Source organism: Eutrema salsugineum, unplaced genomic scaffold (genome assembly GCF_000478725.1).
Source record: "Eutrema salsugineum unplaced genomic scaffold, Eutsalg1_0 scaffold_1, whole genome shotgun sequence".
In the NCBI taxonomy this organism is placed as follows: domain Eukaryota; kingdom Viridiplantae; phylum Streptophyta; class Magnoliopsida; order Brassicales; family Brassicaceae; genus Eutrema; species Eutrema salsugineum.
The window spans coordinates 958,511-1,025,082 of NW_006256909.1; the positions used below are offsets into that span (position 1 = coordinate 958,511).

Sequence of the window (66,572 nt, forward strand, 5' to 3'; positions counted from 1 at the left end):
CACTATAATAATCCTTGAGCTGGACAGAGAGATTGTTGACTGAATCTTGACATGACTTTGGTCTGAAATGTCCAGGTGTTTAACGAGATAAGCTCGCGAGAGATGGAAGAGATCGATGTTTTCAAGGGAATATTGGACAATTACGTCTTTGTGGTTGTGATCGGTGCAACGGTTTTCTTTCAGATCATAATCATTGAGTTCTTAGGCACATTTGCAAGCACAACACCACTCACAGTAGTCCAATGGATCTTCAGTATCATCATTGGTTTCTTGGGTATGCCCATCGCTGCAGGGTTAAAGACGATTCCTGTTTGATCGATCCATCAAAACTTGGCTCGAAGAAACGCTCTTTAAAGAGCTCTTCTTATCTTTTAGAACAATTTCTTCGAATTTTAGAACAGAAAGTCTTCTGACAAAGTTTTTGCCTTTTGCAATTACTCTGTTTTTCATTGTTGACTTTAAGTTTCATAGGGCTATATATTAAGGACAAAAATCTGATTTCTGATTCCTCCATTTTTGTAAAATTCTCTGTTTCTTTGAAATGACTTCTTTTATCTTTTGCAATTTACTCTGTTTTTCATTGTTGACTTTAAGTTTGATAGGGCCATATATTGACAAACATCCGATTTCTGATTCCTCCATTTTTGTAAAACTCTCTGTTTCTTTGAAACGACTCTTCTTTTATCTTTTGGATTCTAATTTGGGTCAGTATTGAATGAGAAACGCAAAAATACAGAAAAGGACATTGAAGAAAACAGAGTAAGCAAAAGGCTGAAAATAAGTAAAATGATTTTTGGGTACAGAATCGTTAGCTAGCCAGACTGTAATTTGTTACTAAGAAAATCTCTCAATGAAGTCATCATATGGCTTTTTGTGGAGCCTCTCTTCTCCTGACATTATCTCATCGTTCAAAACTGATTCCATATAACAATTTAAAAGCCTGTCAAAACTGTATAATAAATAAGAGGTACTGTTCTTTAATAAAAAGTTAAAAACGATTCTTAATGTGATCATTTTTATTATATAAATGAAGTAAAACGATTGTATAGAGGAAAAAAAGAGTATTATATAGCCATTTGCGTTAAATTCTTAAGGTACCTGAACATTAGGACCCGAAAAGTATACTACATCAATTGTTAAATTTGTGATTGAACGAATAATTTCACAATGGTTCTAAAACGTTAATAGAATATATGACTAGTATCTAGACTGAAAAATATCATTTACTTAAATATTACTGCTTTTGTGAACTTTGGATTTTCCAAGTTCATTGGTTAATCCATCTCCTAACCAATGTGACAATTGTAACTAAATTGCGTAACCCATGGATCTCACATATAAAACAAGAAATATCAGAAACTGAATGGTCTAACCCAATGATAATAAGAAGAAAAATATAGCACTTGGGACCTACAACTAAATATTCAATGAACGAGAGCAAAAATTTTAGAAGCAGTTACTGGTTCTTGGTGAAAAAAAAGCTTGACTCTTTATGCTTCTTGACTTGTTGCAGATCTCTCTTAGAGCAACAGCATTGGCATTTCTTAAAAAAAAAACAACATTGGCATTAAACCCCACACACACATTATCTACATACTGTCAGTACTTTTTATTTCTTAATTTGTAAGATTTTTACTTTTTTTTTTTGTCAACAGCCTAGATACCTATAACGATTTGACAGACCAAACCGGAGGTACCAAGTTTACATAATTAACATCACAAGGATAGATCCGAGCACTTCTTGCTAGGTTATCTGCCTCCCTATTCTTCGCGTGTGGAATGTGTGATAGTGAAAAGAAACTAAACCGCTCCTTGATCTTCACGATTTCCCCCAAGTGTATAGCAAAAGCTGGCCATTCGGCGGATTCAGACACCATCTGCACCAAATCCGAATAGTCTGTTGCAAAAGCGACCTCTGTCTTCTGATTCTCGATCATGCAAAGCATGGCCCAAATTAGGGCTTCCATCTCTGCATGCAGAGGTGATAGACTCCGTGTGACATTTCGTGCTTCCATTATTCTGTCCTTAACCCTGTCCTGGAAATAATACCATCCCAATCCCGATGATAAATCTGTTGCCTTCCAAGAAGCATCAATAAAACACCACCAACCCTCATATATCATTGGTTGTGACATCAAAATGTTCCTATTGTCTTGTATCCCTAAATCTTGCTCATTCGTTTGAGCCTCTGTCCATAGTACCGCCTCAGTTTCTGCCTTTTTTAAAGTAATCCTTGGGTCCACATCGATATTCGAATAAACTTTCTCATTTATTGCTTTCCATATATACCACGCAATCCATGGAAATTGAGAATTGTTAGAATTCTTTGGCAATCTCCAGAACAGATGGTCGAAATTTGAGAAAACCGAAGTCATTGAAAAAACGCCCGGAGGGGTTGGTATCTGAGACATAGCCCAAGTCTGCAGGGCAGGGGGGCATTCAAATAGAACATGGTTAATAGTTTCTTCCTCTGCTCCACATCGTGCGCATTGAGTGTCACATTTTATTCCACGTGTCCGTAATCTAGCCGACACGGATAGACATCCAGATATAGCCTGCCAAATAAAGTGTCTTAATTTCGGTGCACACTCTAATTTCCATATGTGAGCCCGTAGAACTTTAACATCTGGGCCGTAAATATCATTTCGCGGGCAATCCTTGTATTGTTGCTCAATGTGATATCCCGATTTAACCGTATATCTACCAGATTTTTACTTATATATATAGATAAGTACTATTATGTTTTTAATTCGTTTCTAATCATATATTGGAATCAAAGCTTTAATTAGTGAAACCAAACTTTGGATCTCTACTTGTATAAGACAGTTGTTTCTCACTTCGACAAAGTCGTTGGATTCTTTCTTGGGTTGGTCTTTTAAATATATATGTTTTTTTTTCCAACTGCAATCAATTGAAAATGTTATTTTTATTTTTTTAGACGATCTTATATGTACGATATCCTTTTGACTTGCGCGTAGACTAGAGACTACAGAGTACAAAAACTTGAAAACATCACATGCAATTTTCCGTATAAAAAAAATACATATTCTGTGTATATTAGGGCTTCATCTTTAGATCCAACCATTATTGATCCAAAGTGCCTCCACTACAAGTAGTTGGTCTCTAAAATGCTAAAAAAAAGTTATTTGGACATTACAATAAACTAAAAAATTTAATAATCTATTTTTCTGTAAAAGAGTTTTTAAATTATTTATTGTGCCCGACTTATTGTCATTTGATAAAATCATAAAAGTACTATTGATTTTTTTTTAATTGAATTTGGTAGAAATTTTATGTAAGAAGTGAATAACAAAATGGATTTGATGATTTGTTTGTTGAGATACTAATTGAAATATATATGTTAAATGATAATTGTTTTATTTATTTCTAAGCTATTCATGTTCAGAAAATGTTAGGTAGCATATAGATGGATTCCGTTTAGACATGATCCAAAATGTTAATAATAAAGATGAATGAAACAACTACGTCAAATATTATTATTTTTTTTTAACCTTGAAAAGAGTTTCTTCATTTATCATTTGCTATGAATGTGCCCTTTTGAAAGTTAAGGGATGAAAAATGACAGACTTTCATGCAAGAAACAGATATTTTCCTTGACAAAAAATTGTAAAATCACATTAAAAAATAATAAAAAAAGAGAGACCCATGAAACCAAATCACTGGCACTACAACTATTGGCCTAAACCTATTCACTGTTTCTGTTTCTCTTATTTATTATATTTACATTCAGCCCTCATATTTATTTAATTCCCTCATAAAATACCCCAATGTTTTGATAGTAACATTTTACCCCCAGAAATGAATCATCAAAGACTTTTTATATGAACCTCTATATGAGAGTTACTTCAAACATATGAAATAACCATTGTATTCAGACCATTTTCCTCTATAATCAAATGATTGAATATAAAAACCAAAGCAATATGTTGCCAAAAAAATACCAAAATCAATATAATTTATAACCAAAACTCCAAGGAGAAAGAAACCCTCTTCAGAGCCTACGCATTCTCTTGGCCGGAGAAGTTTGTTCGGAATCATCAAAAGACAGTCGGCGTTTAGCCCCACTTCCTGAAGCAACCGCCGGTTTTATATCGCCGGAATCCGCTAATTCCGGCGGTGTCATATGTTTCCTCTCCTCAAACTCTTGCATTCTCTGATAACAAGAATATACATTGTCCTGCAACCAAATAACAAAACAAACATTCCTAAACACTTGATGATCTTGAGATCAAACAACGGAGATCGAACCCATTAAAAAGGAGAAGACTTATGTGTACGTTCTCATTAGAAGTCCACCACGAGATTGATCCAAACTTGGTCGCCATTTCTTCTCTCGTCAATCTAATATTCGATGAAGTAGAAGAAGCCAACATTGTAGTAGCAGCAGCAACAACGAACTGTCGATAATCCGTAAAGCTTATCTCTAATCAAAAAAGGAAATAAAAATGTGATTGATGAGTTTTATCTTCACAAAAATGTGTAATAGATAAGATCCCTTTTTTAGTTACCTTTTGTTAGGGCGAGAAGAGATTCGGATGATCTTAACAAGACCAACTCTTTAGAAACAGATTGGTTTTGTTCTTGAGAGATTTTAGCAACGAAGTAATTCAAGTAATGAAAAGGAGTGATTAAGTTCAACTTCCAATCCAATGTCGATAGAATCATCAATTCAGTTTTACGAATCACATCGGGTTTAAAAACAAAATCTTGATCTTGTGGGTACTGTGATAATCCAGGAACAATTCGTTCCTCCATTTTCGCAGCTAGTGATAAACAAGCCACTGATAACAATCGAATCGCCCATGATTCATCTCTCTGCAACTAAAAAGAAATTCTTGAGTCAGATTGGAGAATCTGAAAGAGAGGAATTTTGAGGAATTGGAAACCAAATCAAACAGACTTACACCGATGAATCTCCTCTCCAGAAACAGATCGAAGTATGATATTGCAATGTATGCTGTTTGATGTTGGAATCCGAATCTCGTCCTTGTCTGAAAATCAAACCAAATCTAATCAATCGAAGAAGCGATTAGACCAAGGAAGAAGAATGTTACACTCAGAAATCGAAAGGGGGAATTTTTTTTTTTTTTTTTTGAGTGTTACGGACAGTGAGAATCCAATCGATTGCAATCAATCTGTCGAAAGACGACGTCGTTTTCGTGGGTTCGGCTTCGAATCGCAGATTCTCTTTGCGAACAAGCTCCGCCACATAATCTTCATCATCGTCTCCGATCGTTGTAGCAGCGACGAAACAGTGAGGCTGCTCAGATCTCCTAAGATTGGTCTCATCGTCTCCTTCTTGGTTTAGAGAAGACTCGGATTCGTGGCAGAGGAGGAGATTGGAGAGAGCGAGACTGTCTCTAGGCTCATCCATCTAACGGCGGCGGTGACGACGACGGAGGCGGCGGAGATAGAAGTCTTCTTCGGTGTGTCCGTACACATCAAAAGGATGTATAAAAATGGAAAAGAGAGAGAGTTGGGTGAGAGGGAGGGTTTATTGACTTTGTTATCGCAGTGAATTTAGCAGCTAAATCTTCGTATTTGATTTTTCTTCCATACTCGATTGGAAATTTTTTTTAAAGAGTGATGAAATCTAGCGAAAAAACAAAGAAAGAAAGAAAGGAAGGAGAGAGAGAGTGGGAGAGAGGAGAGAGAGAGTCTCCCGCGTCTGGTGCCGCCAAAAATAAGTGGGGGAGAGAGAGGGGGCGTTATTTAGCGGTTACATTTAAATTAAATTATTATTATCATATAAATTGCGTTTTAATTTGTTCATTAACGTATTTAACATGTATAATCACCTTTTTTAGGTCGACACATATATAATCACATTTTTTAAGGGAATGATTACTCGTTTTATTATTTCCATCAGGATTACTTGTGCTTGAAGACTTTTTGATGCTAGTCAATTATGGTTTTTTTTTTAAAATAACATTACTTTGATCTAATAGTATTGTTTTTGTTATCAAAATTATCTATCTAGGTTATCCTTAGAAGTACTGTGTTATTTCCATTAAAAAGTTTGAAAAGCTTGATTAAAAGTCAAAATAATTGATAAACTACATTCTATATTAAATTATATGCACTAAATGCTTTTATACCAAAAACATCGTTATTTTCACTCATCAAACATTGTAAACGTTTATACTATCTTTTAAAAAATCAAGTTCATCAATCATATCAATTTTTGTATCAAAAACCTTTCCAACCATGTCACCTAGCCTGAACATTTGATTTGAACACCGATAACCCAAATTGTATATAAATGAGAACTTTATAATTATTTTCCAATTTTAAATAGTTGGATGGGAGAACTCTTGAAACGAGAGTGTATATGGTAGGCTATTAGAGATATAAAAATGTAATAATGTTTAAAACTAAGATTAAAATTTTTATATGATGAATAGATGAGAAAAAAGTTGTTAGATTCATGAAAGTAGCTGTTAACTATAATATAGTATTATTTTGATAACTAATAATCCGTAGAATTTATATAAGTTTTCCATCTAAGAAAGCCAAGAACAACCGTTCTATAATTTTGTTCCGAAATTACATATCGATTATTCAAATAAAAGCACATTATTTAGAACATAAGTTTATCACGGCAACTAACTGGCACCAACTTTTTTAGCAAAATTAAATGAAAATATAAGTTTAGTTTAACTGAATAACAAACTAAAACAATGAATTCGTATACATTGATTTAGCAGAATATTTAGCGGAACTAGGAAAAAAAATCCAATAACTTGTTGCTGTATATGGAATTCGTTTCTGACTCTGAGATAAGATCTATACAATCCATTGAGTTTTGATCAATCAGTAATTAAATAGGAATAATGATCCCATTGAAATTTTTGCAGAAAGTTACATCCCATTCCAATTAAACACATTGTAATTAAATTTTTCTCAGTAGTGTATTCCACGTACTCTCTTTGTTGCTTTTGTGGTTTATTTCAGTAGTGTGTTTTAAGAAGTTTGAATTAATATGTATAATATAGTAGATCGTGAATAGAAATTAGAAAACAGAGGAATAGTTTTATTTTTGGACAAAGGAAGCGGAGGAACTGTTAGTTTTAATATTTTCCATTTATTGGACGAAAATAAAGTTCAACAGATCTTAAATTTGTTCCAGAAACCGAAAGTGATTAACAATAATGTTTCTAGGCATTGGTGGGGAAAACACCTTACCATTATTCCCACTCAATAATTCCTCTCAACATTTTGAAATTTGAAATTCAAATTAGCTCCACATTGTTATATCCGTTATGTCCTTCATTATTAATTATCTTATGTCATTTTGAGATTTTCTTATATTTCTTTTGTATTACATTTGATTATTCTTTGCAAAACTTTTTGTTCGTGGAAACGATTAATGAGTGATGACTTCCATCGTTCTTGGTCAGCTAGTATAGTGTGACTTCTGTAGATGTGACGATACACGAACTATGTCTATGAAAAGTTATACGTAGTTAAGATGAGTAGACTACGTATTTTAGATTGTAGGTAGACACAAACATATACCGTATGAGTATATTTATTGGAAAAAGGTATGTCCCACTTGGGGAAAAAAAAAAGAGAACAAACTTACCATGAGTTTTGAGATTTTGGTACCCTTCTGAGTTTTGATGCTTACAAGAAGAAATAGGAGGCAGGATCAGATAAATCGTCGATTTTTTTTTATATATTATTTATCATCGTAAATCAACAGTTCCGATCTAACCATTTATATCCATTGATCTAACTTATTATGTTGCCAAAGAAAATATAGTAATCAAACATGGGATATAAAAGACGATGTAGGTCATCTCCCATAGTTAGTTTTACAAAGGGCAATAACTCTAAGAGAGAATTAGGCCAAATGAGAATGTTGTGACATATTGTTTTTAAATAGTATAGAATAAATTTTATCTTTGCTACTCTTCATTTAATTGATATAAGAAACGTGATTTATATTCTGTGATATGTTATTTTATCCGATAAAATACAACTTTTAGATAAATGTCTAATTTATTATATGCGTGTTAACAAAGTTAATTTATAATACTCAATTAATAATTAAATACACATAAAATAACATATTATGTCAAAAATCACAATTTCCATGCTAGTTAAATGAATGACAAAACCGTCTACAAGATTTTTTAAGCTATATTTTGTCTCCAAAATTTGTCATCCCTTTTTATAAAAAAAAATATAACTATGAATTTAATCTAGCGTAAAAAATAGCATTTTTCATATTTTGAACCTTTGACTTGGTATTGTAATTTCTTATTAATCCAAATAAACCAAATAAATTATTCCATGAAATTATTAAATCTGGTATAAGCGAGGTTATGTATTCGATGAAAACATAAATAACCGATTATCCAATTAAATTGAATCAAGTGGAATTATATATATGATGTTAAGACAAAAAAACATTTTAATAGCTTGTGATGTGATGTAATCGTGAGTAGATTTTAAATCCGCAAATGAGGCTGGTTTCACTTTCTCGTTAATTAAAAAAAAAAAAACTCTGTATACAGTAATATTTGATTTTGCGCATGGCTTTGGAGCCGAGTCATTCAATCTATAGGATAATAAATTACATCATAATATATTAATATTTATAAGGCGAGTTGTAAGAGAAGAGTATAAAACCAAGAAGACGCAAGATCCAAAATCTGCAACTTCTATGTGTATGTTATCAGCATTTGTTCGATTTCCCCCTAGATACAAGTAATATTCTCACATTGTGTATTTTTATCGATTATTATGCATTTCTTTTTTAACTTCTGACTTTTATTATTGTGCATTTCTATGTGTATCTATATTATATATACAATAAAACTATTACATAATGTTTTACAAATAAAAATCGTTGATACATTAGTGTGACAGACGGAAATATACAAAATTAATCAAAACTCTTTTACAGACTATAATATACTACTAACCTAATCTATGACTTTAGAAGATGTGATCTGCATTTTCCAAGACTTACCGGAAATAGTAACATCCGTAATGAATTTGGAGGATAATTTTTTGCATCATATATATACAGAGCCGTGCTTACAGTGAAATGAAAAAGGCAATTGCCTAATACCACATCTTATTTATTAAGTTTAGAGGTCACATTTAACAAGTGAATTATAGTTTTCTTAGTTGGCTAATTTGTCTTGTGCATATTTTTATTTTGTTCAAATTCAATCCTCAGCCGCATAAAAGTATAACTATTTTTTCACCAAATTTTTAAAAAATATTACTGTACATTTAATTACTGATTTTTTATATAATTTCATTAAAATGACCACATTTAAATTTTAGTCTAAGGCCTCCAAAATCCTAGGCACGGCACTGTATATATATATTTCGGATCGTTATGCCAATTGATTTGTCGATTTCGGTGAAACAGAGTTATTTTTGTTTTCTCGTGCTGTTTTTTTTTTTTCATTCTATGGTTGTCTTTCCATGTTGAGAAGGAAGGAGTTTTGCGGTCAATTTTACACAGTTGAAAATAAAATGTAAGGTTAGTAGTTGAAAATAAAATGTATTGTTCGTAATGATCACTTACAAACCAAACGCGAGAAAAGGTATAGTTCAATTTGAATATAGTGAATTCTTATGAATTAAAAAAAAAAAAACAGAATTCGTAACCAAATATAATTTGATCCCATTATTAATGAACTAACGAATCTAGGATACCTAACACGTTACACACACATATTTTTTTATTATACTTATTATCCCATTCGAGGTAGAATAGTCTTGTTTATATTATAGCAAAAAACAAAAGAAATCGGTCCCTCTATTTCCACAAGAAGGTCCCGAAACCCTCTATGGACTAAAAATGACATATACACTACCAAATATTATTGTAGGGATGATATGATATAAAATTGATGATGGAATGATGGCGCACGTGACAATAACTACAGTGGAGGAGCGTCGGTCACGTGCGAAAGGCTGGATTGCCTCAGAAACGAAGAAGAAGAAGACGCTCCACCTCTGCCTAACTAGTAACAATCCAAAAATCATAAAAATAAAACCATATGATATCATGTAGATAAGTTTCCCTAAAGAGTAAAAATATATAATTACTGTGCCCATATAGTCTGTGCCATGTGTTGAATTTCTTTGGGGCTTAGTGCCCATCTAAGTGGAACCTTTGACTGCCAAGTTTTTTTACGATTCCAAGATGGTCAAAGTTTGACCAAATATTTCTATTTACGTGTGTCCGATTTATAACTTGAGTACAGCTTGGATAAGTAAAAAATTTCAATTTTTATCGGGTTTTTTTTTTTTTGTAGTGTAACAACTAAAACAAGTGTTAGGTGGGAAGCGTGAGAATATTAAGTCTATGAATAAATACATATCTATTATTTTTTTGAACATTTTTGTGTTTATTTTAAATGCTTGATAAGTACCATCTGTGTTAGAAACATATTTTTTAGGCCGACAATAAAAAAAAAACATATTTTTTACAATCATTATTAAAGAGTATAAAATAAATATATTTGCTCACAAACACGATGGTCACTTTTTCACGTACTCAGATGAGTAAAACAAAATTATCAGCCAGCTCATTCTCAAGATTCATATCCGTTGTGTACGGTTTGCAATTATATTAACCATTAATGTTATCAGTAAAAAAAATGTCATGTTTGTTCCACTATGGTCTGTGTATAAGATAAAAATGATAAAAATAAATCACTACATTTTAGCTTATCCAAATTAATAAAAGAAATCTTGAAACTTGTGTGAACTCTCTAGTTCACGCGTTAGAGTCACCAGTCTACAACATTGCTCATTTAATTGTTACACGAACATTACTTTATAAATTTCATGTAACTTATTCATAAGGAAACAATATCTATCTATACAACAAGCATTGCCATGGAATTATAATCGCTAAAAAAAAAGATGTAAATAATTTAGAATTCTATATACGTTTGCTCTCTTTTTATCGAATCTGTATATGTGTTGGCTATGTTCTATAATTGATTAGAGTATGTAATGTAGGTGAAGAAGACAAGAAAGCAATTCCCGTTTGGTTACAAACAACAACAAGAGGCTTCACCAAATATTATTTATTACAATTTGTCTGATTTCCTCGCATTATTAGTTACACATACACTCTATCAGGCCCTTTCTATTCAACTAAATATCTCTGGAGATTTTTTTCTTAGAATAATTTTTGATTACAAACATACATACTGTTTTTTTGTTTAAGGGCCTTACAAACACACATACATACTCTTATGAAGTTTTTTGTAACTAGTTGCTTTCTTTTGAGAAAAAAAAAAAAAGAAAACTCGTTAGTATTTTTAATTTTCTTTTGACTATAATTTTTTTTTAAAATTAAAAGAACTTATACTGACAGATCAAAAAGTAATGGTAATCAAATAATTTGTTAATAAATTACAATATAATTGTGCTATTTGAAATTACAACTACCCGAAAAGGTTAGTGTTTTGATGGTCCATTCTTTCTGACTCTCAAATTTTTGTAATTAGTTATTCTTCTGATGATTAATCAGTTTTACGTTTCGACCAAAGAAAAATAGCTTAGTGTTATTCGTATATTTAGGTTTTTTTTTGTCGTCCGTATATTTAGGTTTAGTTTTAGCATTTCATATATGGGCTTAAAACAAATTCGTAACGTAGACCAACTTTTATCAAAGCTTCTCAATAAAATTAGGCCCATAATATATGAATGACATGGCACAGGCCCGGGCCGTTAAATTGATTTTGTCACATCCCCATGTGTAAGCGATAGCTAACTAGTAGTCATTTGTCATTATAAGCAATCTACTAATTGAGATCCATTATAGTTGAAAAACTCAGTAGTATATTTTGTTTGAGAGGAAACTTCTCCTCTTTCCATGGTTATAGTTTAAAAAAAAATGTTTCGAGGCAATATCGAATGGTTCGTGGCATTTTAATCCTCTCAATATTTGGGGTGTAAATCGTGAAACCATGTGACAAAATAGCTGTGTTTGTTTTCTTATAACGATGTAACGATATTCGCTTATAAGTTTGTATATTTAATTGGTTCAATTATATTGAGTTTTGCCTTGCTTTGTTAAAAGTGTGTGCGATTTTAAATCACAATTTAAAAAAAAAAAAATCAGGCTTTTAGGTTAAATTTTAAATCACAATTATAGGTCGTATTATTTATAATTTTACTGATTTGTCATATTTATGCACTACAAAAGAGAAAGTGCCCCATGAAATATACGAAGAGGTCACCGTGCCAGCAACTTACTACACACTCGTGATATTTAAAGAGCGATATTTAAAGAGCTCTATCATCTTTTTTTTGGCTGAGTCAGTGAAAACTCAATATTGAAATTATTATTCACCTTTTTTATTGAGTAGTCTATTAATCACTTTTCACTTATTTTAATCATACCTTTTGTCAGATACTATATGTTAAATCGTTAAAATAGTCGCAAAAGGCAACCTGACGTACATAATCCGACAAATGAAACAAAAAATGAAATATCACCCACCGATCATAATTAATATTTACCTAAATACTTAATAATGATGGTCGGGCTTTAAAATGGCTCAAAATTTACATGACTATAATATGTTAGTTTTGGTAAACAGTATAGTAATATATAAACTTATTTTTATGTTCTTGGATGAATTTCTTCGAACAAATGTTTAAGCCAACCACATTTTCTTAATTTTATTTTAGCTGAATCCTTCTGTTATATATCGGCTAATATGTGTGTTATGTGAATAATACATGACTAAGATCTGACACCTCAAGCATTATAATATTAACCGAATCTTCAATTCTAACACTGTATACTATAATTATATACTTGAACGGTTGACATTTCACGATAATGCTCTAATTGAATGGGCAGAACTTATATGCTAACAATATGTTTTTCAGCGTTTTATCCACAACGAAATTTCTTATCCAACTTCCCAACCTCTTTCAGTTTACAGTTTTAAATATGTATTTGTTGCATGTTTGTATAGTTATAGGAGCTCCAGTAGTGTAATTCAGCTTAAATCTCTTTAGAATATATTTTGTTTTTTTAGAAAGTGATGTGTGGTAAGAGAGAGACTCGGGTTTCTTTTCCCAATAGCGAAGAAATGAATTTTCAACAAAAACAAAAATTAATCTCATAAAAATTGAACGACCAATAGCCTTACTCCACGTCACCAACGTAACCGTCTCCTGCGCCCCTTATTAAAGGATCGATCCGTCACATTTTTTGAATTTTCAATTTATTGTTAATCAAATTTGCTTAGGATACTGGGCCAAAAAATGGGAAAGAAACGCTGATGGAGTTGGTCTTATATTATAGAATGTTGGCAAAAAACAACAATAGAATGTTGTTTTGTATTTACGGAATTTCGATAAAAGATGAATTATCTAAATTCAATTAGTAATTATTCAACTAATAATTTATATTCTATAAAAATATATGATCAAATAAGTAAAAAGTATAGTAGATTTGAAAATTTAAAGTGCGCTATTATTAGATACAATAAAATGTCGACAGGGAAAAAAAACATGTCTTTGACAAAATGAAAAGTTCAACGTTTAAGAGAAATAGAGAATTATTAATTCAAGAAAAAAGATGTGTGAAAATAGAGTCATTCTTATAAAAAAAAAGAGACACATGTGTACCTTTTCCAACTACGTCGTCGCCAACAACTATACATGGAAAATTGAAAGTACTAAATAACAATAGATATGGATAGAGGCAAATTCCGGATTAATTTAGTCCTTTTTAAGAAATACTTGGATATAATGGTTAGACAGGAGAACTAAAAATGGATAGAATTAAAAAGTGAGTGATTAGAAAAGTTCGTCCAACGTGGATATGAATCAGCAGAGTAGCTATCTCTTTTCTATTTGAAACGAATCAGCTGTTGTGGGACCCAATTTCGACGTGTTACACAGTTCACATTTAAAAGTTTCCACCATTAAAATAATTATTATATTCAGACCCTACAACGATTATAAATCGTCTTCTCCTCTCTTTCATTTTTTTCTCTCTGCGTTTAACGTTTATTTTCTCGCGAATATTTTTCCATCTCAATCAGAAGATTACAAAGGAAAGCAGAATTATAATCCATTTTGACAACCATAGTTATTCAGAGTAGAAGAAGAAGAAGAAAAAAGCATTGTTTGGATTTTAATTTTCTTCTAATCTGATCTCCAAGTGAAGTTGAACAAATTAAACTGATCATTAATATCCGAATTTAAATCCTAAATCTGTAAGTCCTTAACTCTCTTTCTCTTTGGCTCTAATAGATTTCTTCTTTTTCTCTGTTCGGATCGAATTCCAATAATATTTTGACTATCAATCTGTTTCTCTAGATCCAAAATTTATGTTTTATTCATCGTGATTCTATTATTCATTATCATCAAGAATCAATTTTTGTGAAACATACGTTTCTGAATCCGTTTTCTTTCCTAACTTGTTACAGAAGGAAAAAATAAGATATGGAGAACATCGACAAAATCTCACCGGAATGTTCACCGGAAAATGTATCAGCACCACCATCATCACCACCTCCTCCTCCTTTTGTAAAATCAAATTCCAAAACCAAGTCGAAGAGATCAACGGATATGTTCTTGCAAAGAAGCCATAGCTTTGCTTCTACAGCTACAAGAGATTCATGGGATCGTATGTTCGACGAAGCTCATGGAGCTGATGTTTTGATACATACAGATGATAATGGTTTGATTTACGCGCATTCCAACGTCATCGTAAGTTCTCTGAACGATTAATTCAAATACTCAGAAATATATAAACATTATAGTATATATTGGATCTTAAATAAGTATCTGTTTTGATTTCTTATTAGGGTATGGCTTCAGATGTAATCAGAGGAATGATGAAGCAAGATAAGAGAAAATCTCATCGCAAATCAATCTCAATCCTCGGCGTTCCTCACGACGCTGTTCGAGTTTTCATTCGATTCTTATACTCTTCTTGGTAACCATCTAGTTCTTAAATCCAAAAATGAGAACTTTAGAAAATTATTTGGTTATACTTTACTTAACATTTTTGTTTCTTGCTCTGTTTCTGCAGTTACGAAAAGCAAGATATGGAAGATTTCGCAATGCATCTTCTTGTGCTATCTCATGTCTACGTGGTTCCGCATTTGAAACGATTTTGCGAATCGCAATTCGAAAACAGTTTGCTCAACATAGAGAATGTAATCGACGTGTTTCAGCTAGCTCTTCTCTGTGATGCTCCTCGTCTTGGTCTTCTCTGTCACAGAATGATTCTAAAGAGCTTTGAAGAAGTATCAACTTCTGAAGGATGGCAAGCAATGAAACAAAGCCATCCTAGTCTCCACAAAGAGCTTTTACGCTCTGTCGCTTACGAGAGTAACGTAAGAAAAACCAAATCTTGAAACTTTACCTGCACCCAAAAGAAAAAGTCTCAATCTTTTTCCTGTGTTTCTGATGATATTTGTTTCTATTTTTTGTTTGTTTGCAGAGCTTGAAGCAAAGAAGCAGGAAACAGAAAGAGAGACAGACATATACTCAGCTGTACGATGCAATGGAAGCTTTTGTTCATATATGTAGAGATGGATGCAGAGAAATTGGTCCAACAAAGATGGAAAACCCGCATGTCTCGTGCGGGTTTCAAGCGTGCAACGGTTTGGAGAAGCTATTGAAACATTTGGCGGGATGTAAACTGAGATCAATCCCTGGGGGTTGCAGCCATTGCAAGAGAATGTGGCAGCTTCTGGAACTTCATTCGCGTATTTGCGTTGACTCGGAACAATGCAAAGTCCCTCTTTGCAGTAATTTCAAGGAGAGGATGAAGAAACAGAGCAGGAAAGATGAGAAAAGATGGAAGCTTTTAGTGAAGAATATGTTGAGCACCAAGAGAATTGGAGGATCTCCATTCTTTTTGCAGGCAATTGATGTTACTTTATGACGTTAATTCATTTCCTATAGAAATAGAGATTGCATTTATATATATAGTTTATACATGTACATTGGTAGCACCGTAGCAGATTCTTCCTAAAGAGAGATCCGATATTCATAATTCATTGTCGAAAGACACGATTTAGCTTCAAAACTAAGATCCAATCTTTAGTCCTTTCAAGCCCGGCCCACACCAGCCCAGTCCATCCTGGTTTATATATAGAAAGTGAGTTCTTCTAATGTTCTTCATCAGCAGTAGTAACAATTGGTAGAGAAGAAGCTTCAACGGTTTCGTTTCCTTCGAACAAGTTTTGATTTTTCTCCATTTCCTGCAAAACCAAGCTCGCTTATAAGCAAGATCTCTTAAGTCTTCGAATAGTGTCTACAAGAACAGAGCATACCTTCTTCTTCTTACGATGAGTAAGCATTAGTTCATAGAGTTTACGCATCATCATCTGTTCTTCCACCTGAAAAAATGAACAAAACTCATCGGTTAAACGATCTCCAGAAGCTAATTACATCACAAGCTCGTTAAAAGAGTTTTCTTTAATCAAAAATACCATGAGTTTTTGGAGTTCTTGTGACATGGCCTTATGAGCTTCCTTGAGTAACTTATTCTGCTTCTCCATATGCCTATTTGACAATTAAAAACAAATTAGTTTAACAACGGGTATTAAGTATACAGATCTTTAGTTTGGGTCAGAAGAAGTATACAGATTATGGGTAACAAAGAAACTAATAAAATATGAGAATTACTTCAATAGATCACCGGTATGTTGCGGGTCCATCTTCACAAATGATTGAGCTTTCTTGAAATTAAAATGCCGTTGATCTTGACCTCGTGATCGTCTAGGTATTCTACAGATATAAATCGAAGGTCAAATCAGGCACACTATAAGTCAAGTAAAACAAAAATCTGCTAAACATAAAGTGTTTCATTCAACTAACAAGACCATTCCCTACTTTAAGAAGATCTGGTTTCATACAAACAAATAGATCATAAAATTCCAAAATCTGGACATTTCAAATGTACTGCTTAACTGTCCAAGCAAATGTGTAAACAAGAATCAGATAATTCTAATTCTACAATAACTTCAAAAAGACACTCTTTTTACTGCCACAAAAACGCATCTCTTGATGAGTCTCAAAGGACGAAAAAACATACAGAAGAGAAACACTAAAGAGACAGGGAAACAATCCAAATAGTTAGAGAACAAAAAGGACAAGACAAAAATATTTTTTTTGGTTCCGAAAATAAGCGGTTATAGCCTTATAGGAAAAGGAACACCTGACTTGGACAATTCATCGAACACTTAGTGCGCAAAACCTAAAAACCTCTCTTCAATCACAATCCACCAGTATCAACGATAATTGCAATAAAAATAACAACCCACTAAACTTTTCATCGCAATTCAACATACTCAAGGGCCAATTTAAAACCCTAAATATTGAGGGGAAAAAAAACACAATAAATCTGCAAAATAAAACATATAAATTGGATCGGGAAAATCTAACCTGAAAAGAAATATATAACAGGACGGAGGAGACGGACGGATCGATGCAGAATCGCAGAACAATCGCTGTTCACGAGAGCGAAATTACGCTAAGAAGATCAATTCGGAGATTTCGCTTTTCTAATTTCTCGATTTTGAGAAAAAGGAAAATTACCCCTTTTTATACCTCTCGCTCTCCACACACTTGTTGTTGCCGCCAACAAAGCTAAACCCTCTGTCACGGCCAGAAGATTCCCATCTTCTTCTTTTTTATTTTTAAGCGTGGATGGTTAACATTTTTTTTTTTTTTATGTCATACCGACCAACCCGCATTCAAGTAGCCCGATCCAATGTGATTTTAATTTTTTTCGGGTCTGGCAGGCTAGCCTATTATAAACTATGATCCCAATTGATGTGTCTAAATCCGATCTGCTTATACTCTACGGTTTTATGGGCTGACCTGCAGATTTATACTTATCTTTTTCATTTTAAAGTTCTTATGACATTTAAACTTATAGAACCAGAAAATCTGCAAGAGAAAAATAAAATATTATTACTAGTATTATTATTACTAATATTAATATTACTACTTATTAGTATTATTAATAGTATTACTAGTATTACTACTATTACTATTACTATTACTACTATTATTATTACTAGTAGTATAACTACTATTACTACTATTAATATTATCATTAGTATTATTATTAGTAATATTACTAGTATTACTACTATTACTATTACTATTACTATTACTGCTAGTATTATTACTAGTATTATTACTAGTATTATTAATAGTATTATTATTATTATTACTATTATTACTAGTATTACTACTAATATTATTACTAGTATTACTACTAATATTATTAATAATATTACTATTAGTATTATTTAAATTATTACTATTTATATTATTACTAGTATTATTACTAATATTACTACTAGTATTACTACTTGTATTATTACTTATTATTAGTATTACTACTACTATTACTATTATTACTATTATCACTACTATTATTACTAGTATTACTACTATTATTATTACTACTAGTATTATTACTAGTACTAGTATTACTAGTATTACTAATATTACTACTATTAATATTACTACTAGTATCATTACTAGTTCTATTATTAGTATTACTACAAGTATTACTACTATTACTATTACTACTATTATTACTACTATTACTATTAATACTACTAGTATTACTAATAATAATAATAGTAGTAATATTTATAGTAATACTAATAGTATAATAGTAGTATTAATAGTAATAGTAGTAGTAATACTAATAGTACTAGTAATACTAACTGTAATAGTAATAATAATACTAGTACTATTACTATTATTATTATTATTACTAATATTACTAATACTATTATTATTATTACTAGTATTACTATTACAGTTAGTATTATGATAAAATATTTCATTTTTTGAGCTTTACAAAAAACATCAAATTCTGCGGATTGAATCGCAAACTCGCGGATCCGCTTTGACCTGATCCGTAAAATCCAACTTTCACGCGAATTTGAACCGCAAAACCCGCATTTTATTTGAACAAATTTTATGAAGTTCAAACCTGTACCGCAGCGTATCTACTTGGGCCGAATCCATGGACCAGAACCCAATTTAACACCTCTATTTACATCCTCTCCAAAATCCCATTACTTTCATTGTTTTATTTAAAAAAACCAAAACCATTACTTTCATTGTTTATCATGTTTTCTGTCATTTTCACACAAACGAAAAAATTAGTAACCTCCAATACAAATTTATGCTTATCTAATAACGCTTACTCGACAACAGACTAGAAAACAGTAAGTTTACAATATCACAAAAGAAATCTGCGACAATATTACGGTAACACTTTGGTCAATTCTTATTAAAACATTAAAAATACACAAAGAAGAATACTATATGATTTTTTTAATGAGCGAATTCAACGATTTAAAATCTATCAACTATCGAAAATGATTTACAGAGATTCCAAGGCTATGATCACTTTGATTTCAGACAATATAAATAAAATAAGAATAAAGAATTAGTACGAAATAATAGAATAAAAACTGAGGATATTTGGGGGAAAAGAAGAGATGATAAAGGCTGGCTAAAAAAAAGACATGCATGGACCACGTTTTGGTGGTTCCCATAATCACACGAGTACTCAACTCGTCCATATTGTAATTAGGTAACATGTAGCTTTCGACTTTCCTATCGATTCAACGTTCCATTCTTTGGGAAGGAAATCTCTGATGAAATATCTTGATGGTTGGTTCATATCATTTCGTTGCATTTTTTATAAGAAATTACGTCAAGCGCATTCAAGATGTTTTTGAAATAACATGCATGTCCTAGAATTAGTTGCGTTTCATACGTTCGTTTAAAAGATATATATAAAACAATTCTAAAACCTTTGCATGCATTAAAATTAAGTGAGTGTCAAATCGATTAATAATATTTAATATTTTATCCTCTAAGTTCAAAAAATTAAAATACACAAACATGAAACTAGACTTAAAGAGAATCATCATTAAACTAGACTAGATTTGTATAATTGTATTCCAAATGGTGTTTTATTTATTAATTTTGCGCATTTCGAAATTTATGCCACATCCTTTGCAATCTTAGGACATGTGCTTTGCTATAATCACATGGATGTTTCAAAGAAAAAAACTCTTTACATTTTAAATACCATAAACCACTGTATATCTAGGCTCAATATCAGGATTTGATTTACTGGTTTGCAACTTTCCACAAAAGAAAACATGTATGCTAATCTCAACCATGTTGAAAATCTATTCATATATGACTAGTCGATGTTACATTTTGACAGTTTATCACCCCATCTAATATTTTAGATCAAAGTGACATCATTTTGTGATATTTTGTTTTCAACAAACAAGAAAATAGTCATTCAAATACAGTCCTTCGACAGGATCGGTCTGAAGAAAACCCAATTTAACTTTGTTTTCTTACACCAATATATATGGTCGAAGTATCTTCTTGATTAATAAACATTCTTAAGCAAGCATTTAGATGTCAATCCATGATGTCGAAACATTTACTTGCTAGTATCAGAAGTAGGCGAGTAGCTGGATGCTAATCTCATCAAGGACAACTAGAAAATAAAACAATATAAAGAAATTGAAGAGGGAAATCTATTGGATAATGTGAATAGATTCGTGAGATGTATAAACCATGTGAAGATGAAACAGCAATGAATCGACTTCTAACTTCTTTTCAGCTAACAGTCATTGGATTCTTATTGGCTGCCACATGCATCCTACACTTTACCATCTAATTATCTAATATTAATCTTTGAAGATCTACAAAATAATTTTCTTTGTGATGAACCTAATCAAGAAGCTGCTACAACCCAAAAAAAAATCTTTAGGTCCAAATAGGTCTTCAAACTCTTTGACTTTTTTTTGTTATTTACATATTATTTTTAAGTCCTAAAAGCATGAACATTGTTGAAACTCAACTGGGTTTCTTAATAATTTTTTTAATATTTTTTATTAAAATGAAAAGAATAATGATGAAACATGTGTCAGGATAAAGGTGAGGAAGGAAAAAATATTTTTTTTTCTCTATATTGAAGAACCAATCATATGCATCCACATGTTTTAAAAACGTCTCTTAGGTGTTCTAATATAAGCAACGTTTTCTTTATTTTTACATAAAACACTGATTAAAATAATAATATTTATTTTTAAGAGATGCTGTAAGAGACAGCAATGTTGACCATATGCTTGTACTCACAATTTCACGTATATACCAATGTTCCTGCAGTATCATAAAAGTAGGAAAGATAGGCGTAAATGATAAATCATTCCAAATCTATTATTTCATTAGTTAGGATTCGACAGGAACGAATTATAGTTCTTTTTTTTTTGGGTACAAATAGGCATTTATTTTAAAGTAAAAAAATATGTTGAAAATAATGTGATTAATGAAAAGAAAAGCGGAGATTAATTAGAAGCAGAAAAAAAGTGGAGAGAAAAGCAGAAAGAGAGAGAGATAATGAAAAGGAAAGAAGAAAACATATCCTGAAAAGAAGGTAAGTTTGTCTGAAGAGAAGGGGGCACACAAGTAAGTGCTTTGTCAGATTTCGCGTGCATTTCTACAGAAAAAGCTTTACACACCTTTCTCTCTCTATCTCGCCTTCTTCCTCTTCTCTCTTTCAGTTTTTTGGCTCCTTTCTCCATTTTTTTTCTTTACTTTTCTCAGTTTCCAAAATACAAGAAAGAAGAAAGCATCCATTTTTATAACGAGAGGTCACTGTTTGATCGCTTAAGAAAAAGAACAAAGTAGAATCTTTTATCATCAACCTGATCTGAGTCGTGCTTAATTCGAAGAAAGGTTTCTGATCTGTTTTGGTTTGTAGCGCCATTTTGTGTTCATGGGGTTTAAAGTTGAAGAACACAGCTCATACTTTTGATTTTATCTAATTTTGTGGGGCTCTGTCAAGACTAAAGAGAGAGAAAGAGGAGAGAGAGAAGATAAATTTACACGATTATATAGCAATTAGATTTTCTGGTGATGGCTCATGATTAGGAGAGCTTCAAAAAACTGAAGTTGGCTTCTGAAGAAGAAAAGAAACAGAGGTACCACAACCTTTGGATTTTCGATATTTTTTAGCTGATTTTTTTTTTCTAAGAACTCTTTACATTTAGTGGTGAATCCAATTTTTCAAATTTACGGGTCACAATTTTGCTATAAACCCTCGTTGTTTTGAAATTCATATCTTAAATTGGTTTCTCTTACATTGAAGTTTTGCAACTGAGGATTTTAGGGTTTGAAAGAATCGAATCGGTTCCTGATATTAAAAGAACTATTTTTATTAAAAAAAACGTTCAGTCCTCTTGTACTGAGATAAACGATCACTGCCACTAATGTTTTTGTTTCTGTTAGATTCTTTTCAGCAAAACATCCAAAAAGATTCGATTTTCTTGTCTCTTGAATAGTGACAATCTTCTAATTTTTCTCCGTCTTCTTGATTCTTGTAGATTTACTACCAAACGACGACGCTTTATAGCCATCGCCCATAAACCCAACAAAGACTCGAGCTTTGGATTCGTTTGTTGTTGTTTATTTCACAGTGGACGACTAAAATAAAAAGAGATAAAAAGGGTTTCACGTGTTTCTGTGTATGTGAATGTGTGAAGCACTTTGAAAAAAGAGAAGAATTTGATTATTAAAAAAGAGTTTATCTGTGTGTGTTTGTGTCAGTAAATTCGAGCTTTCAAGTGGGTGTTTTGTGCATCTCTAAGTTTTCTCTTTTATATCAATTTTTTTTCCCTTTTCTCAATGTTTTCTTTGAGATGTGAGACTCCATTAACAATGTTTCCTTAAGTGTCTGTGAGACCCTTTTTCCTTCCAGAGTCTTTCATTCTCTGTTTCTGACTCGGGAAGCATTCTTGGGAGAGTGGAAACACAGTTTACAGTTTTGAGTCTTTTTAGCTTTCTGTTTGAGATCTCTTCACTAATTCAAGACCATGAAGTTCATGAAACTTGGATCCAAACCTGATTCGTTTCAATCTGAAGGAGACAATGCAAGGTTTGTGTTCAAAATCCTCATCTTTACCTTATATATTCTTCTTGTTTATAACAACGTTTTTTTTTAATCAAAAATCGAATTATAGAATCAAAGTTATGGATCTGATACAATAAAACAAGTTTATAATCTTTGTGTTCTGACAAGTTACTTTGCTGCTTTCTGTTCTTGAAGGTATGTATCAAGCGATTTAGCTACAGATGTTATTGTAGTCATTGGCGATGTCAAATTCTATCTTCACAAGGTAAACACTGAAGATTCATCTTATTGCTTTACAGAGAAAGATTCAATCTAATGAAAAGTTGATTCAACAAATTGTTGTTTTATGTTTTGATATTTTTTTTTCAGTTTCCATTGCTGTCGAAAAGCGCACGCTTGCAGAAACTAATCGCAGCAACATCATCAACAAACGACGACAATCAGATTCATCATCAAGAAGATGAGATTGAAATAGCAGAGATTCCTGGTGGTCCTGCTTCGTTTGAGATCTGTGCTAAATTCTGCTACGGAATGACTGTTACTCTAAACGCTTACAACGTAGTCGCTGCTCGCTGCGCCGCTGAGTTTCTCGAAATGTACGAAACCGTCGAAAAAGGAAACCTTGTTTACAAGATTGAAGTTTTCTTGAATTCGAGCATACTCCAAACCTGGAAAGATTCGATCATCGTGCTTCAGACCACGAGAGCTCTGTCTCCATACGCTGAAGAACTGAAGCTAACCGGTCGTTGTCTTGACTCCATCGCCTCTAGAGCTTCGATCGACACTTCGAAAGTCGAGTGGTCTTACACTTACAACAAAAAGAAGAATCTTGACAACGGATTGAGAAAACCTCAGGCGGTTCCTGTAGATTGGTGGGTCGAGGATCTTTGTGATCTTCATATCGATTTGTATAAACGAGCGATCGCTACGATCGAAGCAAGAGGGAAAGTTTCTGCTGATGTTATCGGAGAAGCATTGCACGCTTACGCGGTTAGAAGGATTCCGGGATTCAGCAAAACCGGTTCGGTACAAATCACTGACTTTGCGAAATACAGAGCATTGGTTGATTCCATCGTTGAGCTGATTCCTGATGAGAGACGCAGCGTTTCTTCGAGTTTCTTGACTAAGTTATTGCGGGCTTCGATCTTTCTTGGCTGTGATGAAGAAACAGAGTTAAAAAACAGAGTAGGCGAGAGATTAGACGAGGCGAGTTTGGGTGATGTTATGCTTTATGATGTTGATTTGATGCAGAGCTTAGTTGAGGTTTTCTTGAAATCTCGGGACGCGAGGAATCACTCTGAACAGGATGATTTAACAGCGAAAGCATCGGTTGCGAAACTCGTTGATGGTTACTTAGCTGAGAAATCGAGAGATTCGAGTAATTTGCCTCTTCATAAGTTCCTTGCACTTGCGGAAATGGTCTCGAACTTTCCGAGACAGTCTCATGATGGAGTTTATCGCGCGATCGACATGTTTCTCAAGGTAAGATTTTTTGAGTAGGTTACTAATAAACCAAGATTTTGGTCAAGTTACTAATCAAGATTTTTGATTTGTTCTCGTCTTTTATCAGGAACATCCGGAGATCAACAAGAGCGAGAAGAAGAGAATCTGCAGGCTAATGGACTGTAGAAAACTATCGGTTGAAGCTTGTGCGCATGCGGTTCAAAACGAGCGGTTACCGATGCGTGTGGTGGTGCAAGTGCTCTTCTTTGAACAGGTAAGAGCCAACAACAACGGTTCATCATCAACGGGAAACAGCACGCCGGAGATAATTCCGGCTTCAAGATCAACAAACACTGAAGAAGACACCGAGTGTTGGGACACAGAAGATATCAAAGCATTGAGGGGTGAGTTAGCGAATCTAAGACTCGCAAAGAATCAACAACAAGAGAACAGTAAAGGGAAGTTGATGAAAGGAGGAGGATTGGGAGTTTCTAGAGTGTTCTCGAAGCTTTGGTCTGGTAAAGAGAGAAGTGCAGAGATGATGAGTAGCTCAGGGACTTCGAGTCCTGGTTCTGTTAATGATGACTCTAAGTCTTCTTCTTCTACTAGCAAGAAGCATTAGCAGAAGCAAGAAGCAGAAAAGATTTCATCTTTTTTTTTTAGGTTGCTCAAATGTTCATCCCATGACTAACTTTTTTTTCTCTTTGCCAAGATCCAATTTCTCAGAGTTACCATTTTGTTGTCTTTTGATTCCCTTTGGTGTCCTTCCTTAGTAGCTATGGTGTTTAGATGTTTTTTTTTTTTTGGCTTTGTTATCACTTTAAAATGGAAGTGTTAAAAACAAAGAAATGGTTCTTGAAATAATAATGAGAAGATAGTTTTTTTTTTTTTTTTAATGTTCAAATAAAGTTTTATAATCATCTATCAACAGAAAAGTAGTATTTCAACAGATCTTTGCCCAGATTAATGCAATTATATTCAAACATAGAAAAAGCTCTAAAATCTAAGATCTTCAAGTTCTAATGCAAAGAAAGATCAATCCATCGAATTAAAGACCATTGCAATCAAATCGGTGCACTTATAGAGCTATAGGTAAACTCAAAGCAACGTAAATATGCAAATCTTCCTAATAAGAAATGGTTCTGAAAAATTGTTCACTTTCGGCTTTGTTTTGAACTTGCGTACGGCCAGTCTTGAGACTTCAATAAGACTGACTACGGCCCAAGTCGTTATTTCCTAATAGAGCTAATGCATGTCTTGTAAGAGTTTCATTGTTTTTTTTCTAATTAGTTAAGAGTTTCATTGAGATGTTTAACAAGAAGTATTGATTTAATTTTTCACCTTCCATGGAAGAAAGTTTAATTTAAGTGAGAAGAGAATTTAAAAAATTTTGTCCGAGCAACCATGTTTTAAGCTTACTTTAACATTAAATTGAGTTTACGTATCCCCAATCTTATATTATTTATGTTTCCCCGACAAAAAAAAAAAGTTGTTTACTGCTCTTGAGGTTGAGAAATTACACGGTAAAAAATAATGATACTTCTAACATACTTCGCCACCGTCATTGTACTGAAAATCTTCCTCGTCGTTTTCTTTATATAATAAATAAATAATATATTTATACCTCCACTAATGTTACATCATTTTCCCTACGGATGCACTCGCATATTGAATATTCCCTTAGAATAATTATCACGGCCATATTTTTGTGGGGGATAGATGAGAATAACTGAATAAGATGTTTGGGTGTTGAACAACATCGCCGACATTTCTATATATAAATTCAAAAAAAAAAAAAATTGTAACTACAGTTAGATAAAACGGAATTAATATTATTTCAAAATCTAATTTGATTCAAATGATGCAGGTTTGAATGTTGAAATATGTATCACGTATTCACGTAATCGAAGAATATTTGGTTAAAGATTTTGTTTGTCAACGAGGTTAATTATAAGTAGTTTTTTTACAAAATCAAATTTTCAATTAAACAATCATCTTTAAGCATAGATTTGTAAACCATCAGGTGAATAACAATATTTAAGTGTTACGAATACAGTATTTTACAATCTATTAAAAAGTCTAAAACGCAAGAATCTTTCTTCAGTTGTACGAGTAAATCTTCGTAGCCTTCTTCAGTTACACTACACGAGTAAATCTTCGTAGTCTTCTTCAGTTACACGAGTAAATCTTCGAAGCAAGATCATACTGGGATATAAACTAGTTATATACAATATTATACATGAAAGTAAAAAGTGTAAAGATTCTTAAATTTTTCTATCGCCTAAATGTTTATAGCCTAGTGCTTTTGTGGCCTCACGTCATTGTCTATATATAATATATGGATCGTTAACTAATTCAGAAAAAAAAGAGATATATAATTCTCAGCTTGTTGCATTAAATTTTCATTTTGCTACTTGGCGCTTGTCCTCTATATATGTTTGCTTTAATATCCTTAAGCGTTAAGATTCACATGATCCTCTACTTGAGAACCTCGTGAAGATATAACCTAACTTTCATTAGTTTTCTATATTGTTATTTTTACTAGCTACAATTTTTTTTAAAAAAAACTATGGTCCATGGTTTCAAAAATCAAATCCACGATCAAGCTTTAATAGTGTATTTATGGTACATCCAAAAAAAAAATTAAGTCACTTCTCATCATACATATCACTAGATTGCATATATGATAGACATTCGTCAGAACCGAGCCGATTTCAAATCCATCGAACCTGTGTGAACCACAAATTGTTTCGCAAAATCACAAAACAATGAATCATTGAGACTACACTTCGAAAAAAAGCACAGCTAATCTGCATGGCTACATGTCCTAATGTCCTATTCGAACCGGGTCTAATGGGATCCGATTAATCATCAAAACATCCTAACATATATTGCCAAGAAAGGCAAATGTAATAAACTCACAACAGCTAAAAACCAAACCTCCGGTCAACATACGCACGTATATAGTTTTTATAACTGAAATATAATCCACAAACACAAAGTAGTACTCTTAGAAGAAATCTCCACATGTCTTATTATGCGATGAACAAGAGACCCTTATAGTATAAACTTTCCCTGACTCGATCGGTGCTCACGAGTACTCGACAATACCTCTTTTGGACAAAGACACGTTTTCAAACCCGATTCAAAGGTTTCAATCATGCTACTGCAAACCAACAAAAGAAACATATAAATCTATCAGTTTATATACATCTTTGGGACCATAAAATTGAAAAAAAATGTGGTCCATGACATTGATTTTTCATGTCATTTACACGTAAGATTGGCGATATCAAAAGGTGATTTTATTCTCCAATATCCATCAATGATCAATCTCGAATTAGTAAAGTACTAAGAACCAAAATCCCACCTAAAAAAGAACAACTAAACTAATACATCATATTTTATTTTATTTATTACTCTTAAGAAAATGTGCTTCTTTCTCTAGTTAGTTTGAATGGGAGTTTCTAGTGGATATCCAACAAGTTTATACATATAGTAATTTAGGAAAACAAAGGGATAGTAAAATTCCATGGAAATAGGTGGCTTAATGAATTTTGTTCCACAATTATTACTTTTGATTTTTTGAAATTTTAACACGCAAAATTGACGACCAAAAAAAAAAAAAAAACAGTTACAGGTTAATGTCCCAGTAGTGGTAATTAAGTTTATCATTATTGGTAGTAGGTTCTGTACATACACCTTCCGCTACGGTCATAAATAAATTTTATTTTGTCTGCAAGATTATTGCATCTAAAGGAATTAAATTACTTCATTCCACGTATTAATGCGTTCATTAAATTTCTCAATATACATTAAAAACAAAAAATAAATCAGGTCGGCATTTTGATTTGGCCAGAGAAAAAGTATCTTAAAAAGCTAGATCCATTTACAAGACAAGAAGACACAAACCCAAAAGTAGAAGATATTGCCTCTTACCACTAATTTAACACCCACAAACAAAAAAAAGAAGATTACCTAGGAAGAAGACTAATTCTAAAACTAAAAGACCCATCATGATATATAAAACATAAAAAAAGCTTATACAAGAAAAATCCATTACTATGAGATGAAGGTTAATAATAAGTTTCTAAATTATTATCAACAGTTAAAAAACTTTAAAATTCTCTAGGGTCCACAAAAATCGAAACGCCAGGTGGCGATTGAGTCCAGTCACCAACAGCACCATCACTATAGTCTTCCCCAAGCCGTTTAATACACCAAAGATCCTCCTCGCACGATAATACTTTCCAATATGGTATTCCTCGCCGCAACGGCTCTTCTCCGGCGACTTCCGTCGCCACAACACCGCAACCTCCTTCTTTCGCCAGGTTATGCGCGTGACCACACAGCGATTTCACCATCTTCTCCGCGTGTTGGCCTTCTCCTCCGATTCCGTACATAAAATGAAGCCCAAACGGTTTAAAAACCGATGGGATCGAAGGGAGTTTCAAAAACGGCAACATTTTATCAACCACGCGCGTCGTTTTAGCCATCACGCGCCTCAATCCCGACGCGCCACGAACCTCTAGCCGAAACGAGTCGTTGCAGTTCCACACGCTCAACACGGCCCATGACTCAGGCGGGTACCCGAGGAATTTAGCCGAACCGGGCCATGATCCAGACCCGGATCCATAACAGCTGCCACGTGGAACAGCGACAAAAGTTCCGAGGGAGAGTTTGTTATTCAGCACCGAATCAATATCCCGCGGGAAAAACTCGGTTGTGCTGAACCGGAGTCGGTATAAGGATTCTGCATCGCTCGGGTCTAATTTGATGATAGTGACTCGCCGTGAGATGTTGATCCGGTGCGCGTAAACCGGGTTGACCAAAATCGACGGTGTACGGAACTTGGAGTAACCGCATTTCCCGGTGAAAAGATTAACCGAAGCTTGATTATCATTTTCAGTTGCTATGTACGAATATTCGGCACCGTTTTGCCTAAACCACTCTTCCATCATCTTCACGAGCTTAAACCCTATCCCTTGCCTCCTGCCAAAAAAAAAAAAAACAAAATTAATGAGTAAATCATTAGTTTTAATTACCCTACTAATTAAATCAGAATCTTTGTAATTGCGTGATTAGAGGGAAAAACGGAACCATACCGGTGAGAAGGAGAGACACGAAGGCCCAAAACGTAGGCGAGTTTAGTGTAAAGGGGCTTAACGACGTCGTTTAGTTTAGGGGAATCGTGATTTTTGCCACATGTAACGGTTTTGATGCAACCTCTAATCATGCCCACTATCTCCTTCTTCTCCGTACCCATCTCAGCCACCTGTTACAAAAACGATTTCAATTTTTCTTTCCGTTATTAAATTTGTTTTTTACCTGTTTAAATAAATTTAAAAGTTTTTTAACTTTCTGGTTAGTTACTCGATGTATTTGGTTCAGAAACTATAAATGATGAGCCTTTTGATCTTATCAAGAGTCGGAGAAAAAAATACTAGAAACGAAAAACAAAAATACAAATACCAACAATAATAACTAAGCTCTATTAAGTTATGGAAATGGTTTTTTTTTTTAATTTAATCGAAGGTTGAAAGGTTGGTATCCTCTGTTTTCTCCTTTCTTTTGAGAAACAGAGTTTTCGAGATAAAAATCTGTTTTTTTTTTTTAAGAAGAGAAGGAAGAAGAAGAGACGCAAATAAAAAGAAAAATGAATGGGAAATTAGTAATTACCAACATAAGGAAAGAAGGTGAATGTCGGATCCTACAAATCGGGTCACCCAAAAGGTCGGTGAAGAGAGAAAGCTTGCCGCTTGGTCCGACCTCACACCGTCGCTCCACATCTTCCACGCCGGCTAAGTCTCGGCTCGGGTCGTACTCTCTCACCACCGTCATATTTTCCTATTAGAGAGAGGGAGAGGGAAAGAGAGAGAGAGAAAGAACAGAGCAGCGAGAGAGAGAACTAGAATAAAGAGAGAGTTTGAGGAAGAGTGAAGCAGAGATAGGGTTTATGTAGAGAGGAAGGTGAGTGTAGAAATGAGGGAAGATTATTCGAGAGGAAAGAGAAGCATTTATAGAAGCTATATATGTATAACGTGAGGTATAAGTAAAGAACAGAGAAGCTATGGAGTTTATAGGATTTGGATTTAAAAGGAAAGAGAAAGAGACTCTCTTTTTTTCGGCTACTTTTTATTATTTATGATATGAGTTTTAAAAGTTGGAGAAGGCGAGTAGTTCATGATTGAAAGAGGCTTAAAGTTCATCTTCTCAATCCTATTTATAGTCTCTACAGTACCCGTTTTGTTTTACTCCTTTTAAAAAATAAAATTGAAATACTAGTTAGTTCTACATGATAAATATTTTTCTAACCAGAATTTCACTGGTAATTGAAGTCGGTTTTTTTAGTGGATTAGGGAACTACTAGACAAGCAAATCTTTTCTATATAAAAAAAAAATCTTATACAAAAACTAGTTCATAAAATAACAAATTATGAACAAAATATATAGTTTAGTGGTTTGTGATTATATCACCATTTGGATTTGCATACTGCATATGTGTTTTAAAAAAAAAAAGTTGTTGATTTTATATAGTTAAATAAATTTATTACTTACATATTCATGTAAAAATTGTTTACTGAAAAGAAAACACCCAATTATTTGTTGAACAATAATAAAAACCAAAAGAAATTGACCAGATTGAAATGTTGGTCTGTCTTTGTCTATGATCTCATACTTTTGTTTACGTCGTGTTGAACATCTTATTTTTTTTTATCTAGCACCAATTTGCTATCGAGGACGTTAACCAAAATGTAATATGATCCTGCAAATTATGGTGATTCACAAATGTACTAAAAACCTAAAATTTTCACCCGAGACAAATTATAATCCTTTACTACAGTAGGTAAATGAAATGAAAAATAAATAAAGCAATTGTAGAGTGTACTTATAAGAAGAATAAATATGTAATTAAATAATTTAAATCGCTCATAATAAGAGACAATTAGTGTCTTTTTTTCCTTAGGAGTGAATCTGAAAAATAGTGGGCTTCAATGTATTAATGATGAGTAGAATAATGGTGATTAAGACGAGCATTGATGTCGAAAACTTGCCCAAAAGGAGAAGTTGTAAGTGGGAGTGAGAAGTGGAAATGGCGGCTATGTCTGCGTTAACTCATTATGGTTTGGTCTCTCTCTCTCTCTCTCTATTAAACTTTTCTACTTTCCTTTCTTGCCCATAAATTCACACAGCCTATTGACTTCCACATCATCAATTTGATGCATTGCACCATCTCCAAAGTAATCATTTGCTCTCAAGCCCATTTTTACAATAACCGATGTTTCTTTTGCCTGCGATTATAGAAGTTTAATTAACTGAATGTGTATCAAATTAGATTTTAAATCGCGTAAAAGTAAAACGCTCTAATTTTGCGAGAGGAAAAAAGTAAAACAAAATATATCGAATTCAACTTCGCTTTATTTAAATTTTAATTTAGATTAATTTCTTAAATAATTTAGGAAAATATCACAATATTAAAAACACGCAATGTTTATAGACTTGTTTACAAAAAAAGTGACATTTTAGACTAATTTCTTTTTAAAAGAATCCCATTTAGAGGAGAAAAAAGGTTTCTAAAGAATATCTATCATATTCCTCTTAAGCGTAGGTTTATTTTTAAGCTCTCTTAAGAGTAGTTAAGTCATGCAATACATGATGATGATATATATACGTAATTCAATTAAGGATGTGAAAGCATTAATACTATAATCACGAATTAAAGGAAATCTTTCGATTTAACAACTCACGAGCCTAAAAAAGGTGGTCTAGTCTGCTTATTTGGACATTGTACATCAGATTTTAAACTTCAATGTACATTATATTTGTTTTTTTTAAATCATCTTTACTGGTGTCATCTGGAAATAGTAAGCTCCAAATTACCCCGTTTACCGTCAGTATTATTCTCGAATAATATTTTCAGAAATAGTACCAGTTGGTATTTATCTGTGTATAAGTGGAAACTTGACAAGAAGCACCACACGCACGAAAATAATAACATAAAAAGGTAACCAGACAAATAAACGGCACACTTGACGTGCCCCCTTAAAATATATACTAACATATAGTTCAGGTTGGTAGGTGATTAATATTGTACTGATTAAGACATTGTCGAGCACTATGTATATCTTACAACAATTCATCAATATCAAAATTAAATTTCAACTTGGCATTATAGTGGCATTATAGTCTAGTTGAGCCGTATACAACACAGTTGATCATGATTATTCTAAATAGCAATTAGGAACATACAATTTGATTAAACCAATTCCTATCAAATTGAAACTGTACCAAAAAAATCGATATAAATTGAATTCAAAGAGAGTAAACCAATCAACATTTAGAACTAATCGAGATCATATATAACCAAACGAATTAAACTTATCAAGCTTTTCAAAACTCCCTTTAATAAATTAAAACGAAAACTATATCAAAGAAACTATTATATTATTCGAATTTCTTCCGATTCCTAAGTTTCATTAACTGTAGGAAACATGAAAGGGTTTAGTGTTTTAGTGTAGAATTTCACTGTTATAGGAAACTATAACTGTAGAATTTCTTTCGAATTTCATTAACTGTAGAATTTCTTTCGAATTTCTTCCGATTCCTAAACACCTGTAGTTTTTAGTGTTTTATTTCAGCGTGATCAAGACTTTACTGTAAAGTTATCCACAAAAGTCAATTGTACGGTAATTTTTTCTTATATAACCTCACATTAACAAAAAATGAATAATGTAGCAATCGAAAGTTCATTTAGTGTATATAACTAATAAATCGGTATCGACCAAGTTTATATCTCAAATGTGTCATTAAAGAAGTTTATATCTTTGAAACCGTGGTCCTTAAAACAGTTAAGCAGACACCAATATTTATAGACATATATTGCTGATGGTTTATATGGCTTTATACCCCAAGAAAAATTTGGCTTCATATAAATCATCAATATGCTAAAAAAAAAGGTGTTAACTGGATTACTAAAGCTAAAGTAAGAGAAGTATTTTTTAATAGTTGATGAGCTTAATGAAGTAATCATAAAAAACTTTGCAAAATCAAATTTTCATAACTTTTGTTTTCTTACGATACACTGCCAACTCATGTTATAAACGAATATGTTTTAGGAAAGTAGTATATTGTGATGGACCCATTATATTATTTTATTAGAAAATCTAAAATATGTAATATAGGATATCCACTGGCTATTTTAAAGATGGATAGCTGAAAATATGAATTTATTCTTGTCATGGGTTTCTATTTTAATATTCGAAGTTTATTGAGTATGTCATAATATCAATTTGTATTATGGTCTCTCTTCTTCTTCTTCTTTTCTGCGGTAACTTAATTATATAGTTTTCGTTTTCGTTTATGACAAAAGTGCTTACGTTATGACATAAATATACATTGATCATAAAGCATAGTCGCAATAGACAAATGTAACAGTGCGTAATTTCAGGCATTTGTTTGTATCTCACCATACTTTAATTTATAATATATGAAAATAGTATTATACATATTATGTCTGGTTACAAGATCAAGATGATTTATTATGTTAGTTGAAAGACTTTTTATTTGTTCGATTGTGTGTAGTGGTTAAACTATAATTAAGGAACGACGTGGATCGTTTAGACACACATATATATACGGATATACCACGAATCATATTGTACGACTCAAAATGTCGAGCAATTAGCAGACAAATTATTGTTTTTTTTGTCAACATTAACTTTTCTACGATTTAACACGTATTGTTTTTTGATGATGTAAATATGATTAATTGTAAGTTCGTAATAATTAGACAAATCCGAAGAATACATATAAATTCTAAGACAAATTCCTCGAAGACATCATATCGTCAGACAATGTTGATATATTATATCCCGGTCCATCTTTGTGTATACTAAATATTTAGTTGGATATATACACCGTACGGTTTATTCAAACTGAACCCTAATTTAATTACAATACATTTATTTTTGTATTTTACAGAGGACAGCTATTATTGTAGGACCTGTGCAATACAATTCGCATTCACATATATTTTCATGTCGTTTTTGGACATTCCAAGATATATGTTTTTTTTGTTTACTTTAACATTATTTAGAATAGCTAAACCCATTGCGCATGTCATTTGAGTGAGCATTTTTTGCAAGACGATGCTCATAGGTAACTATGTAATTGTAGGTTCTCTTTGAGCGTCGTAATTAGAATTTTGTAAACTAATGAAGTTGATTAATGATGACACGAGATTATGCAATGCGCCCGGAAAAACTGAAGTATTCGAAGCGGTACGGTTATTATAGTCATTGGGTAACTAAGATACAAACCAGTGAACCACCAGTAGGGGACAAAATTCGTGAAATGTTGGAATGATGAATTAAGATGGCATATCGATTTTTTGTTTTAAAGTCTTGTATATATCAAGTTCGAGTAAGGAATGGTATTTTTTTGTAATATAGATGAAATTAAACAGTTTAGATCAATAATGTTAATTATATAAAAGTTTATTTTATAAATGATAGCAACAAATACGATCTAATTTGGATTAGTCAGTTTTTGCTTCATATGGCAGTAGTTTTTTTAGTTGGTTTTTGGTTTTTGAGTTTTATATTTTTTGGTTTGTATTGTCGATATTAGGTTTTTAGTTTTTTTTTTCTAAACTTCAGTAGTTTTATTTTTACTTTTTGGTTTCTTATTATATATATATATATATATATCTATTTTTCGAAAAGAAAGAACTACGAGATAATGGTTTTAGTTTTTGTTTTCTACGTTCAAATTAATGAAAAGTTTTACCATAAAATGAAAAGGAAAGAATAATATAGCAAGTAGGAAAAAAGGTAGCTGCGATTTTGCCGTTTGTTTTGTGGGAATATCAAAATATGTTCCCTAAGGAGAAAAATATTAAATAATATGAAAAAGTTATACTTAAAATATATACTAAGGACTACGGAGAGCTATTTCTCATGCAAGTTGACTCACGGAGTCACGGTCCTAATGTATAACCAGAATCTAACTAACTGATGAGACTAAATTTTAAGTTCTAACTAGTGGATGGAGTGGCTCGAGGAGTGACGTGGGTTTGTTACGAACTTTCCGGAATTATGATTATCATTTATATATTTCTTTTCTCGACTTATATAGTTTAAAACAGCAATCATCATCACAAAAAAAAACATTAGAAAATAATCAAGTATACTAGGTTGTGTCAAATACTCAATATGCGAGAAAGCTTGGTCGCTGACCTTCGTCTACAAGAGCATCTGAATTCTGATGGATCTTCAATCTCGAAAGCTTCAAAATCTGATGACAAATTTCATACAATTAAATAGCAATGTTTTGGTTATAATTATTTAATTATTCACATATATTTATCCAATTGTTGACTGATTGAACGAATAAGTAACTGATAGATCATTTTATCAGATAATAAGATTACCAATAATATCTTCGTTAATTAATTATCATAAAATAATAAAAAATATCTTCGTTGCGTTTGCGTAACATATTTGGTTAATTCCAATACTAATGATTGCTTATAAACTAATTACCAATTGAAAAATCGTTCTGATCACATAAATATCAATGATTTTTTTATTATTAAAGTAGTTATATCCTTTAATATTACCATTTAACAATAATTGTGTTGGTGTGACTCTTCTGCTAATTATGCATTTGTGACGTATTACTGTTGGAACCATGTGATATGGTATCCGGACTAACGACTAACAATTTAACCAATATACATCAACTTAATTAAAGGATGCTGATAAAACGATATAGTCGAGAATTGAGACTTGAGATTTAAGACTTAAGACCGGTCAAAGTCTACAGAAATCAGACCAAAGTTTTTTTGTTTTACCGACTTCTGTCGGATAGAGTAAATGACAATAATGTCCTTTTGTGTAAATCCAGCTGTGAATGTTGCGGGCACAAAGCGGCCGAGCAGAGGAAGTGTCAATTTAAACATTAAATTCACACTAGTGTAAATTCCCTAACTTTTTTTTGTTTGCATAATTTTAAAATTATTTCCTTCCTTTTATCTGGTCCGGGCCTTATGCTTGGGGATATCACCAAGATTATGTGCATGTTGCCTATCTATATCCTGAAACAAACTTATGAATCGTCTCTATACGTTTAGGTTCATGCATTTGCATTAAAATATGTCACTATGCGGAGGAGAATATAATCCAATATATATATATATATATAATTATATATGTAGTTATGAGTTCAAAGGTGAGATTGGATTTTTACTGATGTAATATTGGTTGTGTGAATTATTAGTGTTTTTTATCATCAAGTATTGTTTTAGTATAACCATTATAATAGTGTTTTCGTTTATATACTCTAAAACGCAAATACTACAAATGAACAGAAAAGTAAATGTATTTACGTTTTGAACATGTACTTTTTAATTAATATATTTTAGAAAATTCAGTATGGTTTGGACAGGTGTTAAGTGTTAACAATTGAAACAACAATATTATTGTGTTAGTGTTAGGTTTTTCTTTTCGGTCACCAAAGATTTCAGATAAAGACGGATGCTCGAAGAATTACTACGAGCTTTCGTCTAATACTTTTTAGGCAGTAGTTTTTTTTAATTGCGATTATATATATAGAAAGTGTAAATATAGGAGTATGTGTAAGAATGCATTATGATATGGAGAATTGTGGACGATAATTAAGAGTGCTTGAAATGACGTTTCATACAGAATCACGATGTTTGTGGCAGGAACAATCAGAGATCTGCTATATAAGAAAATCAGAGATTTGTATAACTTTTTTCAATATACACTAAAATATCTACTAATGATTATCTATTCAATTTCTTTTTATTTGGAAAAAGGTTTGTCTATCAATTTGGATTAGTCTGAGTAGTCTCCTAGTCCAGAGCTGTGAATCTGTTTAACATGAAGAAAAATTGAGTTTGCCATTCGACGGATTTTGCTATAAATTGTACGCTCCAGAGGTGAATCGAACTGTAAATCAAATAGAGCAACACAAAATTATATTTATTAACGTCCTTTTTTGCTACTAAAATAAATAAATTATTAACCTCACGGTGTATTTAAAATTATTGATTGCCTATTGTATATTTTATCTTTGTGTTCTTTTTTCTTTTAGCAACAATATTTAATATATTTAATACAATGTGATAATTAAATAAAACAGTGAGTTATTTATTTTCTTAAAACTAAAATTCAAATAAACAACACTTTTGTTTTCTCTTGAATCTGGAACAGAAAAGAACATTGCATAAAAAATTATGCATATATAAAGTGTGAATAATTGGACTTTGTTAAGGTTTTATCTTATTTGAGAGAGGAAGAAAATAGTCAAAGGAACAAGATGGGACTTCTGCTTGCAGTTGCAGGTTGCTTGTTTCGGTGCCTCTTGGCTCTAACTCGGGGCTTCCCTCGTTTTCTTATTTCAGAATCTAATATTATTGTACTGCATATAGTATTTTTCTAATTAATATTTACGTGAAATTGTGTTATAGGTGAAAAAACGTGGAAGTTCTGTTATAAGTAAGAAACGCAGTTTTACACTATCAGTGGAAAACACAAAGAATTATACGTATTCACTTTTTTTTTCTGGGTTCAACTTACATATTCACTTTTAAAACTTTGTTTTAATAAATAGAATTAATATAGTTTATTTAAACCTAATTAAATATAAATACAATATCTAAACGAAAATTTTTCTTGTTAAAAATATGTTTAGACTCGCAAATTTTACTAATATAACAGCTCCAACTTAGATTATAGGATAAAGCAAAAAATTTGTTGAACTCCAAATTTAAGAGCTATTTAACAACTAATATATTAAATCCATAAATTATGTCAGCTGAACCACTGAGTTATCTAAAGTAACAAAAAAAACGATGAACTTTTTTTGGTTATAAACTGTGAATTATATTGTAGAAATAATTTGTTTGTTAAAATATTGTAGAAATATAAGTACTAATTTAGATCTTCCATAATCATTAACGATAACTAGATGTTTAGATCTATATGAAAAACTCTTTAAGCCGTTCTATTTTTACTTTTAACCTTTTGCCGTTTATCAGGCTATTATGTGAGACAATCGGTTAGATTATAGAACAGTAAAATTGTATAAATCATTGTAGAATACTTTTCAGAGTAATGCTTGTACTAGGAGTCGTAAAAATGCCAGACATAAATATATGCATTGTGTCTAATAATAAGTAAGTATACATATAAATCTTTCGACTGGTCTTTCGATACGGATGATAAAAGAGAAAGACATGGAGCGATGTCTACTGAGTACTGACGATAAGAAGAATTTAAGTAATAATATATCTCATCGTCCTCTTCGTGACTCTCGTCTTGTCAAATCAAAGCCCATTCCGTCATCATTATCATTACCATGATCATCATAAATCACCATCATCATCCATACACATCCACGCATGTATGTGAGAATGAGCAGACGTCACAAGTAACCTCAATTCCGATTCTCTCTCGAAATTGTTTGTTCTCTTTCCATTACAAGTCGTAGCAATTGTTTAGTAAAAAAAATGGTTAACAGTTGCAGAGATATGGAAATCTTGATTAACATTAATTAGCGTTTTTAAATGTTTTCCATTAAAATCTCAATGTAGGGTTAGATCCTAGCACCGTCAAAATTTTAAATTAGCAAAAGACCTTTTAGCAAAAATATTGATCACATTAGCCAAATGTAAATTTTTTTATAGTATCATTTAGACAATATCCCATCACCGCATTGCAAGTTTGCAACTGAATATACATTATATTTACATTACATTAATTCCCTGACGTGTAGTATCATCACATTTTTTCCCAATGCTATATTTAACTAATAATTTTAAAAACTCTATATTCATCGTTAGACGATTAGATAACTTTTAGATCTCAACTTTATAGATATTAAAAATATTAAAGACAAGTAGTAACCTAAACCTTTATGATCTAGTTTTTATATCCACATAAGTATTACATATGTATTAAAAAGAATAACTAAAATTTTCAAAAATACCTCAAATATTTGAAATAACCCTTATAAAAATTTAATTTTATGAATAAATACAATAACACAAACAAACTAATTCTCTTTACTTCATTTTTAAAAGACGTAACATCATTCTATCACTAGATTAATATTAACTAAACAAGTTTTAAATGTTATTTGGCAATTTTATAATTTATTATCAATTAAATATTAAAAAAAACTCTTTATATATCATGACTAACCCTGATTTTCATGGATACTAAAAAAAAAATAAGAATTTGAATTTCTGTAATATAGTTCCCAAATTTATGTAAAATGTATTAAAATAAACTAATTAAACTATTTTAAAATATTTCAAAATTCGTGAATTAATCTCAACAAAAATTAATATATTTAATAAATACAATAAAAAATAAAAAATACAATATCTCATTATATTCTAACTCTAGATTAATGTAAACTAATTTGACTACATTCCATACCTTAAGCCCTAGACCCTAACCCTAAATCCTAAACATTATCCTAATCCCCAACCCTAAACCCAATATCCTTAAATTTTAATATTTTTGAATGTTATTTGGCACCTTAGTTCTAAAACACTTAATAACATTCTAAATCTTAATTAATATTAACTAATTTAAGTATATTCTATATTTTAACTAATTTAATTCTAAACTTTGTATAACTAAACTTATTTTGAATGTTATTAGATAAATTATTTACTTTTTGACCAGTAATTTTAAAATTTTATATTTATTTGGATAACTTTTACTATTTTTAGAGGGAAAAAAATTCTCACTTCCAATCATCTATTTCATCTATCGCATCATCTATTGTAGACTAACTTAACTGCATTCCATACCTTATGCCATAAGCCTATTAACTAATTTAATTAAATATTCTATACTTTAACTAATTTAACTAATAAATCATAAACTTTAAATTTTGTATAACTAAACTTATTTTGAATATTTTTAGATAATTATTTACAATTTAACCAATAATTTTAAAAACTCTATATTTATCGTTAATCGGTTAGATAACTTTTATTATCTTTGGAGGGAGAAAAATTTTCACCACCATTCATCTATTTCATCATCTATTTGTAAATTAACTTAACTACATTCCACACCTTAAACCCTAAGCCCTAAACCCTAACCCTGAGCCCTAAAACCTAACCCTAAACTCTATATCCTTAAATTGTATATTTTTGAATGTTATTTGGTATCTTAATTCTGAAACACTTAACTGTATTCTATTAATATATTAACTAATTTAAATATATTATATACTTTAACTAATTTAACTAATTATCTCCTAAATCTTAAATTTTGTATAACTAAACTAAATTTGAATTTTATTAGATAAATTAATTACTTTAATTTTAAAAACTCTATATTCATCGTTAATCGGTTGGATAACTTTTAATATCTTTGGAGGCGAAATTTCTCGTCTCTATTTATCTATTTCATCTATTGCATCATCTACTACATTTTATACCTTATGCCATAAGCCATAAACCCTAAGCTCTAAGTCCTAACCCTAAACCCTAAACCTATATCCTTAAAATGTATATTTTTGAATGTTATCGGCATCTTAAAACACTTAACCACATTCTAAGTATTGATATTTATCAACAAATTAACTATATTCAAGTAACTAATTTAACTAATTTAATCCTAAACTTTAAATTTTGCATAACTAAACTTATTTTAAATGTTATTAGTTAAAATAAATATTTTTAACCAGTAATTTTAAAAAAATTTATATCATCATTAATCGGTTGGATAACTTTTTAATATACTAGGTGAATACCTGCACATAACGTGCGGATTTTTCTTTTTTACTATTTTCAAATCTTATATAAAAAACATATAATTATTTTTTTGTTATGTGTGTTCGTATGTTATTATAAACAATTTTAAAAATTTTATATATAAAAATACAATCTTAAAAATTAATTTAAAATACAATATCATAAATATAAAAACAAATATAATCATTATTTGAGATGTATATTAGTATGTTATTATAAATAATTCTAAAATTTTATCCAAAAGAATTAAAAATCAATTTAAAATATAATATCTTAAAAAAAGTTAAGAATTATATAAAATTACAATAAATATCAATCACTATCAATCAATTAATGAAAAAATTGTTCATATTCTTTGAGTGTTTTAAAACTTGATAGTAAATTTTTTTTTTAAATAAATTATAACTTTAAATTATAAAAGTGACACATGTCATCTCCATATCAATTTAAAATAATGATGTGTCACTCATATGGAGAGAATTGGTCATCTATTATATATAAGATTTGGAGGGAGAAAATTTTTCGGCTCCATTCATCTATTTCATCTATTGCATCATAGTAAACTAACTTATATATTCTATACTTTAAGCAATAAACTCTAACCCTAAATCCTAAGCCCTAACCCTAAACCCTAAGGTCTAACCCTAAATTCTATATCCTTAAATTTGTATAATGTATCTTTGAATGTTATTTGGATTTGGCATTTTAATTCTAAAACTCTTAACCACATTCTAAGTCTTGATTAATATTAACTAATTTAACTATATTCTATACTTTAACTAATTTAACTAATTTAATTCTAAACCTCAATTATTTAACCTTTTTAGATTTCTGCGTATGGTGCGGAACAATTAGTTAGTTTAATTATCAAAACAATACATATACAATATCTCGGATCTCCTAATTAAACATTACTAGTTATGCAGTACCTTTGGGCCTTCTAATGGGTCATACGGGCCGAAATCTTTTACGCCTATTTGCGTCTTCTCGTCTCGAATTGGTAATATTTGTGTATTATAATTTCGTTGCTGTCGCTTTCGTAGGAGTTTTAAAGCAATGGACCTTTGTTGCTCTTCTTCTCTCTTTCGGGTTTGTGGGCAGTACCTGAATTCTCGTTATCTCCTTCGGATTTTCCGTTTCCGAGTGGATTTCAACTAAACGCATTGATTCTCGCGAAACCCAGAATCTTGAATCCCTTAAACCTCTGTTTGGGTAACGAATCAATCTTCTCATGTAACCGTAGATTATTCCGGGTATCGTTTTGTGTTCCTCTGTTTTGAAATAATTTTGTAGCAGTAACCAGTTTCCGAGACCATTCACTGTGAATTTTATGAACCTATGATATTGATTCGATCAACATGTTCAGCAGCTCTGTGCTTTGAAGCAGAGTTCAAGCGCAATTGATTCTAGTATTTGAAGTGTTTGGTTTGTGGAGATATTAGGTAGAAGAAAGAATCTAGTGTTAAATGTTCTGGCTTCAAAGCTTCTATGGATCATCATACACTCTTACTTATATTATGTGCTCAATTTTTTAATTTTAATTGCAAGAAACTGAAATCAAGCTATGTCGATTACCAGATTTACTGCGATTACTATGGAAAATGGTGCATTTGTGACTAAGGGAGCATCTCATTGCCTTCCGGTTTCTTGAGTTGCTTTATTATTTACTGGAACATATACCTGATTTTTACAGTCTTGGTATTAGCTTTTAGATCTTTTTTTTTTTGTTGTAGAAGCTAAGAGGAAGAATTTGGATTCTTTGTGATTGCAAGTTTTCCATCATATGTGCTCTTCAGAACGTCTGGTTTCCTCAGTATTCGAGGTCCTACCGGAACATTTCGAGTCTTTGGCCGAATATCCTGCGTGAACATAAAGAAATCATTTCATGTTCCTTCCTTCCTTAGTTATTCGCTATCAAGAACAGAGCAAACTCTGGCTTCTCTAAAAAAGTTTTTTTTTTTTAAATGTCAAACCTGATCAAAGATGGCAGTGGGTATTGCAAGTGTAGCAACTGCATTTGGAGAATCGACTATCCCAGATATTCTCCCTTCGCATGGGAAACATGAGAGTAAGAGGTATACCTGTTCACATCATAGTTTCTTCATCAGTTTTCTCTCTACAGTTTTCATGCTTGTTCAGTTGCTGCAGAGACCAGTACCTGTTCTTTTGAGTAGCCGAATTTGAAGAGATAGTCTATGGCGTTGAGAACTGCTCGTTTGTAAGCAACTGTTGCGTCTAAGTAGTGTTGTCTCCCACTCTCATCGACACTGATACCCTCAAAGACCAGCCACTCTGAGAATCTCGGTTCCACTGGACCTATCTCAAAGATCGGGTTTACATGGAGAGGGGTTGGTCCCATTGGTGTAAGGTACTCTTGCATCCCGTTTCTTATGATTTCACACCTATTGATAAGTTACAATATGGTATCTGGTTAGATTGTCTTAGTCACAAAAAAAAAGGAATATCAAAGAAAACCTTATTAAGAGTATAATCACAGGAAGAAGTGCAGTGAGGAACTTATGTACATACTTGAGTTCTAGAAATCCACTCATCTCGATGGCACCGCAGAAGGAGATCTCACCATCACCTTGCGAGAAATGCATATCACCAGTGCTTAAATTTGCCCCTTCTACAAACACTGGAAGGTATATTTTAGAGCCTCTGCTTAGGTTCTTTATGTCACAGTTTCCTCCGTTTTCTCTTCCTGGGATTGTCCTCGCAGCCTCCTTCGCAACCCTTTCCCATTCCACTGTTCCCTCTTCAATCTACAAAAGGATTATGTAAGAATCCCCAAGAGTTCAAGGTATGTACCATTTTATACAATTCAAGATTTTTTTTTTATGGCATCTTCAGTTAGCGTTTTGTATAGCTTACATTCCCTAGAAGGCATCCTTTACTTGTTGGTAAGTTTGCCAGTGGCCGCTGATGCACAACCTCACATAGTGTTAAGGACTTGACACCACTTTCCTCTAATTGTCTTTCCCTTTCATTCCATATTCTCAGGAGTTCTTTTGTTGGAGCTGTGCCAATTATTCCTGGGTGTGTCAAACCCGGAAACCGTACTCCTACCGTGCCGTGATGCGATTTATATTAGCATGTCAATAATCAGTACAACATCTCATAACAAGGGCAGCTACATGGTTATGTTCTTACCTGGAATTTGAGGAGAGTAAGCATAAATGCCTTCAAAGTACCAAATAGCTTTGGTCGCACAAGGGAAATGGTCAGTCAAGAAACCGCCACCATTCTCTCTATCAAATGAACCAGTGAATCCCCATTCATCTCCTGGAAGAGGACCCAAATTGCATATCTCAACAACAAGAAGATCACCTGGCTTGGCTGCAACACCATCCTCATCCACAACTTTGATCGGCCCACTCAGGTAATGAACCTGCATAATCACCAAGAAACTTTTATCTATATGCAAAATCATCATATGACTGGATTACTCATGTTCCTTTCTTAAACTCACTTACAGTAGAGAGGTCTATGCTCTTAATATCATCAGCAGAACCATCGTCTTTGACTGCACCTCCGGTCCAGTCAACCATTTCCACCCTAAACAACTCACCAACCTTGACCTCTGCAACTGGTTGGATCTCAGGATGCCATCTATTATGCAGAGGCTGATTCTGCTGCCATGGCTTCTTCTTCAAATCCACCTTCACCACCACACGTGGACTTGCTGGAGCCATCAAACCGAACTCAGTAAGTACAGTGGTATTTATTCTCTCTCTACTCACACGCTCTATATTTATATATGCTTGGTTTCTTTTTCTCTCACTTGTAATAAAAAGTGGATCACTGGTTTTGTAGATTCCTTATCCACAAGTAAAAGACAGTAAAAATATTCCATATTTCACTATCTCGTAGACTTTTCTTTATCGAACCAAATGACATTCTTTCATCTTTCCAAGTGGATAATGCCATAAGATATGTATGTCTCTTTGTGTCTGCATGTGTGGCCGTGCATAGATGACAAGAAGTTGAAAATAATATTACATTGACTTATGTTATGGAGAGGATCTCTGTTATGTACATATAGGAGGAGCTCATGACGGGGAATCTTACATTCGAGTTATTAATTCTAATTCAATGTAAGCTATTTTGATACAAAATTTAATGCATTCACCCAGAAAATAGTGCATATAAAGATTAAGGACGCAATTCATTACCCTCCGGTTTCGTGATTTGGAATTTCCGATTTAACAAACTAATCATATGTGCCTCTCTACATAAATTTATTTCTAGAAGCTATGTCTGATTATACAGTCTTGATAGAGATTTTTTTTTACAAGGCTTTTTCTCATGGACTCATTTTATCTCTTTATTTCAAAACATATGTCTGATTAGACAGTTTTGATAGTTGCGTTGCTATATAATTTATTTCTAGAAGCTACGTCGACCAACTTGGATTCTTTGTGATTGGAAGCTTTCCATCATATGTGCTCTTCAAAACGTCTGGTTTCCGCACTATCCGAGGTCCTACTGGAACCTTACGCACCTTTGGCCGAATATCCTTCATGAACGAACATACAAAAGCAATTAACATGTTTGCATTGCCTGTTTTTCAGTTTAAGAACAAAGCAAACTCAACAAATTTCTCAAGAAGCTCTCTGGGTTAAGCAAAGAACAGAGGGACACAAATTCATACCTGATCAAAGATGGCAGTAGGTATTGCTAGTGTAGCAACAGCATTCGGAGAATCAACTATACCAGATATCCTTCCTTCACATGGACAACATGAGAGCAACAGGTATACCTGTTCACACCATGATGAAATTTTTCTTTCTAGCTTTTAATTCACGAACGTTTGGTTTGTGATCAACTAGATTCTGTGAGAAACATCAAGCTGCAGAGATTAATACCTGTTCTTTTGAGTAACCAAATTTGAAAAGATAGTCTACGGCGTTGAGAACTGCCCGTTTGTAAGCAACTGTTGCGTCTAGATAGTGTTGTCTCCCACGCTCATCGACACTGATACCCTCAAAGACCAGCCACTCTGAGAATCTCGGTTCCACTGGACCTATCTCAAAGATCGGGTTTACATGGAGAGGGGTTGGTCCCATTGGCGTAAGGTACTCTTGCATCCCGTTTCTTATGATTTCACACCTAATTAATGAGTTAAAAAACGTTATCTGATAAGAACTTCTTAGTAACGCTGCACAAAAATGATAGCATCAAAGAAACCTTTTATAATATAAATGTTGAAGAGGTGCAAGTAGGAACCAATGTACATACTTGAGTTCTAGAAATCCACTCATCTCGATAGCACCACAGAACGAGATCTCACCATCTCCTTGCGAGAAATGCATATCACCAGTGCTTAGATTTGCCCCTTCCACAAACACTGGAAGGTATATTTTAGAGCCTCTGCTTAGGTTTTTTATGTCACAGTTTCCTCCGTTTTCTCTTCCTGGGATTGTCCTCGCAGCCTCCTTCGCAATCATTTCCCATTCCGGTGTTCCCTCTTCTATCTACAACAGGATTATGTAAGAATTCCCCAATGGTCTGATGAGATAAGTACTGTGCCATTGCAAATACAATTCTAACTAACAGTTAGTATCACTTACGTTCCCTAGGAGGCATCCTTTAGTTGTTGGTAGGTTTGCTAGTGGTCGCTGGTGCACAACCTCACATAGTGTTAAGGACTTGAGATCACTTTCTTCTAATTTTCTTTCCCTTTCATTCCAAATTCTCAGGAGTTCTTTTGATGGAGCTGTGCCAATGACTCCTGGGTGTGTCAAACCCGGAAAACGTACTCCTACACATGATGATATTGGCATGTGAGCTACATCAACAACAAGATTCTGCAGCCAAATCCCAATAAAAAGAGATGGAATCTGTTATGTTCGCACCAGGAATATGAGGAGAGTAGGCATAGATCCCTTCAAAGTACCAAATAGCTTTGGTCGCACAAGGGAAATGGTCAGTCAAGAAGCCACCACCATTCTCTCTATCAAACGAAGCAGTGTATCCCCATTCATCTCCTGGTAAAGGACCCAAATTGCATATCTCAACAGCAAGAAGATCACCTGGCTTGGCTGCAACACCATCCTCATCCAGAACCCTGATCGGTCCACTTAGGTGATGACTCTGCACAATCACCAAAAACTTGATCTCTTAAAGCTAATTCATGGGTACATCATTGATTTTTACAAATGATTCTCACTAAACCCTCTTACAGTAGAAAGGTCTGCGTTCTTAATATCGTCTGCAGAGGCATCGTCTTTAACAACACCTCCCATTGCATCAATCATTTCCACTCTGAAAAATTCACCAGCCTTTACTGTTGCAACTGATGGTATCTCAGGATGCCATCTATTATGCAGTGGCTTACTCTGCTGCCATGGCTTCTTCTTCAAATCAACCTTCACCACCAATCTTGGACTTGACGGAGCCATCAAAGCCTAAAACACAATAATTAAGTACAGTGATCTATGTAAACTATGTTCTCTCTCTCTGTTCACACTTCCTCAGTAGTTCCTCTATATTCTCAACTTAATCTTCTTCTTTTTTTTTTTTGTTTTTCTTGTCCTTTGTTACAGGGAAAAGAGGGATCATTGGTTTTTGCAGATACCTTATCTATCCACAACTAAAAAAAACATTAAAACAAAAAAATTGTATCTTTCACGGTTTCACCATCACGCAAGACTTCTCTCTATCTAAAGCGGTGACTTTGTTTTTATCGTAACCAAGTGGATAGTATCGTAGGATACATGTGTCTCTCTGTCTCTGTATCGTAGGGAGAACAGAAACTTGAAAATGACATCATAAGTTAACTTATGTTATGATCTATGTTATTTGAAGTTACATATATTATTAGCTGTATATTATTGGTTTAGCTTCCTTTTACTTAACCAAACTTGTATATATATGTTACTGATACACCTTCCAGAATTAATGAGAAAATATTTTCCCTCTCTACTTGTTAATATGATATCAGAGCCAAGTGAGAGAAAGCTTTCGCGTAACAACCTTTCTTCATCAATGGTGGATCTTCGAGCTTCAATATCTTTAATTCTTTGATAGATGTTCATCTTCTTTGATTCTCGATGAGTGCTTCCTTGATTGACATACTTTTTCTTTTCTTTACGAATCTAGTGGCTCAATTTCTGGAAACTTTCAAATCCATCTTGATCTTCATCTTCATCGTTTTCTTCTTCTCCGATTAGATTTGTATGTGGTTGATTCTCATCATATCGTCACACTTATCAATTCTTTCTCTCGTTCGATATCACATTGATTCGACGAATTTTTCTTGATTCTTTCTTTATCGCGATGGTGGAAATTACTGATTCAACTTCGGAGGTTCCGATTTCGGGAAATTCTCGCACGCAAACGGATTTCTATGAGAATCCATACTTTCTTCATAGCTCAGATCATGCTGGTCTCGTTCTAGTATCCGATCGACTCACCACAGAAGCTGAATTTCATTCTTGGCGTCGTTCTGTACAAATGGCACTCAATGTGCGCAACAAGCTTGGGTTCATAGATGGTACCATTCCTAAACCTAATGAAGGTCATCGCGACTCAGGATCTTGGTCGAGATGCAACGATATGGTGGCCACATGGCTTATGAACTCTGTATCCAAGAAGATTGGACAAAGCTTGTTGTTCATCTCAACCGCTGAAGGTATCTGGAAAAATCTCTCATCTCGATTTAAGCAGAATGATGCACCTAGGGTTTATGAGATCGAACAACGCCTTAGTACTTTGCAACAAGGATCAATGGATGTGAGTAGCTATTATACTGAATTGATTACTCTCTGGGAGGAATATAAGAATTACATTGAGTTACCAGTATGCACATGTGGGAAATGTGAATGTAATGCTGCTGATTGTGGGAAGATCTTCAGCATCGTAGCAAAGTTACAAAGTTTTTAATGGGGCTCAATGAAGGTTATGAATCTCTACGTCGTCACATCCTTGTGCTTAAACCAATTCCTTCTATTGAGGACACATATAACATGGTAGCACAGGATGAGAGACAGAAGAATTTAAAGCCTGCTTTTAAACCTGAAAACGTGGTTTTTCAGAATTCTTCTTCGTCGACACCGAATCAACAATCGGCTTATGCTTCTCAGTTGGGAGATCAAGTGGAAAATGCAGCATATGCAGTCCAGAATGGTTATCGACCTAAGTCTCGTCCTGTCTGTACACATTGTGATCAGACTGGACATGTTATTCAGAAATGCTTCAAATTACATGGATATCCCCCAGGCTATATACCAGGCTACAAGAGCAATCAATCTGGTTATAATCAGAATCCAAGACCTTCTAATCAAGCTCCCATGCAACCGAGAGGACAGTTTCAGCAACAGTTTCAACCTCGAGGTTCTTTTGATAACAACATGAGGCCACCTCCTGTTGCCAACATGGTGGTTAATCCTTACCCATATCCACAAACACCGAACTTACCTACTCAATCCATGAACTTAGATCTCAGTCATCTCAACCCGGATCAAATCCAATCCTTACTGAACCAAATGACTGCTCAGATCAATGTCACTGAGAGTGCGGCTTCCACATCATCGCCTGCACCTGTGGCCACTATCACCGAACATGGAGCTATGCAACCTCAATCCTCCTCTGGTATTTTTCCTTTTCCCTCCACATCCTTGAGGTTTGAGGATAATAGACTGACTTTTCAACATCAATGCCTTTCCACCCTTTATAATCATCTTCCTTATGGTTCTTGGATAATTGACAGTGGTGCCACTTGTCATGTGTGTTCTGACTTGGCATTGTTTAGTGAAACAGTTGCAGTTTCTGGAATAACAGTTTCTTTACCGAATGGAACTCGGGTTGAGATTACACACACGGGCACTATTCATTTATCATCATCATTAGTACTGCATGATGTTCTTCATGTTCCATCTTTTAAGTTCAACTTGCTTTCTGTGAGTAGTTTATTAAAATCTAGTTCATGTTCAGCTCACTTCTATGTTGATTCGTGTTTCATACAGGGGTCTATTCCAGACTCGATGATTGGTATAGGAACACTCATTCATAATCTCTACATTCTACAACTTGATTCACCAACATTGCAATTCTCTGGATCCTTAGCTGTTGATGGACATCTCTGGCACCAACGCCTCGGACATCCATCATCCGACAAGTTACTTCAACTTTCTAGTTCCTTGAATATACCTAAGTCTAGTTTGTCAACAGAGTCTCATTGTTCAGTGTGTCCTCTAGCTAAGCAAAAACGTCTGTCCTTTGAGTCGCATAATCATATTAGCAAATCTCCATTCGATCTACTTCATCTAGATATATGGGGTCCTTTTAATACAGAGTCTGTAGAAGGATATAGATATTTCTTGACTATTGTCGATGATAGTACGCGTGTAACCTGGATTCATCTAATGAAAAGGAAAAGTGATGTTTCTCAAATCTTCTCTACTTTCATTACTCATGTCCAAACTCAATACAATGCTGTCATTAAAATGATTCGGACTGATAATGCTCCAGAATTAGCTTTTCATGATCTTACTGCAAAACATGGCTTCATTCATCAGTTTTCATGTGCATATACCCCACAACAGAACTCTGTAGTCGAACGTAAACATCAACATCTGTTAAATGTAGCACGAGCATTACTCTTTCAATCCAATGTACCCTTGATTTACTGGAGTGATTGCATCTTGACTGCTGCTTTTCTCATTAATAGAATTCCTTCCGTTCTGCTTAAGAATTTGTCTCCTTATGAACTGCTTACCAAAAGGAAACCTACATATACATTCTTACGATCATTTGGATGTTTATGATATGTTTCTACTTTGCAAAAGGATAGACATAAATTTAGTCATCGTGCTGATTAATGCATTTTCTTAGGATACTCATCTGGATATAAGGGATACAAAGTTCTGCACTTAGATACTAATCTTGTGTCTGTGTCTCGCAATGTGGTTTTTCATGAACATGAATTCCCGTTTTGTAGTTCTTCCAATTCTAATTCATCAGACATCTTCCATGATACTATACTTCCATTGTCAACACCTGTTGCTCTCGATGATTCATCTCCATCATCATTTGATCATTCCATACATTCATCTCCACCTGCATCTCCTCCACCATCTACTACTCATGCATCATCTGCATCACAATCTTCAACACTTGTTCCAGGAAATACTTCACCTGTTATTACAGAGAGTGCTCCTATTTCACTTCCTAATGCCCGGCCAAAACGCACGACAAAGGCACCAGGGTACCTATCCAATTACCATTGTTCCTTAACACAAATTTCTACTCCTCCCAATTCTACGAAGGTTTCTTCTACTCCTTACCCTCTTTCATCTGTTCTCTCTTATAAACACTTAAATTCCCCATATCAGTCTGTTATCCTCTCTTTCTCTATGGACACCGAACCAAAGACTTTTAAACAGGCCATGGCTTCAAAGGAATGGACTGATGCTTGTAATCTGGAATTGTCCAATATGGAGGTTAACAAAACTTGGTCCGTTGAATCATTGCCTCCTGGAAAAAATGTAGTGGGTTGTAAATGGGTATTTACAATCAAATACAATGCTGATGGCACGGTGGAACGTTACAAGGCACGGCTTGTGGCTAAAGGCTTCACTCAGCAGGAGGGTGTGGACTTCTTTGATACTTTCTCTCCTGTAGCCAAGCTAGCTAGTGTCAAACTCATCCTTGGTTTAAGTGCGAGAATGGGCTGGAGTTTGACACAGATGGACATCACAAGTGCTTTTCTACACAGTGATTTAGAAGAAGAGATTTTTATGAGTCTTCCACAAGGCTACACACCATCTTCTGGATCATTACCGCCAAATCATGTATGTCGCCTTCATAAATCTATATACGGATTGAAGCAAGCCTCTCGCCAGTGGTACAAGTGTTTGTCTAAAGCACTTCTTGATGATGGTTTTCTTCAGTCCTATGCCGATGACACATTATTTGTGAAGATGCGAGGTAACTCATTCATTGCTCTATTAGTCTATGTCGATGATATACTAATAGCTAGTAATGATGACAAAGCAGTAGAATCGGTTAAAATTGCTCTGGCTAAGCAGTTTAAGACGAAGGATTTAGGTCCAGCCAGATTTTTCCTCGGGCTTGAAATTGCCAGGAATTCGAGTGGAATATCTGTTTCTCAGAGAAAGTATTGCCTTGATCTATTGGAGGATACAGGATTGTTAGGATGCAAACCAAGATCGGTGCCTATGGATCCTAAAGTTCCTCTTAGCAAAGAAACAGGAAAATTGCTAGATGATGCTACTCCATACAGAGCACTAGTGGGTCGTTTGCTATATCTCTGCATTACGAGACCTGACATTACCTTTGCTGTTAATCGCTTAAGTCAGTTTCTCTCTTGCCCTACTGATGTGCATCTTCATGCGGCTCACAATGTGTTGAAATACTTGAAGAACAACCCTGGGCAAGGTTTGTTTTACTCTGCCACTACAGATCTTTGCCTTAATGGGTTTGCAGATGCGGACTGGGCGACTTGTCCGGATACACGCCGCTCTGTTACGGGCATGTGTGTATTTCTTGGCTCCTCACTCATTACCTGGAAATCTAAGAAGCAGGAAACTGTAAGCCGAAGCAGCACTGAGGCTGAATATCGGAGTATGGCAGTGGCTACTAAGGAGTTGATGTGGTTGTATCAGTTACTCAAGGATCTTCATGTGCCAGTCGTATCTCAGACGAAGCTCTTTTGCGACAATAAATCAGCGATGCACATTGCTAATAACCCAGTCTTCCATGAGAGGACTAAACATGCTGAGGTTGACTGTCACACTACTCGCGATCAAGTAAAGAATGGATTCCTGAAGGTGCTTCATGTGTCTATTTCAAACCAATTGGCTGATATTCTGACTAAACCACTTCATCCGGGTTCTTTTCATTCTTTACTTTGGCGTATGTCCATTTCAAGCCTTTATCTACCTAAGGTTGATCAGGCTTGAGGGGGGTGTATTAGCTGTATATTATTGGTTTAGTTAAGTTAAGCTTTCTTTTACTTAACCAGACTTGTATATATATGTAACTGATACACCTTACAGAATTAATGAGAAAATATTTTCCCTCTCTACTTGTTAATATATATGATTTGGTTTATGACATACAAGCCTTTTATGTGTTTTGCAGTACGTATATAGTTTCAAATTTTATCTGAAACCTTGTAAATTTAACAGAAATAGCATAACAACAAGAACCAAACAAAAAAAATCGCAATACGGCATGAATACTGAATAGATAAAAGGAGGATATAAAAACGAATATCTGAATATGAATATATGATCGTATACGATATCATGATTGTTGTTACTTGCATTCCAGCGAGTTCAACTGTACGAACACATAATTAAAAATCCACTTATTTTGGATAAGTATGCCACGTCAGAAGCGACAGTAACAGTCATAAGAAATGTTAATCAATTGTAAAGCAGAAAGTTAAGAAAAATCTGACCATTCAAAAACAAGAAAAACTAAAAATACACGTTCTGACTTCTGATAATTTCTTCTTTTTTTTTTTTGTTTGGAATGGAGCAAATGACCATCATTATATGAAATCACGATATAAGTTAACTCAGTTTATTATTCGACATTATTAATATAACAAAAATCCGCTATTCTACAAGTTTTTTTTGTTGTTTAACATTATTAATATAACAAAAATCTGCTATTCCACAAGTTTTTTTTGTTGTTTAACATTTTTTCTTATTAATAAGTCTTCTATTCAATGCTTCAATGCGCTTACTTTTCCTCTTTTTTTTTGTATGTTTACACTAGTCATAATTGTTTTTTTATGGAATAATAATCGTAATTGTTTTGCTTATAATACGTTTCACAGTGATAAACCAAATACTTTGGATCAGTGTCACCAGTCCATTAAGTTATATTTTATTTTGCAGGTAAAAAGTCGTATTTTGTATAAGAATTAATGTAATTATACTTTAAGTAGTAATTTCGGACCTATTCTGAGAAAGAGTGGAACATGATGTGATACACAACATAATTTCTCTAATTAGGTCAGAATTTTAGGAAGATTCGCCACTGAAGCACTTGGATAAGCAAAGCACTTTTCCAAATTTTCTAATTTTTTCGCCGCAGATAAAGAAAAATGTTTTAAAGAAAATAGAAAACAAAAGAAAAAAAACGAGAGAAACAGAGACGCACACACTCACACGCAGAGAGAAGAACCTTTGAATATGGCGAAGGGTCAATAACGGCTTTTGTAGTTCCAGGAGATTGCGAAAACTTATGTTGTGTCGTAGGTACGTAGAGTCAAATGTAATTATCAGTCAATATACAATAAATTAACAGCGTTTTATAGTACTGGCCTGGTACTTATAAAATAAAATTATGATTTATATATATGGACACACATGAGGTTTTGGAAGACGACGAGGACATGACTCATGGCACATCACGTTCCTCTCCAGTTAATAATAGTATTTATCTTTCCAAAGTGATTGGAGAAACATGAAAGTAGGTTGACACAAGTTAGTCAGAGCAATTTGGATATAGCTCATATAATCCATGCAAAAATATACTCTTTTTTAACCTCGTAAATATCTTAAGCTCAAACCGTCATGTGACTTTTTCTGATTATGTTTTTATGTCCTAATGTCCCACTAATCATAAGATAAACATGAATATAGACATGTAGCTTACATCGTATTTCTACTGAAACTTATCAAAAAGTCGATTTCGTTCGAAATCAGTTATTTGTACTGTACATAGCCACATAGGTGAAAATGAAAGGTGAAAATGAATTTCCTGGTTTGGTTCAACTGACATTTTCCAAATATGAATCCGATCGATATATCATAGTATAATGTATCTAATACCCAAAAATGTAACAAATGTTAGGAATGCTTTTAGTTTATCACCATTCAGTACATATTAGACCCAAAAAAATTCCATCAATATACATAATATAAGATCTCATTTGTTATGGTACTTATGATTCTAACTGTATTTCCTTTAGCGTTATATGAAGTTTTTTTCTAAAAAGAATATATCTTTTCCAAATAAAATTACAATGGTACATTTTAAAGACAAAATCAATCACATTTGGATTTTTTAAAAGAAATTTTACCATTCAAATTAAAATATAAGAAAATGGTACAAGCACCTATATTATTTTACTTGTACCCATTTTTCTTAAAATTAAAATTATGATTTGCGTATACGTTTTTTAAGATATTTCTACGAAAAAAAAACAATTGCATTTGGATTCGACGCAAATTATGATTCAAACATTAGGAATCATAGATTCATTTACATTAAGCATTAAATATACAAACAAACATAAAAAGAAACACTACAATTGAGACATAAAAGTATTACTGTTTGGGTTACGATCTATTTAATTCAAGTTTCGTTGTTGGTGAATATTTCTTTCCAAGTTTCGTTGTTGAAAACTATACAAAAAACGAAAACTGTTATTGATTGGATATCCGGGCGGTCTTACTGTGTATCTATCTACCACAGAATAATATAAGAATATGTAGCTACATAACCACAACACTTTATCCTCTCCTTTTTTTATATGGTCTTCCTTTTAACACTTTGCCCACTTGTGATTAGTTTCTTTTGCTTCAATAATGCCCTCCAAATGAGTAAACTTTAGAATAATACGATTCATTCACCACCCAAATCATCGCATCATCAAGTAACGCACGATAACTTTAACCTAAACAAAAGAAGAACACACAATAACTACACCACAAAGAACACACAATAAATCATCTTTTTTTTTTCTAAACTAAATTTCCTAAACATCCCATGAAAATACACACCACAAGTTGTACCAATAATATCCCCTAATCCACGTGCACCCCATCGTCTCCTGACGTAAGATTTGTCTATTCCTTTTTCTCTCTATCAAATCCCAAATTCAGCTTTGGTTTCTTTATTGAACGAGTACATCTTGAGAATAAGTAATTAAAAAAAAAAAGAAGAAGCAAAAAAAGTAATATAAAATTACACGAGTCTGAGTCAGCGACAAGTGTTCGCGGAGAAACGGAAACGCTCTTTCTCTCTCTTACCCTAATGCCAATACCTTTGGAACCCCTCTCAAAACGCTGTCCTTTCCTGTAATAGTGTAATTCTTCTTTTTTCGTCCTCACCTACTTTTTAATTGTCAGAATACCAATAAACTTATAGATTAATCAAAATTTTAAAAGAACGAAATATTAGTTTATCCCGCTCCATGATTATTGCAATATCAGTACGCTTTTGTTTTTATACATATTGGAGTATAACTCATTAGATCAAAAACATATTATATCCTAGTCCACTCCTCGTATATGTAAAAAATTTCTTAATGGTGCATGTTTTTTTTTCTTTCTTCATTTGGTCCAAATGGTCATTTACCTTTCACTAGAAAAGACACACAAGGTTCGAACTTAATTTGGTTTAGTGATATCTTGGCAAATTTAATACATAACAGTGCAATTATATTAAATCAACAGATGTAGAGCAAGTGCCAATATATCTTCGCACTTTTAATTATAAAGATGGTTTCATGCATAGCTGATATTAAAAAAAAAAAGTTGAAAGTTAATTAACTATTTGTTCTATCTTATCAGCTATTCTTTTTGTTTGTGGTGCTAAGTTTTTATCAGCTATTCTCGATCGACGTAAATATTCGAACTTTTCAAAGTTCTATCAAGAATACCATAAACTTTTCTTGAGTTTCTGTCTTTCCCATAAGTTTGAAATATTTAAATATGTCTGTATACACACAATGGTTTAAATAAAATAATGGAAAAGAAAGGACAAAGGAATAAAAAAGAAATCAAGTTGACACACTCTCTTTTAGTATTATTCACTCTCTCTCTCTCTCTATAAATCCAATCTAGCCTCTCTCCTCTTCTTAAAACTTGTTTCTTCTTTCTCTCCTCACCCTCTAATTTCTACCAAATCAGATCAAAACCTGTGTTTCTTTCTCCCAAATACGAATTAAATTTTGAAAACACTTCATTACTCGACCCTTTTTTGTTTTTGTTTTAACATACAGAGTTTCCCAATATATTGGATATTTTCTCATTTCTGAAATTGGATTATTAATTTTTTTTCCCGAGTGTGGAAGAAATATGAGTTGCAATGGATGTAGAGTTCTTAGAAAAGGATGCAGCGAAACATGCATCCTTCGTCCTTGCCTTCAATGGATCGAATCCGCCGAGTCGCAAGGCCACGCCACCGTCTTCGTCGCTAAATTCTTCGGCCGTGCCGGTCTCATGTCTTTCATCTCCGCCGTCCCTGAACTAAACCGCCCTGGTACGACTCTTCCTCTATTCTTTTTTTTGGTCACGAACACTTTATCAAGATTCTGTATTAGGTTTCAAGAATTTTTTAAAAAAATCGGGACTGATTTTTCTGTTTGGTTGTTTGTTCAGCTTTGTTTCAGTCTTTGTTGTTTGAAGCGTGTGGGAGGACGGTGAATCCGGTTAACGGAGCGGTTGGGATGTTATGGACCGGGAACTGGCACGTGTGTCAAGCGGCGGTTGAAACTGTTCTTCGCGGCGGGACTTTACGACCGATGTCAGATCTCCTCGAATCTCCGTCGTTGATCTCCTCCGATGACTCTTCCGAGATGATCTGCACCGATATTCGGCGAGACGTTTCCCGGAACAACCAAAACCACCATTGCCGCTTCTCATCATCCAGATCTAAGCTAAATACGACGGAGATTGAACCGGTTGATCGGAAACGAGTGAAAACCGATCGGTATGGTTCGGATCTGGATCTCCAGTTGAACCACGGGTTAGCTCTAACCTTTCCGGCTATACCGGTTCCTTTTATTCCTCCGCTACCGTTTTCTAAGGCGGGTAACGGTGATGGTCCGGGAAGTCCATCGGAGGAATCAGTTACGACGTCGTGTTGGGAAAATGGACTCAATGGCGATACATACAGAAACAAAAGAGAGACAAAGTTATTAAACCTTTTTGTTTAAAACCGACGACGCAAAACTCAGTTTTTGAGGTTCCTCTTTTTAGGGTTTTTTTTTTTTTGTTGTTGTAGTGACGGGAAGTGGATTTTTTAGTGAAGCCGCATAATTATTGGCTACTTAAGGACTTCTCTCTATCTAGAAAATATGATAATTTTTGGTGATATAATACTTTGCCGATGGTAAAAAATAATTTGTTGAAAATGGTTTGCTTAGACACATACAATATTAAAATATAATGGTCTGGATTTTCCGACATATCTATATCTATTACAAATACTGATTATTGCATACATTATATAAAACAATTTTCATTGAAATATATATATATATATATATGTGTAAAATACCTCCACCTTGAAATTTTCAAAAAAAATTCTCAACTTTTTACTATATGGTTTTATTCAAAATTTCAGTACAACAGCCAGCTCATATGAAAATAAAAATCCTGTAAAGAATTGACACTTGCTTTGTATGTAGAAGATGCAAATCGATAAATTGGTTCCCATCGATTCCAAATGAAAATTAGGTCTTCCGGCATCAGACGGCTTTTGGATATGCAAAGAGACACTTCTTCTTAGATACATGGATAAAGCTATTTTTATTTTTATTTTGTTTGGGGTAAAAAATAAAGAAAAATTACAATGTATACAAAATATAATTCACAAATTAACCAAGATATTTTTAACTGATATTCTATTTCTATATATAATATATATTAACACCATTTTCATAAAGATGAATTTTGCTTGGATCTATGTCCCTAGGGCCGCGCGCAACGCGTAAGCCAGAGTTACAAAGAAAAATATTCATCTTTTTTCTTAAATTTCACAAAGTGTATTTTCTAATTAAAGGCTTCACAATCGCGACGGATATTACCATCACGGCCGGTTTTAACACCAACGCGACCAAGCTTGATCATGGAGTTAACGAAAGCTTGATTAAACAACTGTTCATTACTAGCCCATAAGTTGACGGTAGGCTTTGACCTACGATCGCTGAACAAAACTTGGTCAGACTTGAAAAATCCTTTGCCTTGCTGCAAGTTTTTGTAGTAAACGTTGTCGAATTTTCCCGGTGTTGTTGGGTCCATAACTACCAATCTGCGAGGATCCACGTCTCTAGGACACAGCTCTTTGAGTTGTGCTAAGTAAGTAGCGTTTATCTTCGGGTCTTCTTTGACACCGTATATCCTCTCCAATACCTTGGTGCAATGAGCGACTCCAATTGTGTGTGCCCCTGTTTTTTTTTTGTTTTACATCAAAACCATCCAAATTAATTATCCCATTAAATCATCCGACCAAATAAATTTGCTTATTTTATTATAATATTTCTACAATCAAAAATAAAATAAACTGCATGATACAATTGACAAAAAGGTAAAAATTAAAACATCAATTAGAATGAAACAATCTTTTTCCTTAAATCAGCTCTTAATATCATATAGAGTGAATATTATTTAATGATATAGTTTGAAAAATGTCCTTGTGTTATTCGTTGTAATATCGATGACGCTTGTCTCGATCGAGAAGTATAAGAAAAAAATTTACCGGAGAGGGCGATCATGTCGTCAAGACTAAGCCCATTTTTGGCGAAATGTGAAGTGAGTTTGTCAACATCATCTGTTGGTTGTGGCAGCTTTCCTTCTACCCTTGCCGCCGTCGATGATAGCCCATCAAGCCTCCCCAATTCCACTTCGTACCTTGGTGCACCCACCTACATCAACTCAAAATTAATTATATTTACAACAATAAATGTTATAATTTATTTATTTGATGCATCAAAGATGGTATAATATATAGTTAGTGATGAGTTACGAACGATATTAACAACGTCACGAGTGGCAATCGTGAGAATATCGGCGCAAGAAACTTTGTTACGACAATTTGGGACGGCGTCAAGAGCTTGTTTGGCTTTAACGATGGCGTCAAATCCATCTCCGGCCAACGATAGATTATCTGGATGGTCCTTCTCCGCCTTGTTATCATTGGTTGACTCTATCATCACCGATGCATCACAACCCTATGAAATTAAATTAATTAAGACAAAATTTAAAGATTAAGAAAGAATTTTAAAAAGATAATATGTTTTACATTTACGAAACAGTCATGAAAGTAAAGGCGGAGAATGGCGGGAACGGTGATGGAAGCTTGTTGGACTTTTTGTTCAACGGCCTTTTTGACTATTTGTTCGACGTCCGGGCAAATCCCGGCGTAGAAATTACGGCGGAGTTGAGCTGATGATATATTTAGGATGAGAAAGAGAGAGAGAAGAAGCAATAAGCGATTCATTTTATTCGCATCCATTGTTCTAATTGTGATTACATATTTATGTTACATGAATGGACCTGAGGGAACTTAAAATTTTGTTTGGCTATGGTGGGCACAAATAAGTGACAAGCCAAATAAGAAACTGTATATCGTCAACATATACAAATATTTATGTCTAATTTGATATATAACTAGATTTGTAATTAATTGCATTTATTTCTAAACCTATAACAAGTTTTTATAGTCAACATCTACAAACACATTATAAAAAATTAAAGGTTGACCAAAAATCTCAATATAATTAGAAGTAAACCGTAAACCCAAACATTACTATATATTGCCACCAAATAAAATCCAGAATATTACAGGAATTAGGAAATTACATATTTGGATTTAATATCTGTTGACCCAAAAATCCAGGAAATTATAACCTTTCTGATTTAATCAAGTAAATGAATTTCCTTAAATAATACATCAGTACATGCCGCATTCTAATTTCTCAAAAGCGAGTAAAACAAGATGCCCAAAACGCCATTCCTTCCCTTGTTTAGAGCTAGGCCTGGGCCTTATACCCCAAGAAAGCTATACAGAAAGCTTTGAAAGTTGAAAACGGTATTAAACGTAGAAGAGATGTATTGAATTGTGGCAGAAGTATTTTATCTGAAACTTTGGAAAATCAGAAAGAGTGGTCTTTAACAATCTTTCTGAGAATGTTATAAGTACAATGTATTCCTTTTTGGGTCTCAACAGAAAACTTACATGTACTTACGAAACAATAGACGACTGAGAAATTATAGTCATCTATCAAACTCACTCACCAAAAATGACACTGCCTTAAATTTTTTCTGACTCCAAAATTCTTACAAGGCTACATACAACTTTTTACTTCTGCAAACTGAAACCCAAAATTGAGATTTATTATATTTGAGCTAAACCAGCTTCATCTTGAGACCGATCCTATCCCCATGAATACAACTTTAATGGAAGTAATAAGAAATCTAGAAAAATATATACTGAGAATTCAGTTAAAAGCTCCACAATCACGACGGATATTACCATTGCGTCCGGTTTTAACACCAACACGACCAAGCCTGATCATGGAGTTACCAAAAGCTTGATTAAACAGCTTTGCATTATTGGCCCATAAGTCAACGGTTGGCTTTGACCGACGATCAGTGAACAAAACTTGATCTGACGTGAACAATCCTTTCCCTTGTTGCAGGTTTTTATAGTAAACGTTGTCGAACTGTCTAGGTGTTGTGGGGTCCATGTTTATAGCCACTCTTGGATCTATGTTTCTAGGACAAGACGCTTGTAACTCTGCCACGTAAGCTTTGTTAACTGTGGGATCCACTTTAGTTGTCTTGTTGAAACTGTAAATCCGATTGAACACTTTGGTGCAATGCGCGAATCCTAATGTGTGCGCTCCTGTTTTTTTTTTTTTATTGATCGAACCAAATTTAAATTAGGACCGGAAAATTGTAAGCCTAGATATCGTAATAACCGGATCAGATAAACCGAAATTAAATAAAAGCAATTACTCAACATACTTGCTTTAAAAAAAAAAAAAAAAAATCTAAAACCATATCAGATCCTAATCAAAAAGTAAATATTCTTGATATTAAACTAGCCGAATAATACTGTTCCCGGTCGAGAAATAGGACAAAAAGCTTACCGGAGAGAGCGATCATGTCCTTAAGGGAAAGACCGTTTTTGGCAAAAAGTGAAGTGAGTTGGTTAACATCGTCCGTCGGATGTGGAAGCTTCCCTTCGACGCTAGCCGCCGACGACGAAAGCCCATCTAGCCTCCCTAATTCAACTTCATATCTTGGTCCACCCGCCTATATGAATTAATTATATGTAAAATTAATATTAACAAATAATGTTTTAATTAGAGACGTTTAATGTAATAAAATATGATAGTGATGGTATACGAACGAGATTGACAACGTCACGAGTAGCTATCGTGAGAATATCGGCGCAAGAAACTTTGTTACGACAATTTGCGACGGCGTCAAGAACTTGTTTAGCTTTAATGACGGTATCGAAGCCATCTCCGGCCAAAGATAAATTATCTGGATGGTCTTTCTCCGCCTTATTATTATTAGTCGACGCTATCATCACCGATGCATCACAACCCTGTTATATGATAGTAATATAATTAATTGATTTCATAAATTGAAATTAATTCAATCAAGAAGAAAGATAAATGAAAAAATGTGTTACATTGACGAAACAATCATGGAAATAGAGGCGGAGAGTGGCGGGGATGGTGGTGAAGGTTTGTTGAATCTTTTGCTGAACGGCGCTTCTGACGATTTGTTCGACGTTGGGACAACTTCCGGCGTAGAAGTTGCGGCGGAGTTGAGCCGAGACGAGGTTTAGGGTGAGAAAGAGAGAGAGAAGAAGCAATAAGAGATTCGTTTTGTTCGTAGCCATTTCTTTTTAGTTGTTTTTAACTCGCTTTCTCTCTTTGTATAAGTATAAGCTTTTCTTTTAAGTGTGTGATTATATAATTATGATTACATGAATGGCGTGAGAGATCTTATATGTATAATATGCTTTTGTGTGGTGGCACAAGTAGCGCCCGCCAGCTTGCAATTTTTTTTTTTTTTTTTTTGAAAAAGACTAAATACTATTATAATTTTTGGCATCAATTTAAGGTACTTTGAACTACTGGTTTATCGTATTATAATTTTCTGATTAATTTCTAGTATTATATTTTCCTGGTTAATTTCAAATATTTTTTATTGGTAATTAGAATAATAATTCAAAACCTCCTGGCTTTTTCTACGCGTTTTTTTTGTAATTTGATCATTGTTTGGTTGTGAATATCATAATATTATTCTTTCTAAATGTTGTGTGTGTATTTATTTATTGATTTTTTTGGGGGTCAAAATCCATAGTGTTTTTGTGTGTGTTGTGTGCGTATTGATATGATCACAAGGATCATCTATATGAGGGAATAGAGAGTGGTGGGGATCGAGTTTGATAGCGATGTTTCACTTGACATTGCGAATAATTGTGTTATAGCCACCTTGAATCTTCCTCATATCTCAACTACTATACTCCTGACTGTTATAGTTTTCCATTCATATAGTCTTAATTAGTTAAATATTGTACGATTATCTTAGTTCTAACAAGTAATACCCTTTTTTATGAACATCTGTTTGAACAAGTAATACCCAAACATGATAGAATGCCCGAATCTCCTTCACTGTCTCATAGTCTATTTACTAATCATATAATTTTGCAAAAATGCAATTGTCTTTAGCCGTTTCATCATTTAGCTAAAAGAAAATGGCATTCCACAAACTAATTTGGATCTTGTAGTCACCAAGTTTTTTTTTCTTTTCTTTTTCTTTTGTTGTTGATATAATAATTAGTCACCTAGTTAAACACGGACTAAAGAGTATTGTTTATAACCAGTCATGCCTCTGTATAGAAATCGACATACTGACTCAAATATTTATTTATTTATTCATTTATTTTGCCAAAACTACTGCCTCACATTTACGATAGCAGTCTATATACGATTACAGCATACCACTAAAAACTAACGCAGTTTAGATCTACACTACAAATCTAGAAAAGAAAGCTACACATGGTCCGATTCAGTTGACACGAGAGAATGGTTTTAATCAGTGCTGTATTTACGTAATTTCAGAAGCTAATGGTTTTATATTCTAGGGAATTTCCCTATTTTTTTATCTATGGTTAGGCGATTATTGATATCGACTTTAGTTGACGTTTAAAAGGGAACAAAAACATAAGTTGACGAGAATAGTAGTTCTTCAAGTCAGTCATTCAAAAGGGGCTACTCCATGCCATGCAAGTAAAGGCAATCACGCATCTTTTATTTATTATTATCATCATTTAATATATATTTTGATCTAAAAAACTATATCCCTTCTATAATCGAAAAAAGTGATCAATGATTCTGCTAAAAAATAGTATAATAAAATAATAAATTAAAATCTGAGATTCAGACAAAAAGTTACGACTGGCTTTTCAAATACACGAGAATTCATTGATTGGTGCGGGGATAATTCGGTTACGCTAATTGTAGTTTGATTCTCAATTTTTTTTTGTTTGGTTAGAAAGGATAAGCAGAAAAAGAAAGAAAGATAAAATAAGCTCAACAACTTGTTCTCCTCAATCTTCCAGTAAAAACCTCATGTTAAACAAGGGTAAAAATATATCTGTCCAAACAGACAAATTAACAAACAAAAACTGAAAAAAAAAATCCCAAAACGTCAAAATACAACTTAATGCATGTAGTCATAACTTAAAAAATAATGTTTTTTGTTCGCCTGATTGGATTAAAAAGGATATATGATTTTATTTATTTATTTATTTATTTTACACTTTCAAAACCCTCTTCTCCTTTGTGAATTGAACTGAACCCATGAGGTGGAGCTGAGTCCTCGATCCAAATCAGCTACAAGAGGATTTTTTCAAGAGCAGCCCACGTTCAAAACAAATGGTAGAATTGTCTTCCTCAAATATTCCTTTAAGTAATTCACTGCAGACAAGAGGAAGGAGCAAATCAGAAGGCAACAAATCTAGTCGTGGAATTCCATAGAGACTATTCCTTCTGGATTTAGAGACTGAAGAAGTCACTATAATCGAATTAAATAACAATTTTTAAGTATTTTTTTTTTTTTTTTTTTTTTTTTTTTAACAGCTACAATTTTTAAGTATTATATTTGATTAAGATTGATTGTGCATACTATAGTATTATATTTCGATTAAATAACAATTTGTAAGGATTTTACAAACAATGTTCGATTCCTTTTTTTGGACAACCAAACCATGCTTGATTAAGTAATTTTTTATATAGGAAACAAAAAACAGAAGCACACGTACGTCTTCTAGTGTCTAACCAGTACATGAAAAAAAGTAAATAATAAAATGTTTGTATTAAATAACACAAATGGTTGTAAAATACTGAAAACCGACCAAGATAGGAAGACTCATACGTCTTCTAGTGTCTGATATATTATTTTATCTCATTATAAGTCGGATTATCATGTGCCATGTGATCGAGAGAAAAAAAAAGAGCAGCACAAAAGGAATCTCTTTTCCTGTAAAGTGTAATATTTTGTTTGATAAATATCAGAGATTACATCTATACTCCATTGTCATGATTACACATTATAAAGATTACTTTGACCCCCCTCAAGAAGTAACAATTATTCATGGTTTAGTTTTCACTTTTCACACTCCTCCAAAGTAACTCTGCTATAGAGAAAGTATCCAATGTAAAGATCCAAAGAAAGACTTGTGCATATTTGATTTTGAATGTAACATAATCTAAACTACACTAGTTGAAGTTGATATATATTTATACATATATATGGGTATATTTATATCTAGATTTTAATAGAAATTTTTGGGTATGCAACCTCAAATCAACAAAAAAAAAGAATATGAGATTTTCGATCCTTACCTCAAAAAGAACTTGTGTGTAATTGTGTATCACTGTTTTGTTGGGCTTTCATGGGCCCAAATAATTACACTAGGACCTTGATCCAGAAAAAATTCTCCCCGCCACGGGATCGTAAAATCTGCACCTTATCCATGGAACATTGCAATCATCGTTACCATTTTCTTCAGCTGCTGCTGCTGCAAATTTGCGACTTGCGCGAGCCGAGTGTTCTCGACTCAAATTTGATGATTTGACTCTCAATTTGTTGGGTTTATTTTGTTTGTTTGTTGAATAATAGTGTAAAAGCAATGGAGCTTTGTTCTTCATCTTCATCTTCTTCCCTCCTCCGCGGGCAGTGCCGTTCCTCTTCACTACACGAAATCTCGTTTTCTTCTTCGGTTTCTCAGTTCCCATCTGGAATCCAACTAAACGCGTCGATTCTCTCGAAACCCAGATTCCAGAATCTCCGAATTTGCGCCTCCGTGGCGGCGGAGACTCAGGGCCTTCCACGAGACAGCCCTCAACGTCTCCTCAAGGAGCTCGCGCAGCGTAAACAAGCCACGGGACCGAAGAAGAAAGTCCCTCCAAAAAGATTCATCCTAAGGCCACCATTAGACGACAAGAAATTAGCAGAGAGATTCCTCAATAGCCCACAATTGTCTCTCAAATCGTTCCCTTTACTCAGCTCTTGTCTCCCGCCGTCAAAGCTCAACAACGCAGATAAAACATGGATCGACGAG

The 66,572-nt window shown here is 33.3% G+C and overlaps 13 protein-coding genes and 1 long non-coding RNA gene across 20 annotated transcripts in view; 7 read left to right on the forward strand and 7 right to left on the reverse strand.

Annotated features, from left to right (window-relative positions):
• Positions 1-590, forward strand: part of LOC18030113 (calcium-transporting ATPase 2, plasma membrane-type) — a 4,219-nt gene extending 3,629 nt beyond the window's left edge. Inside the window, exon 7 of the mRNA XM_006411803.2 lies at positions 76-590. Coding sequence (XP_006411866.1) covers positions 76-315 — 240 coding nt within the window. The 3' untranslated portion in view covers positions 316-590. The remainder of the gene's footprint in view (positions 1-75) is intronic.
• Positions 591-3,795: 3,205 nt separating this feature from the next.
• LOC18030114 (cyclin-D5-1) lies at positions 3,796-5,692 on the reverse strand. 2 transcript variants are annotated; one of them, XM_024149615.1, is made up of 5 exons: positions 5,129-5,692; positions 4,926-5,012; positions 4,530-4,842; positions 4,299-4,444; positions 3,796-4,198 (listed from the first exon to the last, which is right to left on the reverse strand). In XM_024149615.1, the coding sequence occupies exons 1-5, from the start codon at positions 5,393-5,395 to the stop codon at positions 4,013-4,015; spliced, it is 999 nt and encodes a 332-aa protein (XP_024005383.1). In that variant the 5' UTR covers positions 5,396-5,692; the 3' UTR covers positions 3,796-4,012. The 2 variants fall into 2 exon arrangements, with proteins under 2 accessions (XP_024005383.1, XP_024005384.1); XM_024149616.1 differs by having other exon boundaries at positions 3,921-4,198; positions 4,530-4,836.
• Positions 5,693-14,041: 8,349 nt separating this feature from the next.
• LOC18030115 (BTB/POZ and TAZ domain-containing protein 5) lies at positions 14,042-16,043 on the forward strand. 2 transcript variants are annotated; one of them, XM_006411806.2, is made up of 5 exons: positions 14,042-14,246; positions 14,460-14,742; positions 14,841-14,971; positions 15,068-15,374; positions 15,482-15,928. In XM_006411806.2, the coding sequence occupies exons 2-5, from the start codon at positions 14,476-14,478 to the stop codon at positions 15,926-15,928; spliced, it is 1,152 nt and encodes a 383-aa protein (XP_006411869.1). In that variant the 5' UTR covers positions 14,042-14,246; positions 14,460-14,475. The 2 variants fall into 2 exon arrangements, with proteins under 2 accessions (XP_006411869.1, XP_006411870.1); XM_006411807.2 differs by lacking the exon at positions 14,042-14,246 and having other exon boundaries at positions 14,476-14,742; positions 15,482-16,043.
• On the reverse strand, positions 15,939-17,689 carry LOC18030117. Of its 2 annotated transcripts, XM_024150053.1 has the most exons (6): positions 17,599-17,671; positions 17,434-17,498; positions 16,675-16,776; positions 16,479-16,551; positions 16,320-16,385; positions 15,939-16,247 (listed from the first exon to the last, which is right to left on the reverse strand). In XM_024150053.1, the coding sequence occupies exons 3-6, from the start codon at positions 16,704-16,706 to the stop codon at positions 16,155-16,157; spliced, it is 264 nt and encodes an 87-aa protein (XP_024005821.1). In that variant the 5' UTR covers positions 16,707-16,776; positions 17,434-17,498; positions 17,599-17,671; the 3' UTR covers positions 15,939-16,154. The 2 variants fall into 2 exon arrangements, with proteins under 2 accessions (XP_024005821.1, XP_006411868.2); XM_006411805.2 differs by having other exon boundaries at positions 17,434-17,689.
• A 3,803-nt stretch (positions 17,690-21,492) lies between these two features.
• LOC18030116 (BTB/POZ domain-containing protein NPY5) lies at positions 21,493-25,263 on the forward strand. Its single transcript, XM_006411808.2, has 5 exons — positions 21,493-22,034; positions 22,437-22,987; positions 23,159-23,228; positions 23,333-24,445; positions 24,534-25,263. Exons 2-5 carry the CDS (start codon positions 22,926-22,928, stop codon positions 25,026-25,028), a joined length of 1,740 nt encoding a protein of 579 aa, XP_006411871.1. The 5' UTR covers positions 21,493-22,034; positions 22,437-22,925; the 3' UTR covers positions 25,029-25,263.
• Positions 25,264-28,257: 2,994 nt separating this feature from the next.
• Positions 28,258-30,441, reverse strand: LOC18030118 (probable N-acetyltransferase HLS1). The gene is made up of 3 exons (XM_006411810.2): positions 30,086-30,441; positions 29,512-29,681; positions 28,258-29,398 (listed from the first exon to the last, which is right to left on the reverse strand). The coding sequence occupies exons 1-3, from the start codon at positions 30,245-30,247 to the stop codon at positions 28,525-28,527; spliced, it is 1,206 nt and encodes a 401-aa protein (XP_006411873.1). The 5' UTR covers positions 30,248-30,441; the 3' UTR covers positions 28,258-28,524.
• A 12,453-nt stretch (positions 30,442-42,894) lies between these two features.
• LOC18030119 (formamidase) lies at positions 42,895-44,984 on the reverse strand. The gene is made up of 7 exons (XM_006411811.2): positions 44,687-44,984; positions 44,364-44,601; positions 44,085-44,275; positions 43,740-43,975; positions 43,369-43,612; positions 43,184-43,291; positions 42,895-43,069 (listed from the first exon to the last, which is right to left on the reverse strand). The coding sequence occupies exons 1-7, from the start codon at positions 44,903-44,905 to the stop codon at positions 42,947-42,949; spliced, it is 1,359 nt and encodes a 452-aa protein (XP_006411874.1). The 5' UTR covers positions 44,906-44,984; the 3' UTR covers positions 42,895-42,946.
• On the forward strand, positions 42,955-45,413 carry LOC112082192. Its single transcript, XR_002896834.1, has 6 exons — positions 42,955-43,285; positions 43,359-43,578; positions 43,708-44,013; positions 44,214-44,592; positions 44,689-44,918; positions 45,186-45,413. It is a non-coding gene; the product is annotated as an uncharacterized LOC112082192 (long non-coding RNA).
• A 92-nt stretch (positions 45,414-45,505) lies between these two features.
• On the reverse strand, positions 45,506-47,760 carry LOC18030120 (formamidase). 4 transcript variants are annotated; one of them, XM_006411812.2, is made up of 7 exons: positions 47,396-47,760; positions 47,069-47,306; positions 46,784-46,974; positions 46,452-46,687; positions 46,079-46,322; positions 45,865-45,972; positions 45,506-45,729 (listed from the first exon to the last, which is right to left on the reverse strand). In XM_006411812.2, exons 1-7 carry the CDS (start codon positions 47,612-47,614, stop codon positions 45,607-45,609), a joined length of 1,359 nt encoding a protein of 452 aa, XP_006411875.1. In that variant the 5' UTR covers positions 47,615-47,760; the 3' UTR covers positions 45,506-45,606. The 4 variants fall into 4 exon arrangements, 2 of the variants coding, with proteins under 2 accessions (XP_006411875.1, XP_024005272.1); XR_002896832.1 differs by having other exon boundaries at positions 45,525-45,729; positions 45,865-46,001; XR_002896833.1 differs by having other exon boundaries at positions 45,525-45,773; positions 45,865-46,001.
• A 369-nt stretch (positions 47,761-48,129) lies between these two features.
• Positions 48,130-49,170, forward strand: LOC112082191. The gene has a single exon (XM_024149505.1). It carries the CDS (start codon positions 48,492-48,494, stop codon positions 49,095-49,097), a length of 606 nt encoding a protein of 201 aa, XP_024005273.1. The 5' UTR covers positions 48,130-48,491; the 3' UTR covers positions 49,098-49,170.
• Positions 49,171-57,030: 7,860 nt separating this feature from the next.
• On the forward strand, positions 57,031-58,293 carry LOC18030473 (LOB domain-containing protein 39). The gene is made up of 2 exons (XM_006411813.2): positions 57,031-57,461; positions 57,581-58,293. Exons 1-2 carry the CDS (start codon positions 57,278-57,280, stop codon positions 58,135-58,137), a joined length of 741 nt encoding a protein of 246 aa, XP_006411876.1. The 5' UTR covers positions 57,031-57,277; the 3' UTR covers positions 58,138-58,293.
• A 592-nt stretch (positions 58,294-58,885) lies between these two features.
• On the reverse strand, positions 58,886-60,437 carry LOC18030474 (peroxidase 50). Its single transcript, XM_006411814.2, has 4 exons — positions 60,225-60,437; positions 59,953-60,153; positions 59,682-59,847; positions 58,886-59,370 (listed from the first exon to the last, which is right to left on the reverse strand). The coding sequence occupies exons 1-4, from the start codon at positions 60,435-60,437 to the stop codon at positions 58,976-58,978; spliced, it is 975 nt and encodes a 324-aa protein (XP_006411877.1). The 3' UTR covers positions 58,886-58,975.
• A 630-nt stretch (positions 60,438-61,067) lies between these two features.
• On the reverse strand, positions 61,068-62,925 carry LOC18030475 (peroxidase 50). The gene is made up of 4 exons (XM_006411815.2): positions 62,628-62,925; positions 62,340-62,540; positions 62,077-62,242; positions 61,068-61,829 (listed from the first exon to the last, which is right to left on the reverse strand). The coding sequence occupies exons 1-4, from the start codon at positions 62,838-62,840 to the stop codon at positions 61,423-61,425; spliced, it is 987 nt and encodes a 328-aa protein (XP_006411878.1). The 5' UTR covers positions 62,841-62,925; the 3' UTR covers positions 61,068-61,422.
• Positions 62,926-66,007: 3,082 nt separating this feature from the next.
• Positions 66,008-66,572, forward strand: part of LOC18030476 (ribonuclease III domain-containing protein RNC1, chloroplastic) — a 2,731-nt gene continuing 2,166 nt past the window's right edge. Inside the window, exon 1 of the mRNA XM_006411816.2 lies at positions 66,008-66,572. This exon is cut by the window's right edge and continues 386 nt beyond it. Within this exon, the coding sequence (XP_006411879.1) occupies positions 66,141-66,572 (432 nt within the window). The 5' untranslated portion in view covers positions 66,008-66,140.

What these genes read in the sequence shown, in the direction of transcription:
- LOC18030114 (XM_024149615.1), bottom strand. Translation starts at nt 5,395, where the DNA reads ATGGATGAGCCTAGAGACAGTCTCGCTCTCTCCAATCTCCTCCTCTGC. An exon ending in TGGAGAGGAGATTCATCGGT is followed by an intron (nt 4,843 to 4,925) that starts GTAAGTCTGTTT and finishes ATTTCTTTTTAG; the next exon opens with TTGCAGAGAGATGAATCATG. An exon ending in GGTGGACTTCTAATGAGAAC is followed by an intron (nt 4,199 to 4,298) that starts GTACACATAAGT and finishes ATTTGGTTGCAG; the next exon opens with GACAATGTATATTCTTGTTA.
- LOC18030115 (XM_006411806.2), top strand. Translation starts at nt 14,476, where the DNA reads ATGGAGAACATCGACAAAATCTCACCGGAATGTTCACCGGAAAATGTA. An exon ending in ACGCGCATTCCAACGTCATC is followed by an intron (nt 14,743 to 14,840) that starts GTAAGTTCTCTG and finishes ATTTCTTATTAG; the next exon opens with GGTATGGCTTCAGATGTAAT. An exon ending in CGATTCTTATACTCTTCTTG is followed by an intron (nt 14,972 to 15,067) that starts GTAACCATCTAG and finishes CTGTTTCTGCAG; the next exon opens with TTACGAAAAGCAAGATATGG.
- LOC18030117 (XM_006411805.2), bottom strand. Translation starts at nt 16,706, where the DNA reads ATGGACCCGCAACATACCGGTGATCTATTGAA. An exon ending in AAGAACTCCAAAAACTCATG is followed by an intron (nt 16,386 to 16,478) that starts GTATTTTTGATT and finishes TCATTTTTTCAG; the next exon opens with GTGGAAGAACAGATGATGAT. An exon ending in CTCATCGTAAGAAGAAGAAG is followed by an intron (nt 16,248 to 16,319) that starts GTATGCTCTGTT and finishes TTGGTTTTGCAG; the next exon opens with GAAATGGAGAAAAATCAAAA.
- LOC18030116 (XM_006411808.2), top strand. Translation starts at nt 22,926, where the DNA reads ATGAAGTTCATGAAACTTGGATCCAAACCTGATTCGTTTCAATCTGAA. An exon ending in TCTGAAGGAGACAATGCAAG is followed by an intron (nt 22,988 to 23,158) that starts GTTTGTGTTCAA and finishes CTGTTCTTGAAG; the next exon opens with GTATGTATCAAGCGATTTAG. An exon ending in CGATCGACATGTTTCTCAAG is followed by an intron (nt 24,446 to 24,533) that starts GTAAGATTTTTT and finishes GTCTTTTATCAG; the next exon opens with GAACATCCGGAGATCAACAA.
- LOC18030118 (XM_006411810.2), bottom strand. Translation starts at nt 30,247, where the DNA reads ATGACGGTGGTGAGAGAGTACGACCCGAGCCGAGACTTAGCCGGCGTG. An exon ending in CACCTTCTTTCCTTATGTTG is followed by an intron (nt 29,682 to 30,085) that starts GTAATTACTAAT and finishes TTTTTGTAACAG; the next exon opens with GTGGCTGAGATGGGTACGGA. An exon ending in CGTGTCTCTCCTTCTCACCG is followed by an intron (nt 29,399 to 29,511) that starts GTATGGTTCCGT and finishes TTTTTTTGGCAG; the next exon opens with GAGGCAAGGGATAGGGTTTA.
- LOC18030119 (XM_006411811.2), bottom strand. Translation starts at nt 44,905, where the DNA reads ATGGCTCCAGCAAGTCCACGTGTGGTGGTGAAGGTGGATTTGAAGAAG. An exon ending in AAGGATGCCTTCTAGGGAAT is followed by an intron (nt 43,976 to 44,084) that starts GTAAGCTATACA and finishes ATCCTTTTGTAG; the next exon opens with ATTGAAGAGGGAACAGTGGA. An exon ending in CCACTGCCATCTTTGATCAG is followed by an intron (nt 43,070 to 43,183) that starts GTTTGACATTTA and finishes ATGTTCACGCAG; the next exon opens with GATATTCGGCCAAAGACTCG.
- LOC18030120 (XM_006411812.2), bottom strand. Translation starts at nt 47,614, where the DNA reads ATGGCTCCGTCAAGTCCAAGATTGGTGGTGAAGGTTGATTTGAAGAAG. An exon ending in TTGGTTACTCAAAAGAACAG is followed by an intron (nt 45,973 to 46,078) that starts GTATTAATCTCT and finishes TGGTGTGAACAG; the next exon opens with GTATACCTGTTGCTCTCATG. An exon ending in CTACTGCCATCTTTGATCAG is followed by an intron (nt 45,730 to 45,864) that starts GTATGAATTTGT and finishes TCGTTCATGAAG; the next exon opens with GATATTCGGCCAAAGGTGCG.
- LOC112082191 (XM_024149505.1), top strand. Translation starts at nt 48,492, where the DNA reads ATGGTGGAAATTACTGATTCAACTTCGGAGGTTCCGATTTCGGGAAAT.
- LOC18030473 (XM_006411813.2), top strand. Translation starts at nt 57,278, where the DNA reads ATGAGTTGCAATGGATGTAGAGTTCTTAGAAAAGGATGCAGCGAAACA. An exon ending in CCCTGAACTAAACCGCCCTG is followed by an intron (nt 57,462 to 57,580) that starts GTACGACTCTTC and finishes TTGTTTGTTCAG; the next exon opens with CTTTGTTTCAGTCTTTGTTG.
- LOC18030474 (XM_006411814.2), bottom strand. Translation starts at nt 60,437, where the DNA reads ATGGATGCGAATAAAATGAATCGCTTATTGCTTCTTCTCTCTCTCTTT. An exon ending in TTCATGACTGTTTCGTAAAT is followed by an intron (nt 60,154 to 60,224) that starts GTAAAACATATT and finishes TTAATTTCATAG; the next exon opens with GGTTGTGATGCATCGGTGAT. An exon ending in CGACATGATCGCCCTCTCCG is followed by an intron (nt 59,371 to 59,681) that starts GTAAATTTTTTT and finishes AAAAAAAAACAG; the next exon opens with GGGCACACACAATTGGAGTC.
- LOC18030475 (XM_006411815.2), bottom strand. Translation starts at nt 62,840, where the DNA reads ATGGCTACGAACAAAACGAATCTCTTATTGCTTCTTCTCTCTCTCTTT. An exon ending in TCCATGATTGTTTCGTCAAT is followed by an intron (nt 62,541 to 62,627) that starts GTAACACATTTT and finishes ATCATATAACAG; the next exon opens with GGTTGTGATGCATCGGTGAT. An exon ending in CTCGTGACGTTGTCAATCTC is followed by an intron (nt 62,243 to 62,339) that starts GTTCGTATACCA and finishes TAATTCATATAG; the next exon opens with GCGGGTGGACCAAGATATGA.